This window comes from Alexandromys fortis, unplaced genomic scaffold (genome assembly GCF_014885135.2).
Source record: "Alexandromys fortis isolate MF-2015 unplaced genomic scaffold, M_Fortis_MF-2015_v1.1 scaffold_191, whole genome shotgun sequence".
Lineage (NCBI taxonomy): Eukaryota > Metazoa > Chordata > Mammalia > Rodentia > Cricetidae > Alexandromys > Alexandromys fortis.
The window spans coordinates 1,984,864-2,052,552 of record NW_026068064.1 but is presented as its reverse complement, the minus strand read 5'-3'; the positions used below and the strand labels follow the sequence as shown (position 1 = coordinate 2,052,552).

Below are 67,689 nucleotides of genomic sequence, written 5' to 3'. Positions count from 1 at the left end.
ATATATGTCTCCAAATGATTTTCTTGCCTCACTAACAGTGGTTAAGGAACACAGATGTGGGAAGAAGATTCATGGACAATGAGGGCCTGAGAGTATCCATGTACTGTGCCTACTTCAATGCACCCAGGCCTCACATCCAGCCAAGGGAAACCATGTTTGTGCACTTTTGTTGAGCTAGCCCTCTGGTCTCTTATTGGGAAGCACTGGGCGTGGAAACTTACAAACTCCTAGTCACATCAGTCACCTACACATCCTTTACTTTCTGAACTCTGCCTTCATCACTACCGTCGTGGGCGGAGCCTCCATTCTGATGGTACCTGTTTAATGTGCTCTAAAATTTCTCACAAGTTAGAATGTTATTTATCTTTCCTTTATGAGCTGATGCAGTGGGTATCACTCTGCTCACCCCTCCTGAAAACATGTAGCTCATATTGTACAGTGATCAAAAATATCAAAAGGTCCCAATGATGGCAACAGAGAAAATGTTCAGACTCCCCAAGTTCTGTTCTCAGGCCCTGTTGGAAACATCTCAGTTCCCCATCCAATGCTTCTAGCTCACTGGTGACAGACGTCTGTATGGGGTTTCCATTTGTCGTGTGGAATGATCTCTTCTGTAGACACCACTTTGTAAACATCAAACTCGACAGACATCCTGGTTTTAAAATGTGAAACAATGAAGAAAGCTTTAAGGGTGTAGCAAACATGAGGTATTAATAGCTCTATCGGTATCCTAAAGCCTGATGTAAACCTTCCTATAACAATTCTGTAGTCACAATAGGTAGGGTGATATGACTAAATCTATTCCTCTTGGCAGCAGATTACACTGTGTGGAAAGCTTAGTCTGTAGAAATAATTCCTCCCACTGCCCTTTCTCTGTCCTTTTTCTTTTGAACTCCCTTGCTTGACATTTCTTAATATCTGCATCCCCATGATCCTGAAAATCTGCCATCCCAGGAACAGCTGGGTTTATGTTGATTGATGCTCACGCCTGTACGGCATCACTTTGAGCATGGTTTTCAGTTTGATGAATGTTCTGAGGGCTTCTGCTGCATGGGTGGTCTTGTCCATCACGTAAGCACCTGTTAATCTGGGAAGAGTCTCATATTCACATGTCCATTGCTCGGAAATTGAATTTCTTCATTAATTCTCACTATATCATCATTCTGAAAAACATCTTATGATAAAAATCAATAATTTTGTACTGAGGTAACATTTGTCTTACGTGTATAAAATCTTTACTTTTAGGGTCTCTGATATGCTCCCTATAAAATGTTAACTTGTGGTTTGCTCTGTGAAGAAAAGAGTAAAGAGATATCAAGACTCAAAACTCACATTTTTTTTAAATGAAATATACATCACTACATGATCTTAATAGTTTAGAGCTCATTAAAGGTTTTCCCATCTACTTAGCATCTATCATGCTTAACAGTAAGTCATTATGTTTTTAAATTATTTATTTTCATCTTGTGGGCAGGAATATGTTGCCTGCCTGTATGTATGCACACTGTGTGTTTGCCTGGAACCACGGAGGCCAGGAGAGCGCTCAGATCCTTCTACAGCTGGAGTTGCAGGTAGTCCTGAGCTTCCTTGTGGATGCTGGGAACCAAACCAGAGTACCAAGGACTTTTAACCACCGAGCCTCTCCCAGCCCCATCATCCTGCTTTAAGCAGTAGATTATTGAGATCTATTTTGTATTTATGAAATTTACTCATTTTAATTATCCAAATAAATAACTTTTAGTCTATTTGAAAGATCATGAGATCTCTTGCAGAATTCAATTCATGGATGTTTTGTTTTCCCCTAAGCATCTAGTGTGCCCACGGTAGACACCTTCTTTTCCCACGTCTATGTCTACTCAATCAGTGATGTGTTCAATCTTCATAGCTTTGTCCCTCCTGGGCTGTGATATAAGTGGGCTCATAGAAATCAATGTCCAGTGTCCTGCGACTGATTTCTTTTCCTTGGAGCATGCTTTTTCGATTCTTTCATGGTGTAGTATGTACTGGCCCCTCAGTCCCTCGTGCCTCGTTGTAGGATGACAACACATTTTGCTCATCCACTCCAACTTGATGACCACTTGGAAGGTTTCCAAACGGCTAATAGAGAATAACTTTTCGTCAGAGTTCTTGACGATAGCCATCAGTTGCCCTTATTTACTGCTAGCAGGATGGTGAACTGCAATAGCCATTGTGAAAAGCAGTATGGAGGTTTCTCAAAAAATTAAAAATAGAACTGCCGAATGACCCAGTTATCCCACACTGAGGCATTTTCCTGGAGGACAGAGTCTTCTACAGTGGAGAGACTTACACATCCATGTTTATTGTTGCCCTGCTCCCAGTATTGTGGAAATGGAACCAGCCTAGGTGCCCAGTGCCAAGATGACTTGATAGTTAAAAATGTGATATATANGAAATTTTGCTCTGACATTAATAAAAATGAAATCATGAAATTTGCAGGGCAATGGAGTTACAAAGTATGCTATTCAGTGACGTGATCCAAGCTCAGAAAGACAACAGCAGTGCATGCTCTATCGTATGCAGATCCTGTATTGTAATGTTCATATATGTGCACAGAAGGGTATAGGTGTGGATAAAGATAAAACAACTACAGAGGAGACCAAGAGTACAAAGGGGTATGGAGGATGGGGAATGGAGTGCAGACGTACGCATGGAGACATGGAAGCAGAAAAGAGGAGTGGGGAGACAATTGTTGAACAGAGAGGCGGTGAATGGGGAAGAGAATCACACGTTTTGTTTGAAACCGTCATTATAATGTCCTATATTTATATGCTAATTCACAGAAGACAAATAAAGAGTAGTGTTGGTGGGCGCATTCAAAGGGATACATGCTTTTATTTCTTTTTGGATAAATTGCTAAGAATGGAATTGCTGTGGATTTTAGTGACTTTCTATTCACTTTATGCTTACATTTGGCGTTCTGAGAAGCAGTCACATTGTCATTTGAAGCGGATTCACCATTATAAACTGTGTCAGTAATTTGAGAGAGCATTTTCTCCACGTTCATCTCGGCAGCTGTTATTCTGGTCATTATAGTTGATGTGAGCGGCGTTGTGGAGTTTCATGGTGGTTTTGTTTTGCTCTTTTCTTTTCTTTTCTTTTCTTTTCTTTTCTTTTCTTTTCTTTTCTTTTCTTTTCGCTTTTCCTTAATGACTAATGTTGAATTGTAACACATACCATCATTGCTGCGGTATTTATTTAAATCTTCTGCTGAGAATATTCCCACATTTTCACCAAATCAATGACTCCTCCACAGTGGTAGGAATAGGATTATGTTGGATTCTTCCTGAGTGGTTCCCATATGAGTGACCCAATGGCCAAAATGGGCAACAATGCTTTTGTAGATTAAATGCAAACTGGTATTTTATCTCATTGGCTCATAAAATTAAATGCTCCCCCGCAAACCAAGCTGGCAAGTGTGCAATGTGGGTCAAGTTTAGGAAAACAGAGTAATGAAGAAGCTATGTCTTACTTCATAAGGATGTATAAATTGATTCAAAAATATTTACTACATATGCCAAGGAAATGAACTAACCCTTGAATGTCAGGCTCGCTGTACGAGGTACCTGACAACTTCAACCCTAAGCATAAATCAAGGCAGTCAGGAAATAACGAGAGTGTATTTCTTTGCCATGCTAGTGATGTGGAAACCAGCGAGAAAAGATTCAGTAAGTCTCCTCAGCTCTTCTACTGTTTGATACTCTAAGGCCAAACATAATCCCATGAATAGCTACTACACTTTCAAAGACTTCTCCTTATGTTGGATCATCTCTATGTGTTACATCTACTTTGGCCCGGTAAGGAACCAAACTGACCTGCCTGCTGTTGTGTCCATGTCCAGCTCGCATCCCCATCATCATCATCATCATCATCATCATCATCATCATCATCATCATCATCACTTTTTCCATTGCATCTTCTGATGGAGACGATACCTTCACTTGGCCACTTCCTTACCATTCTCTTTGATGCAATTTTCTAAGCATTCAGTTCCTCTTAAATTTTATTTTCTTCTTGTCAGAGCACACTTTATATTCTATTGAAATATCCTCTTTTCTAGATTGGCTCTTCTACTATAAGCAGGTTTGCCTACATGGGTTGCAGCCGGGGTCTGTTCTCTATGATTCCTGGTTGTATGGAGGAAGTCTGGCAGGGGCCTCTACAGCAGTACTTGGAGAGTGGCATTGTAGAATAATGTCACTAAACACTACTAGAGAGGATGTAATATAATCCTCACTTGAAGACCTGGTTAAGGTATAATGTTTTTTACTCAGATTTTCTTCTGAATTTTTGCTTGGGAAACATGGGGCATTACTTTTGGAGTGGGTTTTATTTGAGATGTTCTGGGAGATAATTTCTGGAGCCCGGAGATGAGAAACGAGATGATGAAACCCCAGGCTACTGAGTTGTCTGGTATGCAGTCCAGCAGGCCTTTCCGCTCTGGTTTATTGCTGTCTCTGGCTTCCCATTTCCTTCTTTCAGTGGAGTCCCTAGGGAATGTTAAATGCTTACCCAACATACTAATGTCTATGCTATGCAAAGTGATGGTTGCCAAATCAGTTTATGAACATAATTCTTGCCTAAGGAAACTCAGGGCTGAGGAAGATGCCTCGCATAAGCCAAACAGAAGACTCATTTTCTTGTTTTAGGGAGCTTAGGTCATCATCAGACCTGTGGGATCACATAAATTGGCTTTATTTTCTTTTGGAAAAGAAGTCTATCCTAGGGCCAAAGTTTTAAAGCAACTTTTAAAAACTTGCCCTTGAGATCTGACACATACTTCCTGTCCTGAGGACACACTTTGGCCTTCTTATGTGAAGTCAGAAGTGCCTTAGGAAGTGGGGGCTGCTGAGTGCGATGCTTTTGTTTCAGCTTCCAGCTCTCTTCTCTGGGCAGACAAAGACCACGAATTGTCGAAATTTTAGGATGAATGAAACCCACACATGCTATTGCCCTTCCTGCTCATTTCTTTCAGGTCTTTTGGCAATAGTCCAGGGAGATGAAGAGGCGAGAAGGTTGCTGTCTTGGTTTCTAAAATGTTCTTGGTAACTCCCGACCTTCTCAAAAGGTTCGAAAATAAGTTCTGGTTTCTCAATGTAATACTTGGCAGAGGATTCACATTAATTCTCTTATAGTTCAACTTTGTGGCACAGGTAGGGAATGAAAACCTTCTTAGTAAGCAAATTATGAAGCAATCTTGCCTCTTTGATCGCTAAAGCCTGTGTTTAGTTTTCTTCACAAGGTACAGAGCACACCTCTCTGCCTCATTAGGATGGTCTAACACGTGGCCTTCTAAGATTCTGCTCCCGGTGGGAAATTGCAACTACTCTGCTGTCCATTGTTGTCCAGTGCCTTGTGTAGCCAGGCACTCTGCTGAAGGCAGAGTTGCTTGCTTTACTTCCTTTTTGTCCTGAATGGGGAAGTCTATTTCCTGGGAGCCTTTGGGTCTTGTTGTTGCTGACAGTTTGTGTTCCCTTTCTTGATTCCAAGTTGCTTTTCACCATCCACTTCCATCTGCTCCAGCTTCAGACTTTATAGCAGTGGACAAATGGCTCGCTGGATTTGTCAGAACTTGCAACTGTAGGCCCGGAGGTCCGTCCCTCTTGTGGCTCAAATACAGGATACTTAACGAATGGAATGTGTTAGACCTGATTGGCTAGTTCTTAGAAGCTGAGAGCCTTTTCAACCAGAGGTAAGTAAAGATATGAACTAGGTGACCTCTACAGGTTTGGATGTGCTTACATCATGTCATGGCTTAACACAGGTCTCACATCACCATATTGATGTCAGGGAACACGGTTTGACCTTAGGTCCCCAGGCACAGTCATTCAGTCATTTGAATATATGTAAATAGCTCTAATGAGTACCAAATACACTCCTTTACTTTAACCAAAAGAACCTGGAAGTGCCTAAGTAGTCAAATTATTTTAAGTCACCTTAATACGTGGGCCATGATATGTTTAATTCTCCCAAGTAGATTGGAGACTGTACTAATCTCATTAGCACACTACTTGTAAAATGCGCTTCACTTGGTTCCTTTTACATACATAATAGATGCACCTCTCTCTCTTCTCTTCTTGTCTATTTCCATTTGATGTTGAGATTCAATTGCAGACATGATCTTGGCTTTGGCGACTCGCTGCCCTACTCTGCTGACCGTTACTACGGTGGGAACAGCCTGACCATTCATCACCTGCTCCCACCTGGTCTCTCTTCTTTCCTTCCCACCTCCCATTTCCCTTCCTCTCCTAACACCGCTTTGCCACCAGCGTGGTCATCTATTCAATGGGATGCATGATTCAAACACAAGCTTAAATATCCTCTCTGAAATGATGCCCTCCCTCCAAACGATCAGTTTAACCAGTGTTCCCATTAGAGCCCGTCTTCTCACAGGTTCTTACTTGCTTGCAGGGCAGTCAGAGGATAGGTCGGTCTTCACTCCAAGGCGTACTGAAGGGAAAACACCAGGGCATTTTGCATTCTTGGGCTCAAGCACACGAGTTCATCAGGGAAATAAAACTGTCAGCACAACGTGTCTGAGTACAGAACAGAGGATGACGGGGTGGTGCGGGATTCAAAGGACTGCCGGAGGCTAAAGCCACTATGGAAGTTTTAATTAACGAGGACAGTCAGGGGCAGGTGCCCTAGAATTGAACACTGTCGCTATTCGTGTTCATTTTTAATGTGAGTATATGAAAACTCCTGCATGCATTATTTCATAATTAATTTTCTTATAAGTTAGGAATGTCCCAGATAGCACCTAAAGGACCGCTGGAGAGAAAAATTCATTTAATGTCACTTGGTATTTTGGACATTTTTCTGTTAGCTATTATATTTGTGGCTACCATCTCACTTTCTTTCTTATATGGTTTTCCAGAGTGTAAGAAAGCCCTGTCTTTGAGGTGAACATGGTCTACCTCCACGCTTTTGAAATATTTTGAGTTTTTTGGATGCATTTTAGGTCATAGGTCAAAGCAAGATGACACTTATTGAAGTTTTGGGGTTTCTGGTGTTTCAGCTGCTGCAGAAAACATATATGTGTTTGTCAACCAAATAAATATTTTCAAGTTGAGTATTATCCTAGCAATTGGTCTTAGCAAGTCAAATGTTCTGTCTTATGAAATATGCTTTAAGTTTTCATATTTTGCTGTTTTAAACGTTGCTTTCTGCCTCACCTTTGTTAACAGAAGCGTTTTTATTATGTCTCACTTAAGTGGAAGCAGTAGGTAGGTCTCAGCTGTTTGTATTTGCGTCACAGTTAAGCAACAAGGCTGATAAAATACTGCTGATAAGAACATTTTCAGTTGAACCAGATCATCAAGAAGGGCAGAATTGCCAGGACACTTCAGGAGCTCAACCCTGGGGCTATATGGGGAACAGGGAGTGGGGGAAGATTTTGTGGTGTGGAAAACTGAATTTTCCTACAAGGAAATTCTTTCTTTTGAAAATTTAAATGTCTTTCAAATCATGCCATGCCAGAGATATTTGCTGTGCAGGCTTTAAGCTCATGAGAACACACACTCAATCCTCACCTGTGATATGCTTTGACATAGAAAGAGCCACTTACTTACTGCAGAACTATGGTCAACATATGTAATACCATGTTCTCTTTTTTTGTAAGATATGGATGATTAAAAAACCCCACAAAATATTAAGAAGAATACGTGCTCTAACATGGAGTCAAATTTAGACTGTGAAGGCTGTAGGTAGGTAAATTTGTAGAAGAAAAGGAGGGGAAAAGGAATGAAAATAAGAGCCACAGAGGTTCCTGCCCAGTCAACAAAATCAGGGAAATTCCCATATGTCTTCACCCCTTGGACCACCTCCAGGTGAGTCTAGACCTCATGGGGTTGGAAATTGAGATGAACCATCACAGTGAGGTTAAAATAATATCAGACAACTTGAACAATTTCCATTTCGGATATTTATGTCTCTTGGAATCAGTTTTACTGTTTTGGGAGTATCTGCCTTTGCTTCCAAGATCAGCATTGGGAGGGCCAGTTCAGTCTATTCCAAACTGCTTGTTGAGTTGTGTCTTTCATCAAACCCATCAGGATACTTAAAAAAAAAATCCCCATTTAGTTTTAAAGCATTTTGATAAATTGCCTGCATAAAACACTGAGCTATCATTTGTAGCCCAAGTACCAGGGCTGAGTTTTTGCAAGGGTTGGGAAATTTCCCTCTTTTCCTTTTATGTAAGAAGCATAGTTGCGATAGATGCTTCTTTTAAGGTTAGTTCTTCTGACCACAATCAAGCACAGTATAAAACAAAAACAAAAGAAAAAGAAAGGAAAGAAAAGGAAAAAAAAAGAAAGGAAGAAGAAATGAAATTCAGAGAGAATAAATCTGTGCTTGCTCACTGTCTGGGAGGTGGATGATTCTTTTTTAATTTCTTTCAATGTTTCTTCTAAAAATTTTAAAGATGCAGAGAATTTGAGAGTTTTTTAAGTAAACACCCATGAAGCCACCACCTGGCCTTTGCTGCCAACATTTTCTCCTACTTGCTCTACCACACATCTTTCTAAGCGTGCAAAGAAAGCTTAAATCAATGTTTCTAGGGTCAGAGTCCAGTTGATCAGATCTATGGACTCCGTTTTCCTGTTTTGGGAGCAACTGGAATCGTTTCCGTGATCAGAAGTGGTGATATCAGCTCATTCTACCTGAAGCTGCTTGTTGAGTTTCCCAGATGTACCATGACTCTGTAGAGCTGGGCAGGCCAAGCAACAATTTGGACAGTTTGTTAAACTAATGCTCTCCCGGGCCTCACTTCCTAAAACTCTGAGTCAGTAAATTCCAAAATGCAGTAAAGGTGACTTTGATGTGTGACTGGATTTGGGAGCCATAGACCTTGGTAGAACTGAAAACCAATATCTTAGGGCCTTTGGACAAAGCAAGAAATTTGAGGGAACAAATCAATAATATGACATATAACGAAGCCCCAAGTTCTGTGGTCTACATTCTTAGTGTGGGATAGATACATCATTAGCTATACTTGGAGGACCAGAGGGCCAGAAACTGAGTCTAAGAGAATCAGTAATGTTCGATGAAGCCAAGAAATAGAAGTCAGGTGATCCAAATTGGGAAAATACCAAATGGAGAGTGTCAATGATTGGACGGGAAGGGAGAGTCAGGGATGAGCTTACAGGGCTTGTGGTTTTTGTGCATGTGAAATGCTAGGCAGAGAGCAAACATAAAACTTCCCAGAATGTTACCTAGCAGCCTTGAGGGGCTCTAGCCTCTGGCCATGCTTTATCATTCCTTCTATGGTACACTGAGGTCTCCACAGCTCAATGTACTCGACACGCAGCACAGCGGAGTCCTTCTGCAAGGATGAAGAATTCTCTTGTCTGATTGCTCCTGCTTTTATGGATTTGTACTACTTGCTGATGTGAGCTCCTGAGACTTTCCATGTCTTTTCCTCACTTTGGCATTGGTTCTTTGTTCCAAAACCTTGATTGGTTCATAGCAGGTTTCCTTCCATTGCACTTATCTCTGAGATCTCCAGCTCCCATGCATGATTTTACTTTAGTTCTCAATTTGTAACTCTGTTAAGCAAGACCAAGAACACATTAAGGCTGTTTTATCAATTCGAAGACCTTTGGATCCTTGATATGGTAATGGGACTATAGGAACTGCAGTAACTGTCTCTCCTATGATCTCACGGTTTCAGAGGCTCTTAAATCTGGGCATGCGTAGCTGCTGGTTTGGGCTCAGTCATTTCCTCCTGAGGTTGTGAATGAGATGTTGCCTGGGTCTGCAGCCATACCAGTATCACTTTGATTCAAAAGAACCCACGCTCTTGCTCACGAATGTGGTTTTCAGAAGAGCATCAACCTTTGATACTATTATCACAGTCCAGTTTCTTTCCAAGTAGCCTTTCTCTGTCAAAGTTATGCTAAGAAGAGGGCTAATGGGCTGGAGTATATCTGAAGTCTCTGTGTGTGTGTGTGTGTGTGTGCATGCGTGCATGTGTATGCATGTGAATATATACACATGTCTGTGTGCATGTGTATGTGTGAGTGCATGTGTTCATGTGTGTGAGATTGTGTACGTGTGAGGATATGTGCTTGTGTGTGTTCTCATGTGTGTGTCCATGTGTGAAAGTGCAGGCACACGTATGCCTCAGTGAAGGTCAGAGGACAGCATTGGCAGTCTGCTGTCACCCTCCACTTTGTTGGGACCCTTGTTTGAGGGTCGTTTTGTGTTGTTAACATTAGAGTGCCCAGGGCGAGGTGTCCTGTGAATGTCTGGGGATTCTGTTGTCCCTACCTTCCAGCTTGTCACATGAACACTGGACTTACTGACACGAGCTGAGTCTGGCTTTAGATAGGTTTTGGGGATTCAAACTAGATCCTCTCATTTGCATGGTAAGTGTTTTGCTCACTGAGCTGTCACCCTGGCTCTCTACATGAATCTCAGAAGTGGCAGAATTTCTGCTACATGCTGTTTGTCTAGCACAGAACAACCTTGTTAGAGTGCAGGGGTGGGGGGACTAGGAAAGATAGGGGTATCAGGAGGCAGAGGCCGGCTACTGTAAGAACATCGCCTCGGTTTGGTTGTCCAGCGCTCGCTCAGTTACATTGTCGGTGAAATGCATGCAATATCTGTGCTTTTGACTCTGAAACAAGGAAGGCACTGAATGCCTTATCAGGAAGGTATCGGTACATGGACTGAGTGGCTTTTGTGTACCAAAATGCCACTGTGGCTACCAAGGAGGTCACTGAAATGATGAGAAACAAGCTCTTATCCTGAAGGTCTTTATGATATGGTTGAGGAAACAGAACATGCCCCAGGGTATGCAGAACCCCTTTTCTCCTGGTAAACTATATAAACTCAACTCAACCATAGCCTAGGCAAAATGAAGAATTTCATGGACGGCCTGTGCCACTGAGGGAGGGACAGATGTGTGGACACAGCTGGATGAAAAGCACAAATCCCACAGAATTCTTTCTGCTCATTTCCCATGGCAGTTGCTTCCTCTGCATTGGTGGGCCCCGTTCATCCAGGCTGTTTGCTTGCCTAGCTTCTGCGGTTCTTGGCCTACACATTGTGGCTACATCATGTAGATGATAACGTTTGTGTTTCCTAGCCCCCAAAATTTAAAATTAGAAGGGGGGGGCTTTACTGGGTATAGCTTGAGTTCTAGACTGATCAGTAGGTCTCCATCCCTTTTTTAACCCCCACTCAACATCAGTACTATGGCAGACAATGGAAAGTAAGTGTTGGGTTTACAAAACCAAGAGAGAAACACAGGTACAACAGCGATAGGCAAGGACTGGGAAGCATAGGCATCTCATCAATAGGCAGAAAACATGCCAGATTAAAGGATCGTTCTTCAGGACTGAGGAGAATTGTGTGAGTGAGCATGAGCCTATGGGTTGTATGAGGCCATGCCTGTTCCTTCCACTTTCAAATTGTGTCTCTTTCTTTCTGTTCCTTTACTTAGTTGGGTCTACCAGCTTTGTTGAATCTATAGGATGTCAGTTTCTTGTGTTTAAATTCTTCCTGGGCTATGTTCTGTGCAGCACCCAGCTTGATGAAGAGCCCAGAGTTTGCTAACAAGTCACAACAGTTTCTGACGGTCTTTGATTTGAAAGAGAATGTGAGAAAGCCAGGAGATGGAAATGTCTTTGTTTTCACGGAAGCACAGTCAGAATGAGTAATTAAGAAATTGATACCTAACTCGACACGATTATCCTAGCTGTTAGTCAAAAGAAGGTGGATGAGCTGTGGGTGTATTTGTTCTTCTGGATGGCAGGTGGAAATTCTGAAATCTGTGTTTCTTCTGTTAATGGTTCCATCAGTTGGCTGATGAGGGCAGAAATCTCTTATGGATGAATGGAGCTGCTTTTCCAAGACGACACACTTGAAGTCAGTGAGTAGCTGAGCACACGGCATGGTTCCAGGAAGATTGATCTCTAACTTCAAGCAAAATAAAGCGGTCAACACCATACGTGTGGTGGCTGAACCGAGAACCACTTCCTATAGTCTTGGGCATCTGAACACTTCCCCAGTTGCTGGCACCCTTTAGGGAAGTTTAGGAGGTGTAGCCTTGCTGCAGGAAGTACGTCACCAGGGGGTGGGCTTTGCTCTTGAGATCCTCCTGCCACTTTCAGTTCACACTTTCTGCTTTCTGCTTCTGGGTGAGACCTGAGCACTCAGCTTCCTGCGTCTACCACCAAGGTTGCAGTCATGCTTCTCCAAGATGGACCCTGTGCTTTCTGGAATTGCAAGCCCGAATACACTTTGTTCCCCTGTAAGATGTGTTGATTGTGGTGTTTTATTTCGGCAACAGAGACTCAGCTGCTAAAATGCTCAGTGACAAACCGCCTCTGTCAGAGGCAAACTGTTTTATGCTGTGGTTAAACATGAGACAGATAAAATATCTCTGGGAGACTTAGAACACTGATGTGAATTCATATCAGCTTTAATAAATCATCATACCCAATGTTTTTTTGGATTAAAAAAAACTAAAATAACACTGAGACAGAATCAAACTATATAGCCTATCTGGCCTCCAACTTGGACTGTTCTGTCTTGTGTTGGGGCCATAGGCATGCCTTACCACCCTGGGGCTCGGCTTCTTAAAATAGGATGTGATGTATGTGAATCTCTCTCTCTCTCTCTCTCTCTCTCTCTCTCTCTCTCTCTCTCTCTCTCTCTCTCTTTCTCTCTCTCTGTGTGTGTGTGTGGTATAAGACTGGAGACATGGATTTCAATTTCTATTTAATTTAAATTTTTGCCCAGAGCTGATTGCAATATTAAATTCTCATTTTCCTTTATACCACTTGTAATTCATGTATTTAAGTAGGAATCCTGTCTGCAAAATAACACTGTAGGCTCAGACGTTGGACACCTTAAGAATATTTATGCCCTTGACTGTTGAGCATCATAATTTGCTGGGTTATGAACATTCTATAATGATAGTTTCTCTAAAATGTGACTCTTCTACATGGGTAGGTTCGAGTTAACGTGTTTTCACCATTGAGTGCCTTGTTTAGGAGCAACCATGTCCTTTGCATGGTCTCTGTCAAGGGACAGCTCCTGGGTTCATTCCAAATCAGGTAAAGCCTGTTGTTTACTTTAAGGCCCTGGAAGAAGACAGCCAAGTAGTCACTGTCTTGCAAGAGTACTGAGGTTTCCTCGAAAGGGCCCAGCAATGGGGTTTTGGAGTTCTGTTTCAAGGCATGGCAGCCTGCCTGTTTTTAAACGGAGGTTTATTTTTGGAAACCTGCAATCCTCTTGCTAGCCTCAGACTCTCATTTGCTTGTAGGTGTTTCAGAGAAACCTGAGCCTTGGTGAGACTATTTTTATGGAGTCTCTTACTCCCTCCTCACCTCTCCCCCAACTTGTTTGGAAAGAGGAATTAATTAAAACCAGGCTTAATACAAGTATAACTTGATCGGTTTCACTGACTTCAAATCAACAATTCATCAGATTCCGTTAATGATTTTGTTATTATCTCCCTTTTCTTTTGGCAGATATTTATTGTGAGCCTGCCCTACTGCTGGCAAGCAACAGGATTAATGTGATTCTTTTTTTTTAATATGATACCATTCCAGTGTGAAAACATATGTGTACACTCATACACAGGCAAATGCCAGGTAGAAGCATTAGCCAAGCTGATACTTTACGTGATGAGCTCGGTGGGGAACTCAATCAGTTCCTCAACAGGGAATTTAATACCCCAACATGTACAAATGCAAACCTTTCTATGTGTTGTTATAATTCAAAAGGCTGAAATGTGTGTTGCATGCTCACCACCCTATTACTCAGTGAAGATAAAGTTTGAATTCCAAATGATTGGCCTGTCGTGCACTTTGGGAGTAAGTTCTTCATTGTCATCGGAGGCCGTTCTTCAGCTCTCCAGTTGACAAACGCAGTTCCTGAAATTACTGCTTACCTTAGGTAAACATCATAATAAGCTTTTTCTTTTGGTTCAGCCCAAGTGACATTTTTTTTTTTTATTTATTGAAAATAGATTCTTCCCCGCCTCTACCTCCCTTCAGAAAAGAGCAGGCTTCCAAGAGGTGACAACCAAGTAGGACAAAATAAAATAGAATAAGACGATGCAAAAATAAGTTTTTCTAAGGAACAGAAAATTGTTCCAATGTCAGCATTTAGGGTTTCATGCGAATCCCGACACTTGGTGAACGGTTAACGTAGACGTCATTGTGTGGCTCTCTTTATTGCAGTAAAGCGGCTTATTGGTGAGGAACGGTCATCTAGTAAGAGCAGGTACTCTAGCATCTCACGACTCTTCGTTGGAAAGGAGTTAAGAATTGGACTCTGTGTTTTGGCTTTGAACAATCGCAAGACAGTAGAGAGCAGGGCGCTAAGTCTCCCTCTGCGCAGGGATGACTGAAGATACTTGAACACGAATACTGAGTACAGATCAGGCCGAGAACTCAACATTTCCCCAGCACTGGAGCCTGAGTGAAGAGCATAGGTCTTGGGTACCTGCCAAGCTCTCTGGTGCCCCACCCTTGATCACTAAGATGTTCTCTAGAGAAGCCCATAACATAGTAGGTTTCTGTTCTGCTCCAACACGTCACCACAAACACCGTAAACCCCCATAGGTTTATTGCTTCATAGTTCGGAGGGTCAGATTTCCAGATTGACCTCTCTGGAGGACAAGTCACAGTGGCAGCAGGTCTGCATTCCTCGCTGAGACTCTGGAATCTGTTTGCTTGCCTTCTTTGGTTTCTGGGTCCTGCTGTGTTCTTGAGGCTGTTGTCTGCTTCCTGTCTCCACCTTTAACAGGAGACTCTCTGCTCTGGGTCTCCTACTTCTGTTATCACCTGTCTTCTCCTGCCTCCCCTGCAGTCAGAGAAGGCCACCTGCGCGGCCCAAGGCAGTTTCTTACCCTGAGGTCCAGCAGTCCCAGCTGTGAAGTTTCTATTGTCAGAGAAGCTAACACAGCCTCAGCTTCTGGGGATTAGGGCGTTGTCATCTCTGGGTGCCGACTTCCTTCAGTTTTACATTCAGCAGCTGACTCCTGCTGGAGTAGGGAGATTGAGCAAGGCCTTCACCCAAGGGGACAGTTTTAAAGAGGCACCACACACATAACAACAAATCCACAAAGAAAGGAAGAAAGAAAGGAAGGAAGCGAAGAAAGAGAAAACCCAAACCAGTGGTCAAGATAGGTTTTAAAATAGAAGTTCAGGAAAAAAAAAAAAAGGAATGACGATTAAAAATTTTTCATTTCTGTCTGTCTGCAGTGTGACTCAGCAAGGCAGCATCCACTGCCGCTAAGTACAGGTTCCTGATCCAGACGGGATGCAGGAGGCATACATACTGGTATTAGGCTTTGGAAAGATCAAGGGAAGGAAGCAGGGATGTGGTATGCACTTTTCAGGCCAAATAGGTTGGGAGTCTGACGACTCAGAGCAGGAAAAAGGATGGCTAGTCTCCCAGGCTTGGGCTGCTCACCAGGTCCTTTGCTCTGAGACGGGTCAGTGGCCTGTGGTCCCCAATCCTGTTGTCTTTCAGTTCATTCTCTGAAACTTGTGCAGATTTCTGCGAGGTTAAGTTCTGTCCTTGACAAAAATCCCCGTTCCTGTGCATGCAGCCAATGTGCTGTTATTCGCAGCTAACAACCCTGAATAATATAGTTTATCTCAGAGAAGAGCACCTAATGTGGTTGCTTAAGCCACGGTGATGTGTCAGGCAGACATCATTTCAAGAACATATGACAGTTGCTTAATCAAAGAAATGAAACGTAAACATTGCCATGGTTTCTATCACCAGGCGCTTGGGCTGGCGCTTCTGGGTTCCAGGGCCGTGCATGCACCATCAAATGCTCAGGTAATTTACGTAGCCACCCAGGGTTCTCAGGTCCTACAGGATGGACATGCAGCACGGTCACGTGACCTACGAATTACGCAATTACGTAAGCCCTTGTGTGCATGTGTAAGACCCTGTGTTGCAGGCGCTAGGCAGTCTTTAGAAGTTGGACACACCCGCTCCCCACTCTCTTCCCCCACAAACTTCCTCAGGCCTGCACACGTGTCTTATTCTCTCTCTTAATAAACTCTTTTTTTTTTATTAAAAATTTCTACCTCTTCCCCTCCTCCCATTTCTCTCCCCCCCTTCTCCCTCTCCAGTCCTAAGAGAAGTAAGGATACTCTGCCTGTGGGAAGTCCAAGGCCCTCCCATCCAGGTCTAGGACCTTCCTGTGCATCCAAACAGGCTAGGCTCCCAAAAAGCCAGTCCATGCAGTAGAATCAAAACTCGGTGTCATTATCATTGACTTCTCAGTCCGCCCTCATTGTCAGCCACATTCAGAGAGTCGGGTCTGATCACATGCTCGTTCAGACCCAGTCCAGCTGGCCTTGGTGAGCTTGCTTTAGATCAGTCACACCATCTCCGTGGGTGGGCACACCCCTCGTGGTGACTTCCTTGCTCATGTTCTCCCTCCTTCTGCTCTTCATCTGGAACTTGGGAGCTCAGTCCAGTGCTCTGGTTTTGCTGTGTGTTTCATGATCCGTTCTTGCTCGCACCCAGTAATTTCAAACATATCATTCAAAAGCACCTTTTAATATTTGTTGGAATACAAAGACCTTTCATTTATTCACCCAGTATTTCCCTAGTTCCAAAGTAGGGCCTTATAAAGGACTTATTAGTAATAAGAAGGCATAAGTTTCATCTCTGTTCATTGAATCTGATTTGAATCATATCTGAGACATTGGAAAGATCTTTTTTGTTTGAGCCATGGTTCACTCCCTACTTCCTCTTACATTTTCTGGGTATTCTGACATTCGTGTAGAATTACTTCTGGTTTCAATTTTCAAAATTTCTGTAATATACTTTCTGGTTCTTAATTCAGCCGTTTGTTTTTTCCTTTGGAAGAATGAAGTTAAACGGCTTTGTGAGAAACACTTGTCTCGTGTGACTTCACGCTCTTCTGAAGTCTTTAAAGATTTCCTATCTTCTTCTCTAAGCCTGTTTAATCTAATATACTAGATATGAAAATAAACTATTTATTGAAAAAGTAGTAATCATACTTCCAATCACGAGACCAACTATTGACTATCCAAGAGAAGTTTGTTTCTAGTAGGAAATAGCAGGTATAAAATAAGTCAATGCTGGGACTACCAAGGGAAGCAGTTGAAGTGAAGAAGACAGACAGCGACTTTTCTTGGTGTTAGGTCGCCATTTCAGGCTTTTGGGCATTTTGGAGAGCAATGGAATTTGGCTGAAAACTGCCCTGGGGCTCCTACTGTTTGCTGAGTCATTTTCACGAAGAGGAAGCAATAGTTTCACATGCAAAACCGAGCTGAGCTGGGGGCTGGGGAGATGGCTCAGAGGACATGGCTGCTGTGTTCTGCGAGCACAGGACCCGACTTCCTCCTCCCAGCACCAGCTTTGAGAGCCAGGCAAGGTTGGCTGCAGTCCCAGGGCCGTGAGAAGGAGAAGGGTGATCCTGGGAGCTTTGCTGGCCAGCTAGCCTAGCCGAATCAATGAGCATCTGGCTCAGTTAGACATTCTGTCTCTAGGCAATAAGATGCAGAACAGTGATAGCGAGGTAATTGTCTGATGTCCTGCTTAGCCCAGCAAGCACGTGCAGGGGCACATGCATCCTTACATGCACACACTCATGTGCATGTAATACACACACACACACACACACACACCTCCTTTTCTCTCTCCTACACATATTGCACACAAACCACATATCATACACATACAAACCACACTCATATACACATCACTTCTATACCCTCCCATATACCTTATTCTCCTCCCTATGATACATTCTTATAAATACAAACTACGCACATATACCCACACACCACACATATCATACACATGTACTACACACAGTCACATACATATACATCTCTCACACACACACACACCAAAATGGCTCCTTCTAGATATTAGTCATCAGTTCCCCATCTGCCTTTCTGAATTTCCCATGGTATAACCAGCACCCCACAGTTTTGCACTTGAACTCTTTCTTCAATTTCTTATCCCACAACCTTCCCCCTCCCCTTAAATGCAAATATACCCTTCCTGGTTAAGATTTCAAAAGCCAAGCCGTGGAGATTTTGCTTGTAACTTTTGTAATATTTGCAAACGTTGCCCACCTTGACAGTCCCTGCTGTGGTTTGAAAGTGCTTCCCAAAGGCTGTGGTGCGGAGGAGCTGTTCCCAGTCTTATCATGCTATTGGGTGGGTCCAAGAGACTCCCAAAACACACAGCCTATTGCTGTTGTCCCTGCTTTACCCCGAGAGGGGAAAGGAAGGTCCCTGTTACTGAAGAAACAATGTACTTCAGACACAGGGCCCGGAGCCCCCTGAGCTGGAACTGACTTGAATGTTTCTTCCCCCAAGGACTTGCTTTCATGCGATCAGAATATACAATGCAAGCTTCCAAAGGAGGGAGGCCATCGACAGTCCTTCCCAGATACGATGTCTAGAATGACATCAGTGACCGCCATGGCACTATAACCCTAAGAGCAGAGCAGTGGTATGCACACCTTAGCATAACCAAGATTAATTGGACTCAAGACTTGCTCAACAAGAAGCAAACCATGCTTGGTACTGGAAACCTAGCTAAAACTTCTATGGTAGTGATACCATGATTATGGGAGAATCTACAGCCACTAATTTACTAAACCAGTGTAAGCCCTAAGAGCAGTCTATAAATGTTTGTCCTTACACCCACAGGTAAGTGTGCTCTTCACCCCTTGTCAAGAAAACTTCTTGCAACTGACAGAGAACACTATAGAAAACCACAGTCGAGCAAAATGCAGAGTAGCGGAGCCCTGTCCTAATGGATAAATCTATCAAACACGCTCACATCTGAGGCTCAGGGAGCATTGCAGAAGGGGGGCTGAAAGACCGTAAGAGCCAGAGGATTAGATTTGATGTGAGATCATATCACCTTGGAAGCTCAGAAGCTACACCTATAAAATCTCACCAATGTGACTGTTTGACATAAGCTGAACAAGAACATCAATGGACATTCTAACGTGGACAGGGAAACACCCACAGGGTTCAACCTTAGAAAGAACTACAGTTGACTGAGGAAAGCTGGGAGTGGGAGAGGTGGTCCTCCCCAGGGTGTCCTCCCCAGGGTGATCCTCCCCAGGGAAGAGCACACCAATTGGTTGTCCAGTGCAAAAGATAGGCCTAAAAACAGACATACAAATAATAGTATGCAGACAAAGCAGGTTATATTTAGGAAAATATACACCTATACATAATATACATCATATACATAAATGTAAGCAATAACAATTAGTGAAAGAAGAGGCCATGAAGTTGAAGGAGTGTGTGGAGAGGCACATGGGAGGTCTTGGAGGGAGAAAAGGCCAAGAAGAAACACCGTGATTATGTTGTGATCTCAAGCTTTTAAAGTAATACAAAGTTTTCTAAAATGTAATACTGTATGACCTACCCTACTCTATGATCTCATTTCTTGCAGCCCTGCTTGCTATCTCCTTCCAACTTCACATATTTCTCAAACTTGCCAAACTCCTGCCTCAGCGCACCTTTGCTTTATTACTTTCTCTAAGTAGAAACATGGCTCCTCCTCCTTCCTACTCAGCGATCCCTGCTGTAAGAACCCTTCCCTAGTGCCTGCAGTGCAAGCCCCTGTTTTTCTCTAATATTTCACTCTAGTTTATTTTTCCTCCAGGACGTTTATTCAATGTGTGTTAACTGTTTCTATCTCCCCTTTTTAGAAAGTAAGCGTCGTCAGAGTCCAAACTGGCTGTCTCAACCAAGCCTCTGTCCTCAGCGTCTTAAACAGTGCCTTGCTTCATTTTACATACAGACCATTCATCAATATGTGAAGTTCTCCTTTTTTTTCCCCTATTCTTTAATGATTAAAAATGTTGATTTTCCTCAATAAACAGCTTGGACCAAACAACACTACATTTTGAGATGAGAAATTCTTTTTTTAAATTGATTTTTATTGAGCTCTACAGTTTTCTCTGCTCCCCTCCCTGACTCTCCCCTCCCCTTCAACCCTTCCCCAAGGTCTCCATGTTCCCAATTTACTCAGGAGATCTTGTCTTTTTCTACTTCCCATGTACATTAGATCCATGGACATCTCTCTTAGTGTCTTCATTATTGTCTAAGTTCTCTGGGATTGTGATTTGTAGGCTGGTTTTCTTTGCTTTATGTTTAAAAAACCACTTATGAGTGAGTACATGTGATATTTGTCTTTCTGTGTCTGGGTTACCTCACTCAATATGATGTTTTCTAGATCCATCCATTTGCCTGCAAAATTCAAGATGTCGTTATTTTTTTTCTGCTGTGTAGTACTCCATTGTGTAAATGTACCACATTTTCTAGTCTTTAAGAATCCATCTAGAAAGAGAAAGCAGATGCCAAACAAGCACACAGTATTAATGTGGAGGAAATAATAAACGAAACAAAACGCTAAAGTAGTTGTTGTGAGATAAAGGCTGAGTTAGGTCATAATGAAGAAATCATTTGTAGGGATTTCACCGCACTATGTGTATGCCCACGACATCTTCCTCAAGCAACTCTTTGCCACTGACTACTCCCGAGTCCCGTAATGACCATCAGGTCATGGCCTGGGTAGAAGCCTGGAAACTACTTGTTATAGTTCCAGAAGGTTCTAGGAGAGGTCTTGCCAGAAGGAGACTCTCCCACGAGATTAGATGATGAGAAGAGTGTAAACCATCCCTTTCTGGCTTCACCAGTAGCTTCAGGCTCCCTTGGTGCCCTTGATATATTCTGCCTCAGGGAGAGCCATTGACCTCCGCAGGCTCCCGAACAGCAGGTTCGACGGGTCCAGCCTCCAGCGGACTGGTAGCAGAGAGTTCCCAATCAGTGGAACCATCTCCCTTCCCTGCTCCTCCAACCATTTCAACAGCTTCGCAATCTAACTCCCCCATAATAAATTCTTCTCTGTGGGAAGATTTGAAGTGATTTTCTTTTTCCTTGACTGAGTCCAAGCTCACGAACGCCTACCTCTTACCCCAGCAGTCTCGACCTTCTGTCATTCGTACTGCCAGTTCAAAGCAACTTCAGCCCTAGTCTTCAACCCATATTCTAAATTGGAAAGCTCATCCAGTAAGGGAGAAAACTACACCATGGTAACCTTCAAGAAAGTCCTTTCAAGGATGTCCGATGACTCAGTTTGGAAAGATGTAACTTTAGAAGTGTTAGGACCAGAGTTCGACCCCCAGAACCCTCGTGGCAATATAAAAAGCCAGGTGCAGTGGCACACACTTATAAAGCCCAGTATGGGGGAGGCAGAGGAAGGTGGATCTCGGGGGCTTGTGGGCTTGCCAGTCTGGCTTTCTTGATGAACGTCTAGCCAGGGAGACATCCTTCCTAAGAAAAAAGAAGGTCTTTGGCTCTTGGAGGGAACACCATTAACCCAGATGAGAAAAGTTTGTTTGAACTGTATGTATATGTATGCACAGACTTACATGTATTGTAGACTTTTTTTTCTGATAAATAGTTGGTTGTATGCTTCCTTGTGGTGTTTTCAGGCACCCGTATTGTTACGTGACCCTCCCGTTCTGTGTTTACCTCCATCCTATTTCCATTTCCTTGATCAGATCCCTGCTATTCTCTTCCTAGGGCTCCCCACCCGCCCCATCTTTGCAATGGTCCCTTTTCACTTCCTGGTCTCTTATACATCTTTTGCATCCCCAAAGAAAGTTTCTGTCTGTGCAGATGTACATCTAGCTTCACTCGTTAAACCCAGCACCGGCCATGCTAACCCCTCTGACTTTCCCTTCTACATTTTAATTTTGCTCTCCTCTCTGATAAGGGCCTGTGGCCGGCTACATTATTTCTTTTTCCCTCTTTATTAAATTGCAGAGACCACTTGCTGGAATGATATATAGATCTGTTATTCCCGCAGGCTGGTTACCTTAGCAACAAGGCAACTCTTAGTCATTTGAGCAAAACCTTATCAAAAAAAGCAGTCTTACAAGAGACTAATATTCATATCATTAAATGTCTGCTCTGCTCTTTCTTCGTTAGCTGTGGTCATTCTCAGATTGTTAATTAGAAGAGCAATTAATTGAATAAGTCCCCTGAAAGGGTCACGAAGAAGGTATAATAAATAATAGAGAGCTCCTTAGCAGACACACTCGGCAGCTCCAAGTTACCATTATCTTTTTGGTCCACTAATTACAACCTAGGCAATCTTTATACCAGGCATACACATTGGGGGGGGGATATGTTGAATGTCCGCCATCCCTTGAGCCTGGCCAGTGTCCATTGCCTAACAAGCCCTGGGCAATAAGGAAGTAGAATTTGGAAAGAGAACAGAGTGTATCTGGTTTTGCCAACTGTGTAGTGAAAAAGCAGGTATGTGACTCCCTGAGGCAAGGGAGAGAGAGAGAGAAAGAGAGAGAGAGAGAGAGAGAGAGAGAGAGAGAGAGAGAGAGAGAGAGAGAGAGAGAAAAAACAACAATAAAAAACTGTCCTCAAACCTCTCAGCTTGTAACTGAAGATATGCCATACCAAGGAAATAAATTATGTCTTTGATGGAAAAGGAGTGTGTAAAGGAAGATATTTTGTTCACAGTGGTTATATCTTTTGGGTAAAATACATGTGTGAAACTTAAGTGAAAGGCTTATATTGCTTCTCAGAGAAATAGTGTACACACCACACACACACACACACACACACAGGACTGCATGCACACTTACTGATTGGGTGGTTGAGACTGGCTTACATAATTCTGGAGACTGGCATTTCTGAAAGTGGTAGAGCACCATGTGGGCTGCATCCCCACAGGCTTCTGCTTTCACAGGCAGGAGCTCTCTGCTGCCAGCCCCGCTGGAGTCTGGACCCATCCAACTGGCTGTTAAGGAGTCTGTGTGGTCAGTGGTACACACAGCTCAGAACAGGAGTTTGACTTTGACATAGATTTGTAAGGGCAGTCATTCCTGCTTTGCTTAGACACTTGGTATTAAGAAGAAGCAAACTCACAACACAAAAGTAAGGACAAGAGCTGGAATAAAAATGACTGCGATCACTCTGCATTGTTTTCATCCTTCAGTTATTTTCTTGATGATAGCACTTTTGTCTGGCAAAATCACTGGGAAAACCGGAAAAAATGTTCATTAAGTTGATGAATCATAATATATAGTGCTATCACTATATATTAAATTTAACAATGGAAAACTTTTATCCTTGATAAAGTTAAAATCTGTTTAATTTAAGGATTTTTCCATTAAGGAAATGCTTTGGTTAGTGTACATGGTTTGCTTCAAACAAATGATGATTGGCTTTAATGACTGGTGTGGGTAAATGACTGAAAGCAATGGATTAACCAATGCTTTGGTTTTCACTGTCGTGTGTGTGTGTGTGTGTGTGTGCACGCACGCGCGTGTGTGTGTGCATGCTGCATATTGTATAGTTGTCAATATTTTGTCAGTTTCCCCCGTTAGATGACATTCACTTGGACAATTACATCCTGGATGCCTGGGTCATATCTTTCCTGTAATGATTGGTTTGAATATGAAGTTCTTCTCAGAAGGTTCCTGTATGCGGTGAAGAACTGGTGAATTCAACCACTGAGAAATGATTGGACCGTGAAGAATCCAATCTCCTCAGTGGTTGATCCACTTGATGAAGCCATAGTTTGGTGGCACCGGGAGGAGTGTTAGGAAGTGGAGCCACCTGGAGGAGATAGGTCATTAGGGGAGCACACCCTGGGATGACACACTGCACACACACCCCCTCTGTCCCTCCTCACTGCCCCGAGGAGAGAAACTCTGTCTCACCATGGCCTTCATCAGGATGTTGGCTTTCAGTGCAGACCTAAAACAATGGCACTAGCCGACCATGCACTGAACCTTTGGAACTCTGAGAGACTCCTCTTCAGTGATTTCCTTGGGTACCTGCTAGTGATGATGTGTAGCTAACAGTCCCCCAGTTGTTGATGCTGGAGCCGCTGCAGTATCACTGATTCCTAAGGATGGCTACGGCTACACTGAGAGACTTTTCTTCATCAGCACCGGTAGGCTACACTGCTCAGTTGTTCAATTAAACACCAATCTGGGTTATTTTCTGGTGAAGTGTTTCATAAATGTGATTAATTGCCCCAAGGTATTTATATAGATAAAACAGTTGGGCTACACCTGATTGGTATTGAGGGTCATAAAAAGGAAAGTTGGGGATCTTGAAGGAAGAAGAAATTTGACCGCATTTTCATCATTCAACTTATAATGTATGCTCAACACACATTATACACTTGCATGGAAATTGCATTAAGTAACCTTGAATAATAAAAATGTTAAAAAATCATCTGCCTTTTAGTAATTACTTAGTTTAATAGATTGCAGGAGTCATGCTGCTATGAACTTGTTTGTGTAGATGAAAGAGCTATCTTACTGTAAATGGCTAATGATTTGTGGACTTTTTTTTATCCAGGATAAATTAAATATAGAGTTTATTGAAGTAGACAGTGCCATCTTAGAAGATAAATTTGCATAGCTGTGGGGTTCAACTTTGAAAGTATACATTGACAAATATTCCTTAGAGTTGAGCTTCTCATTATAAAAATATGTAAATGATAATATCCCAAACCACCAACAACTGAACATGCCTCATATCCCTCTGCACAAGGTGGGGGGGCATCCACAAACAGGGATCACCATGACACAGAGACAAAGCTCCAAGCACGTGATAGACAACACCTACATCAAGTTTTAGTACTGTCAGAAGGAATCCTGAAACTGGACTTGGCTTCAAAACAAACAGTAGCTCGAGCATGTAGCTCAGTTTTCTAATAACGATACTAAATGGAGAATGGCATGGTGTTTGGGGTAGGGGTTGATGGATGGGCATACCAACAGAGGTTTAGGGGGATCCTGAACGTAAAGTAGGCTCCTAGAATAAAGCAACGAATACCCGCCGTCTGGAAGCAGGGGCCCCTTCTCTGGCACAGAACAGAAAATGGGCAGCAGGTGTTTCTCCAAAGTGAATTTTCTTTGTGTATGTGAGAATAGGTGGTTTGCAAGTGAGCACGAGTGTAGCTGAACTCTTCTGGTTTCTGCTCTGACTTAACCCAGGGGCTTTGAGGAGTCTGCCCAGAGAGGATCTATAAAAGAGTTGGAAAGGGAGGGAAAGACAGCGTGGGATTAAAATAAACAGCTTTGGAGAGGTTTGTGCTGTGGTAAGTGTATCATATATCATGTCATAGGATATCATATCAGCTAACACATTCCTGCAGGTTCCAGGGTCTCCTCTTCAGATGCCTGGCGGGATTTCTGCGCCCTGCAGGGTTTCTGCTGCCCTTCTGACTGCAGGCTGCTGAACGAGATGCTCCTGTGGTTGTTAACTTCTGGCTTCTCCTTTCCTCTCATACTCCTTGCTCAAGCATTGCTTTGCTTAGGGAACACAGATGCAGAGCCTCCAAGAACAAACTCACTTTCGTGAGACATTTTTTTTTCCGCTATGAAAATGTCTCTAGCCCCAACTTTCCACACACCCCTTGATTGCTCCTTTTTTTTATTATTTTCTATTTATTTATTTATTTATTTATTTATTTATTTATTAAAGATTTCTGTCTACTTCCCCTTACCGCTTTTCATATAAGTCCCCCTCCCCCGATCAAGTCCCCCTCCCTCATCAGCCCAAAGAGCAATCAGGGTTCCCTGACATGTGGGAAGTCCAAGGACCACCCACCTCCATCCAGATCTAGTAAGGTGAGCATCCAAACTGCCTAGGCTCCCCCAAATCCAGTACGTGCAGTAGGATCAAAAACCCATTGCCATTGTTCTTGCGTTCTCAGTAGTCCTCATTGTCCACTATGTTCAGCAAGTCTGATTTTATCCCATGCTTTTTCAGACCCAGGCCAGCTGGCCTTGGTGAGTTCCCGATAGAACATCCCCATTGTCTCAGAGTGTGGGTGCACCCTTCACGGTCCTGAGTTCCTTGCTCGTGCTCTTTTTTGCTTTTTGTAAAGAAAAGGGAGTTTTGAAAGAATGTCATTAAGTATATTCTGCTGAAATCCCTTCATAAACATCTACATCCAGCAGTTAACCCAGAGAAGATGGGTGGGCCTCTTACCCAATCAAGTTTGAGGGTCATAGGAATGAAAAAATGGGGCATCTTGAAGAAAGAAGAAATTTGGCCACATTTCCAGACCTCAACTTAGAATGCATGCGAAGTTGCATGAAAATTGCAAACCAAAATCTCTAAGGAAAGCAAAACCAGCCAAACCAAGTTCTCATCCTGATTCTGCTGTTCAAAACCTTTCCAGAATCATTTGGTTTAAGTTCACTCTCTAAGAACCCTTCTCCAGTATAAACTTCATTCTCAATAGCGTGGGTCCATGGCCACAGAGAATATGCTTGTCTCTGCCAACGACACTAACTAGATGCAAGGCGTTATATTGACACAGTCACCAAATAAGTGATTTTCTAGTTCCAGTGAGGCAATAAAGATACCCAGACAATGTAGGGAAGAGTATACAAGCCATAGCCAGAAATTCGTTGAAAATCTATGAGGGCTAAAAGCTGATAGAACTCCCTATGTATATTGAACAACACTGGTTTCATGCCTGTTTTCCTGTTTCTGTTCAACACCATTGGAGTGGCTCCCTTAGCATCAGTGAGCAAACATCTCAGCTCCCGGGCCCAGAAAGCATTGCTTCTTGAAGTTAGGACAGTGAACCACAAAGCAATCCTCTCAGAGGGCCTGACAGTTTGTTTATATTGCTGAATGGTCCCTCAATCCATGTCCCTCATACATGTCACAAGTATGGCCAATCCTGACCCTATTCCTACCTTGCCAGACCTGCCTGAAAACTAACTAGGTCCTTAAACTCTATACACACGTCTTTCCAATTGGTCCTGACTCAGGTGAGTGCAGTGTTGTTCTCTCTTACTGCAGGAAGTTGAGCAGAGTTAAGTCTGTTTTCTGGTGGTATTTTGGGGTATTGATGGAATACATATAATTGTTCTCCATTAGGTTTTCTTCATCTTGTTGTTCATAAAATCCTAACAAATCTGCTTTCTGTATTGTCCTTACTCATAGGGTAATAATGAGATCAGCCTCATAGATAAACCCATTGATCTGGGGTAGTGGCTTTGGGTAGTGGCCTGGGTAATGGTCACTTCTGACATTCTTCTTCTCCTGTGGTCTCTCTGATGAGATTTTTAGGCATCTTATCCACTTTCCTATCAGTCAAACACCAAAGCATAGGAGAGTGATTTCATTTACTTATATTGTAAAATGTTATCAAAGCACATTTTTTTTCCTTCAAGGTTGTGATATTCTTGAACATGTATAGCAAATATATATTATTTAACTTTTGAAAGTTTCCAGAGAAAAGCTCTGCACATGCCCTTCCTTGTGGAATAAGGTTGCTAGCCATTGGTTTGTTTTGAAGAGGCACACATGTTATTCATAGATAAAAGGACAGATTCCTGAATATATTTTTGGTGACTGTCTAACACATCACAGGCATACTTAGTAAGGTTTCTTTTTTTGCTCTCCTACTGATGGACATTCAGGGTACTCATGATTTTGGGGCTATTAAGCATTATCGGTGACAAATCCTTGTCTGTATTCCCCACTGTCCCTAGGATTTCAGAATGTCTCTGCTGTAGAATTTTGGGGAGAAGGCCATAGTAACTTTAAGGAATGTAAGTACAAATTGTGATTTTGGAAATCTGGGATACTGTTTGTACCACGGATCATCATGACAGAGAAAATTCATGCAGAACTAAGTTTGTCTATTAACTGTCAGTCATGTATATTCGATTAATATTTAATTTATTAATATTAATATTTTGCTTAAATTTGAGAGTTGCACTTTTGAATATCATAATACGCCATGTTCTATTTCTTGTTATTGTTGTCGTCTTTGAAGGAGCGTCTTTCTGTGTTGTCCAGCGTGGTCTTTCACACCCAGGTTCAAAGGATTCTGCTGCTTCTGCCGTCAGTGTAGCTGGGACTACAGCTAGTACCGCTGATCCCACTTGGTGTCTTTGTTTATAACAGGCAAGGGGCCTAGTGGATATGGTTAGTGCAGACTCGGTGGAGGGTCTGTCTGCTTAGGGGAAAAATAAAAAGCCTTCACTGTTCCAAAGACCAGATTCAAGACACCCCCACGTCTGTGCTTTTCACTGGGGCTGCAGTGACCAGCCTTGGAGACCATCGAGGCCGCAGGTCTGCCGTCTTTTCCTGGTCCCGGATGAGGTGCTCTTTGCCATTTAGATGTTTTTTCTTCTTCCCTTGGAATATCTTTTTCGTGGTTTCTTTTTCATCAGGACTTATTGTGCTTTTGAAAAGCCAACCCTCCTCCCTTCCCTTCCCCGCATGTCATGTCGCGAGTAGTGCGTTTTCTACATTGTCTGTCCAGGCAGAGCAATTAGTGCCCAAGGAGACAGGAGGCTGACTGCCTGGCAAGATGAATGGTTTTCATGGGAACAACATTGAAAGCCTGGCACTGGACGAGGACCCTTGCCAGCAGCCTCATTTGGTGCTGGCCCTCCTGTTTGGCTGGGTACAAGTTGTTTATACTTCTGACGCTCTAATAAACAGTCCCTCTCACGGAGTGGTTTCTTGGAATGGTTTCATCCCAGCATGGGCGCCTCTCAGCACTCAGACAGAGAATCGGTAGAGAGCTCCTGTGCTCTCTGAATGCCTAGTGAATTAATTCAGCAATTGTGCAGTCATGGGTTTGTTTCTGCTTTTGCCACCCCCTGGTCTTGCAGTGTTGAACAACTGGACAAATGGGTGGGGTCCTGCCTGTGGCACTGATGCTGGGATGAGAGACAGGTCAGACAAAGCCTTGTGTCTCATGGAAGCCACACTGTAGGAAGTATCTTCAGGCAGGAAACAGGTAGACAAGCATCTAGGGTGCCAGACGCTGATTAGGATCTGCTGAGAATCCTATATCCTGCTTGGATGCAGTGAGCTACTGTTTTTGATGGTGTCCCTGAGATCATTTCTAAAGAAGACCTAAGAATGCTGTGTTGAGAAGAGCGTGGAGGATGTCCTGCCAAGAGCATCATGGGCCCAACACCCCAGGGTAAGGAGGACAGCTATAGAACTGATAGAAGGAAAACTAGGAAGAGGGCCAATATAGAATGGATAAGCGGGGTGGTGGTGGCGCACACCTTTAATCCCAGCACTCAGGAGGCAGAGGCAGGTGGATCTCTGTGAGTTCAAGGCCAGCCTGGGCTACATAGACGAAACCCTGTCTCGGAAAACTTCAAAAAAAAATAGAGAAAGAGATCTAAAGAGAAAGGGAGTATAGATGTGAAAGGAGCTCCCAGTAGCAGGTGGTACCAGTTCCGGAAGGGCGTGGAAAGCCAGGATAAGCCAGTAGGGCTGCATTCTAAGTCACTTACAAGTTCTTCGAGGTGAGTTTGTTAAGAAGAAAGGACAGATATGTTGTGGCTTTAGGCCCAAAATTCTGCTGTGCTGTGTTACAGGACAACAAAGGGGACAAAAAAAGCTGGTTAGGAACTCCTGCGGGAGGGAGGTCCAGCAAAGAGATGGTGATGGCTTGGGCTAGAGTGGTATTTGAGATGGAAAACCATATTGCAATTGAAACACATTCTTGTGTTTCAAACCATATATGTATGTGCATAACAACTAGCAAGTATCCAGCTCCAGACAGGTGTCTAAAAACTCATTTCATCTCTTTCTCTTTTTTTTTTTTAAAAAAGCTTATTTTCTGGAAATTTTCTATTTGAGTACTGTGTTTTAATAATTTTTCCCCCTTCTCTCTCCTCCATCTCCTCCTGTGTCCCCTATTTCTGAAATTCATGGTTACTTTTTCTTTAAAATATACAGAAAGACAGACGGACAGACACACATGCACACAACCTGTCGAGTCCATTTAGTGTTGCTCTCATGCATGTGGTTTTAGGGTTGGCCACTTGGTTGGTATTGGATAACCAATAAGGGGGCACATTCCTGACGAAGACTGATTCTCCCTCCTTCTGCTGTCATTAATTGCATGTAGCTTTTCAGCTAAGTGTGGGGTTTGTGACATCCCCCCCCCCAGATTTTTTTCTTTTCTTTCTTTCTTTTTTAATTGGTATATTCTAATTGTAGAAAATGGGGATTTCATTCTGACATCTCCACACATGCCTATAATGGACTTGGATTATATTTCCTTCCTATATTAGTCTTTTTTTTTTTTTTTTGGTCTCCTCTCTGTTCATTGCTGATACAAACTTCCCACACATAGTGGGTACCCCGCAGGTAAAAGGCTCAGTACCACAGATCTGTTACTGTAAATGAACTAAGAACTTCCAACCTGGGTGTGTGTGCAAGTCTTTCAGTGATGAGTCTGGCGAGCTATATGCTTATGAAGAAAGAGTTAAGATTTATCCTTTCAATTATCCACTTTTCTTGATGCTTTAACATTAGTATTATGAGCATTTGTATGATATAAAAACAAATGCAACTCAACAATAAACACTCTGAGACTCATGCCCTACAGCTCATACAGGCTTGCATTTTCTTTCCTAGGCTTGGTCTTTTCAGGTATTGGGTCTTTAGGCTGAGATTTCTTGCTAAGGATATTAATTCTTGATTTATCTCACACCCAAGTCGGCTTTAGTTGGTCTTGTATTGGGCCTAGTAATCTGCATTTTAGGAAGCTTTACAAATGGTTTTTGGACCCGTATTTGAAAATAACTCAGAGTTGAACTTTCCAGTGCCTCGTAGGTTCTTCATGTAAAAGTCTACACAGCCTCATTCCGTTGTAGCTCTTGGCGAATGTAGGTAATCAGCAAAATATCATGACATCACACCATCAATTCAAAGAGAGTACAACGACAAGCCATCTAGTCAGCATTTTCTTTGGGCTGCCCATCATCTCCCAAATAAAGACACAGAGAGTTAATATTAATTATGAATGCTCAACCTTGGCTTAAGCTTGTCCCACTAACTCTTTCTATTCATCTACATTTTGCATTGGGGCATTTTACCTTTCTTTCAGCCTGTATGTCTGACCTGTCTGCCTCCTTCGAGTCTTTCTGTTTGCCCATGGTGTCTCCCTTTCTTTCTTCCTAGAGCCTAAATTCCTCCTCATACTTACTCTCCTTGCCTGGATGTCTTGTCTGTACCTCCTCCCTTGTTACTGGCCAATCAGCTTTTTTTTTTTTTTTTTTTTGAGCATTTGAAAATGGCTCATTTATTATTAGCAAGCAATGGGAAAAAAGGGAAAAACAAGTTTTCACAAAGCAGCCTACTAATTATATTAGGTTTCGTGAAATACTGGACATCATAGACACACAACAAAAATATGCTATCATCTGTAACAGGCATTTCCAAAACAGAGACTACAGGGTTGAGGATGTGGCTTGGCTGGTACAGTGCGGCTCTAGGTAGATCCCTAGTATGACATAAACCAGATGTGGTGACTCACTAGGAATCCCAGCACTCGGGTGTAGGGGCCAGATTATACAGGCCGGGAGATAGCAAAGTAAAAGAGTATCCTTGGCAACACCAATTCTGAGGCCAGTCTGGGATACATAAGACCTTGTCTCAGAGAGAGGGAAACAATGCCCAGTGTGGTAGTGTATTGTATGCCTTTAACCCCAGTACTCAGAAGCAGGCATCTCTAGGATTCATGCCAGTCTGGACTCCTTAGTGAGCTCCAGGGCTAGCCAGAACTACATGGTGAGAGCCTGTCTCAAAAAACAACACCTGAGTAATTATAATATACAGTATTTTTCCCATTCAATTACTGATTGAAAATGTACTTGAATATTCTTTTACAAAATCCCCAAACATCTCAAATTATCCCAACCATACAAAAAGAAAACAGATTAAAAATAGTATTAGGGGAGTTCATTACTTGTAACCACAAAATTAACTGTGGGGATCAGCATTTAAATCTTCTTACCCTTTGGCTTTTATTCATAAGATAATCTACAGTTCTTAAAATTTCCTCTCATATGATTCTGACACTCAAGGAAAATCTCAATCTTCCTTATCAACCTCCCACCCCTTGGTGAATTAATGATACCAAGCATTAATACAACATCTTGCTGAATCTCTTTGGAATGGATCTTTTTTCCGTTATAAAACCCCGTGTCTTCATAAGTCTGGCATGTAAGATCTTAATTGCTCTGTCACAGCTTTCTCCTCTTCAGTCAGTAGAGTCAGCTCCAGGTCTGTTTGCTTTTGTAGTTCTTGTACCATGGTCATTGTCTTGCTCAGAATAGCACAAATGCGGCTCTTGTTCTCTTTTTGCTCAACAGAAAGTGGCTTAAAACGTGCACACAAAGCTTGATATCGAGACTTTATTGCTGATAATTCCTTTAAAATTTCACCAGGATCTTTAGAAATCCATCTGTCTCTGTCTCTTGAGTGTTGGGATTAAAGGCATACACCACCACAGCCCAGCCTCTCCTGCTGAATCTGGGTGATTAGTCTTGATTTCATACTCCAGCCTATATTGAATGTAATCCAAATCAGAATCAGCTTTCTGGAACATCAGTTCCAGCTTATCGACCTCCGCCTCCATGTTGAATAGTTGACATTCCTGAGACCGCGGCGGCGCTTAAACGGCGAGTCGTGCTCGCCAATCAGCTTTTTATTAGACCACTCAGGCACCTTAGGCAGGCAAGGTAAAACAGCAACATATCTTTACATAATTAAACAAATGTAAGACATCTTTGCATAGTTAAACAAATATTCTGCAACATAAGCAAATGTAACATATCTTTATGATGATGGAAGTTACAAAATAATCTCACACTAGCTCAAACTGAGTAGGATAAAGGGTTATTTATTTAGGGGTAGACCCATAGATCGCAGTCCTCTGCAGGAAGAGGGAACAGGAACTGAATTCAGCAGCCAGAAGAGAGAGGGCACGTGTGCTTTACATCTGTATTTATAGTATAAGAGGCCATGCCCAAGTGGGCTGATATCTTAAAGGCTGCTGGCTGAAGGTGTTCCTATAGCATCTTTCCATAATTAAACAAATGCAACACATCTTTGCCTAGTTAAACAAATCTTCTGCAGCAAGCCAAATGCTCTTGCCCCATGTTCAATATCAAAGCAGAGGAATGAGATTTGAAATGTTTGCTTCCTGTAAAGTTTTCAGTTCTTGCCTTTGCCCACCTTTCTATTGTTTCCTGTGTTGCAAACAAGAAGTGGTATCTCTAGTTGTCTGTGAAATTACAAACATTGTGACGGTAACTTTGATTGACGTCTTCTCTGGCCTGATTTTCCTTCCCTACAGCACAGTGCTCTGCCTCTGGGGGGATGATCTTTAACATCAGAACCTTTCTGCTTATATGTAGTTATGAGTCCCGCAACAGTGGAGAGAGGCACGGCCGTGAATGGACTGTCGATGTGACCTTTTAAACATCACTCTTCTTAAGCCCTCGAACTGTGGGTGGAAATAGGAAAAAAAGGTCATGCCAAATGTACAGCCTGACCACTGTAACTTATTGCACGGTCACCGAGGGGAAGAATATGTTTGTGTTTTACCATAGACTCTTGCTCCTTCACACAGGGCTGAGAGAAGGAAATAGACAAATAGCAAAGGGGTCCATCTGCGCAGGTGGTATTCAGGTTGAGGCATCTCCCACCCCAAGGAAATGGGTGAAAACTTCCCAAAGTGTGGACAGAGGAAAGGTTTTGATGAATCCGGTTTCTAAATACTCAGAATCTATAGTGCTGCTTAACCACTTTCCTTCCCACTTATTTGTTCAAAGTCCTATTTGTGTAGCTTTATAAACAGTGGCAGGGCCCCCTGCATGTCAGTTCTCATGATATGTCCTTATTTTGATAAATGAGTTTCAAGAAGACTAAAAATTGAATAGGTCTAAGTACTATAAATTGGCACGTGCCCTTTATACAGGCATTGAGATTTTCCCTTTCCATCTTAACAGATGTGTTTTAAAAATGCTTTGTATTTTTTTTGGGGGGTGTGTGGGTATAACCTTTGGCTTTACTATAAAAAAGAAAACAAATATTTATATAAAAAAACAGAAAGAAATATATACTTCCAAAAAATTAAATTGCAGTTTACAAATATAAAGCATTAAACTTACTGTAAGAATTCATGTATTCTTAGCTGAAGTTCAATGAGTCTATTGATCTAAATAAGCCATTATAGATGACACTTACTTTAATTCAGACTTTTTTTTATTCTTTTCCAATAAATTAAGAATTCTATCACTTTACCGTAACATTACCAATTTAGAAACATTTGAAGGATATGAGAAATTCATTATCATATATAAATTGGAATATGAACAATATCAAGATCCTTTAAGATATTTTGAACAATGGAATAAATTTAATAAACAGTAAAATAAATCTTACAAACATCCTCTTTAGTAAAAGTCAACATTGTTAAAAGCAATAAAGATTTTACATATGATAACTAGTTTTTTTTGCATACAGTGAAGGAGCTATTGTTAATCTTAGAAAAATATAGTATGTTTTCATTTTTTATTTATTTATTTATTAAAGATTTCTGCCTCCTCCCCTATGCATTACTAGTCATACATCATGAGTGCAGAGAATCTAAACCCTCTGTGAGAGAGGCCGGTAGGTAATGTTTTCTTCCATATTTGTGCTAGTCTGAGAAAGTTTTAGCTATATAAAAATTACAGTTGTTCAATTTTGTTTCATACACTTTAGCTATGATGATATAATTGGTTATAGTCAATTTTCTTCACATAGCATTAGGAAGGTGGAGCTGGGAAGTGATATGGCTGGGCTGAGAGAGGAATATAAGGTGGGAGGAGACAGGAGCTCAGGATTCAGTCTGGGCTTTCATAGAGAAGGCATTGAATCTGAGGACTTGTAGAGACAAGATATCCCATTTGATCTGAGGATTTTGTGGCTCAGGAACTTGTGGCTTGCGGCTCTGATTCTCTGGTTTTTCAGCTTTCACTCCCTCCACGTCTGACTCTGGGTTTTTATTAGTAAGACCAAGTAGATTCATGCAGCACAAAATAGAATTATTAAGTATTATTCCATTTTCTGAATTTCTACAATTCTATAACTTGTAACTCTCAATGACTTTTGTTAGTTGCACCTATGCTATTAATAATTATATCAAACTATTTCTGATATCTTTTACCTGATAATACCAGTAATTCAAACAGCAATATATACAGTACTGTCTCATCTTCCCTTTGTAAACACATGAAAACTCTAAAATTATGTGTATAGGTCTCTTTCTTTTGATTTCCCCTTTCTAAGCTTTATATTTTATTTTTTTAATTAGTTATCAAAATGCATTTTTTATGGTTGCTATGGTTACCTTTCCTGTAATTTGTCAATAGTCAGCCATGGATGAGGGATGGGCCCTGCATCTCTCTGTTGATCTATCAGCTACTGTTAGACTGTGGGAGTAGGGGAGTCACTGTTTTCAGTTGTGTTTGCGCTGGAGAGTTTACAAACTCCAGTGGATATTTCTTAACCCGTGGTCACACAGAAAGTCATGGTTAAATTCCACAGTTTTAAAAATCAAAACAACAAAACAAAGCAAAAGGATAGGAATAGGGACAAAGCATTGTAGGAAAGAGTGGGGGTTGATAGGCAGGAGACGAGAGTGTGGGTGTATTAGAGGGTCATTAGAATGCATTATATCCAATGTATAAAATTTCCAAAGAACAAATTTAATTGATACAGAATGTTATAAAATGTATGGTTGTTATTTTAATAAAATATGAGCTAATAATATTTCCAATTCATGAGACACTTGTACCACTCACTAATACTCACTTGAGTACAATGCGTTCAACACACATCGAGGGAGGCAAAAATACAATAGGTTAAATCTATGTGAACTTAAAATGATCTGTTATGGTAGGATGGTCAATAGAAAACACGTAAGCATGAAAGAATATTGATTTATGGCCATTCTTGTGGGGAAACAAAATACAAATATGATTTCCAGGACAAAGAAAAAATACAAAATTTCTCACTCATCAATGCAGAGCTTATTATGAACTTGAAGAGACATTGATGGTAAGCATCTGGCTGCTCTGATTTTACATCGTTTGTTACAAAATATCAAAATTGAGATACATGGCAAAAATAATAAAATATTTTAGAAATAAATTTTAAATTGTGTTACGTTGTGGAAGTTGGAATGGCTAAACCATTGCTAAGGACTTTCAGAGCCATGGTGGAGGCCTTGCAGTGTGTTCACTGTCTCCTTTGCTCGGTTCCAGATGCCTCTTTCCAGTTCTGTCTGAAGCTTACTGGAGAGTGTTTAAATCTCTTATCATGAAATGTTGAAAGAGACAATGAGATCTGGCGTGTGAGAGATCTAGAAGAATTTGGGGCAAGTGCGGCCTGCAGAAAAATAGCCTGTGCCTCCAGCAGGGCTCCCAAGGCCCAGCTGCTCACCACGTTACCCTTCTGCTCGTCCCTCGCAGGCTGAGGCACCTGTGAGTCCTGTGTGGACGACTGCTTGCCCCGAGTCCTTGGAAGAACTTTGAAGAGGAACAGCTACATGCTTTGGGTTCCCTCTGAAGCTAAGGGCAGTTGGATAGGATTTCAGGAATTTCTTGAGCCCACACAGGCTTCGAATCCATCTGTCTTTTCTGAATTGTGCTCTCCACCTTGCCCTTGCCGCTCAGAAGTTGGAGAAGGCTGTTGACCTCAAGTCCCCCTTTTCTGTTTTCCGATTTGGTCTCCAGACCCTGTCTACTGTGACTTAACCTTTATCTGCTCCTCTCCTCAAGCCTTTACGGAATCTCTGTGACGATGAGGACGCTGTCTGGATTGTTTGTCACTTTAGGATACGTAGGACCGCACGGAGGGCGCTCAGAACACATTGCTCAAAGAATAATGGATAAATAAATAAGCAAATTCGATGCTCTGGACATTTTGAGTTATTGTTTTCTTAAGACGGTAGGAGCAACTTGAGCATAGGAAGGGCCGTGGTGCTATAAGTTTCCTCCAAACCCTCGGACAAGTTCTTACAATTTCATTATATAGAGACACACAGTAGATTGCTGAGTTTACTGTGATAATGGAATTGGTGTCTCCTGAAAGGTAGAACAACCCCTGATTGTCTCTTCCTGGCTGATAAATTCCCTTTCCTGATGCATGTGTCCGAAGGAGTGCAGTCGGACTTGGAATGCGCTGTAACTATGTGTCTTGGGACAAGTCAGGAGTGCTCTTGTCCTCGGCCGTACTCATGATTTCTGGCATTCTTGGAAACTCTTGATCCAGTTGGTTGCAAAAGCCTGGAGGAATGCAATAAAATATAAAGCTGGAGACACTAGCGGGAAATGGACCTGACGTTCCCGGGGCTTTTGTTTCCATTCACCATATAAGCAGAGAGATTTATTTTTTACAAAAGTCACATATTTTTCCCACCCTAAGCGGCTTTGTTCTGAATGTTGCTGTAGCTCACCTTTTTTTCCTTCGAAATCTGAATTGAGGATTACAGAACATAAGTCTATGGAAGGGATTTCCTGACTCCCTGGTGGATCTCCTGTTGAGGTGGAATATATCAGGGCTTTGTATCTGGGAACACAGCAAGAATCCATTAGCCCTTAAATTGTTGAATTAGGAGCAGCGGGGCTGCGTCCCCGGCACCCGGCCGCCCGCATGGCTAGCTTATGCCCAGAAATAATTACACACGGAAACTGTATCCTTTCAAACACTGCCTGGCCCATTATCTGGAGCCTCTTATTGGCTAGCTCTTACATATTGTTCTAACCCATTTCTAATATTCTTTGTAGCCCACGAGCTGGCTTACCAGGGAGGATCTTAACCAGCGTCTGTCTGGCGCGGGAGAATCATGGCGACTCCTTGACTCAGCTTCTTTCTCCCAGAATTCTGTTCTGTTTTCTCCACCCACCTAAGGGTTGGCCTATCAAATGCAAATGGGCCTAGGCAGTTTCTTTATTAATAAGAAATCACTCCCACATCATTAAATCTTGGTTCAGGTTCTCTGGGGCTATACAGAGAAGAGTTTTGAAGTTTGCCTTGAGAGTGGGCACAGTTTGCTCACAGATTACAAACTCTACCAAGAATAACATCTTAAATCGCATGTCTAATTCCTGTACTAAGGGGTTATTCTGCACATAGGGAATTAACACTTTTGTAGTCATTTCATAACTGCACGCTAGTCACCGGGGATGGAAAGTGTGGGCTACTCTCGCAGATCCTGGGGTTTCTGCAGGCCTCGTTCTAAGAGGAATCGTGTTTTCCACATAACACAAGTTCTGCTCAAGCTTCCCCATTCTGCTGCCCCTAGTTCAGATGGTTCTCATTTTATGCAGCCCTGCTCCCTTGCAAACGCAACTAAACTAGATCATCTCTTGAGTGTACTGAGAGCACAGGGTGTAATAAATCATGAAAGACGATACCTTCTTCAAACCGAATCACTGCCCCTAATGCAGCTGACTTGTACATTTGAATTCCCCGAGGGTTGGCTTAAAGCTTGGCTCTGGGCCAAGCTGCCATTAGGAGATTGTGTGGGTGACTCTAATACACTCTTGGTAATTGCCCCCAGGCTTGTAAATGGTCCCAATGAAAGGACAAGTCACGTTTCTCTATAATTTTACAGATGGGGAAAAAAAGATACTATATGGAAATTTTATTACAGCCTACATTAGCCACTGTTGCTTATGTATGCATGGAACGAGCAATACTATAGGCATAACTAAATTGGAGGGAAAAATATGTGTTTCTATATTGGTGATATTATTTCTGTACACAGACAGCTTGAAGAAGAGATCATCCGGTCACATGGGTATAGGGACTAGATCTGTCGATGACAGGTACACAATATGCTAAAGGCCTGTCTTTATTGTTCTTTCCTATATTTGATGCCAAGTGGAGCAATTTATCAATCAAATGTCATGAGAGCTGGTAGATATATTACAGGCTCTGCCGCCTTCTGCACTGCTTGGTCCTGAAACCTGGTTCGGGCATAAAGGGAGTAAGAGAGGACAGACACACAGACACATGCACAGGAAACCTGGGATCTGGTGGGGCAGGCTTGCTCTGGTGGAAGAGCAAGAACTGGGCTAGAACCTGGGACCTCAGCCTGTTTATTACCTGCAGCAGTTTAAGATGCAAGCCCTTGGTGCGCTGCTTTAGACACTATGCCCGCGTGTTGCCATGAACAGAGATCTTAAGTTTAACTACCCATGAAGAAATGAATTCTGTGCTGATCTATGAGCTTGAAATAAAATTCTTTCTCAGTTTAACTGTGAGTTCTCTGCAACCTACTGCACGTCTTCATTACAGCCTAAGAGAACCCTTGGATTAAGAGATGCAATTAAGCCCTGGGGCATCCCTGCCCTCTGTAAGCTGTTTGACAATAAACTAAATACTCTTCTGAGTGATGAAATTTTGGAGAAAGTCATTTTGTGACAGAAAAGAATTAAAGGTGTATCAAAATGGGCGAGGCAAGCTTATAAATTTAATTTCAGGAGTACTAAGTTTTGAATGATGTTTGATCTTAATTTTGCAGTTTCAAAATGAAATTCATTTGGAGAAAAACATCAAAGTATCCTCTGTTCTTTTTAAGTCCACAGGGACAGAACAGCACTTGTGACACAGGAAAATTAAAATGCATTGCTCGAGGTTTTATAGCAGAGTGTTTTGAATCGTGTGTGGTTTGACAAAATGGTAGCTGCCAATGTCAACTTATCAGTTGTACCAATTGTAATGGGCACAATTTATTGACCACGGGGGTCACATTTGGGGGTGTCTTCATGCGTCTCAACCTCATTCCAAAGATTCTCTAACCAATCGTAAGATGCTTGGATTCCATTTCGTCTTTCTTTCTTTCTTTCTTTCTTTCTTTCTTTCTTTCTTTCTTTCTTTCTTTCTTTCTTTCTCTCTCTCTCTCTCTCTCTCTCTCTCTCTCTCTCTCTCTCTCTCTCTCTCTCTTTCTTCTTTTGTGAGAGAAAGGACTTTTTGTCACATATGGAAGCCTGTCATATATGGTGAGCATGGTTTTCTAAAAAAGTGATATCATTTACTCTGCTTTGCTGCATTGGTGGCAAATGTATTTTGTGAAAAACAAAACAAAATAACAAAACAAGCAAGCAAGCAAACAAAAACAATGATAAAAACAAAAGTTATGCCAGCAAGCACCAACACAATAGCACCGCCTCTCAAGCTTCTTGGTCTCGCAGGCCTTCCTTCTCCAGCTTATTCACAGTTAATCAATTCTTATCCACAGGTTTTAAAGGTTTGTTCAGGCATTAGTGTTTTTTTTTATTTGCTCCTTTTTAATCTAATAAATTTTCTCTGTATCAGAATTGTGTAAGTTTGTTGAGGACAGATTGAGTTCTCAGTGCATGGATGCCTCTAACTCTCTTGCTGTGGTTTTCAAACAACAATAAGGAACGAATTCTTTCTGATGCATTTTATTAGCTGCGAAAATGAAGACAGTGATCAGCTGAGAGAGCATTGGCCTCTAGGATCCTTTCAGCTTCCCCTATGGGGCTAGCAAGGTCAGGAAGGTGCTCTGGTTGAACTGAGGATGAGGAGATGTTCCAGAAATTCCATAAATTCTAGAAATTCACCCCGGGGCATTCTCTCAAAGACAAGTTTTGTTCCTGGACCACGTGCAGAATGTTCACAAGTGTATCAAGTACTGTTACCTCTTACTGTGGCGAAATCTCTACATAAACAAAGAAGGGAGTGCTTATGAATTTTGTACTTCTAGAGAGGCGTGTCCACCGCCTGGCAGCTCACATCACAGTGTGCTAAAAAGCAGAGAAGTAGGATGCCAGTATCCTGATGGCTTTTTTCTTTTATTCCTTTTAAGTTCCAGCACAGGACAGTGTTACCCACATCCAGGAAAGGTCTTTCCTCTCCTGTTGGTACTGTCTAGAAACTCTCCTAGGGATGTACCCCAAAGTGTATTGTCAGGATGACAAGGGAGCTAAGTTAGCCCATCACAGGTAAATTAAGATGACAATTTAGTTTGCTTGAGACTGACAAGCTTCTCTGTGGGCATGCCTTTCAAGAGAGCCAGTCTTGAATGTAAGAGCAGGCCAACCTTGTGAGCATGTGCGTATGACAGGGTGCACAGCTGTAATTGCTATCTATTATCATGGCTTCTTATTCCTGTGCCTTCCGACTTAACTAACCAATCAGCCACCAGCCAATTTCTCTCTGTTTTCAAGGTGTACTAGATCCTATAACGTTGTGTTATGTTCCTTACCTTAACAATTAGTTGGGTTTAAACCACTGCTGAAGATCTATATTTTTTAAATGTGTTATGTCTGCATGTATGTATGTCTTTGCAACACTTACCTGCCTGGTATTCAAAGAGGCCAGAAGAAGCTGTCAGATCCCTCAGAATTGGAGTTACAGATGGTTGTGAAATGCCATGTGAGTGTTGGAAACCAAACCCTTGTTCTCTGGAAGGGCAGTCAGTGCTCTCAACTGCTGAGCCAGCTCTTCAATATATTTAAAAAAATTCTGTATGTGTGCTTGTCTGTGTAAAAGTATGGCCAGAAAAGGATGTCATATCCTGTGGAGCCAGGGTTACAGGAGGTTGTGAGCTCCCCAGTAAAAGTGCTGGGAACCAAAACGGTCCTCTGCAGGAACCGTCTACACTATTAAAGGCTGATCCACCTCTCTAACCTCTGAACAACCACGTGTAGCTAGGAATATCCACTGGTGTTTTGGAGGTCATTATCATCCACATTTCTGTGATGTGCAGGCAGAGCCCCTGGGTCTGTTCCGTGTAGCAGGTCCACTTTGAAGTCATAGAGAGTTGTGCCCACTGTGCAACCATGGAGAGGGTGCAAAGAGGAATAAAGGAAGCCTATTAGTATGCGCTGCAGGTCCAGGAGAGCCGATCAAAAGCTCACATGCCAAGCTATTTCATTTGTTGGCCTGATCTGTAGAAAGAGACCCGCTGGGTAGGGTGGGTTTGAGAATCCGGCGGAAAGGAATATACACAAGTCTAATCGACACTATCATTTCTTGGCTGCACTCACAGGTGGATGAAAATTTTTCCTACCCTGAAGCTGGCATGAATCTTTTGTCACCTTTCCTAAGCTGATATTTGGCAGCTAAAAGTTGGTAGAAAAAAAATCACACAATTGAGTAGACTAGAATTTTCAAAAATTTCTTCCTCTTGTCCCTAAGCCAACCGCAGTGTAGCTTCCACCATACGACCTTGTCTCATTCTCCATGGAGACAGAAACCATCTTCTTGAACCCTGAGACTTATCATCACAGACATCATATTCTATTCCACCCGTGCACACCTTCTGAGCCAGTTATTAGGGAGACTTGGTTTTTACTTTCATGCAAGTGTCCTCTTTGCTGTTGAATGACACTCCATTGTGGGTGGACAGCATACTTTCTTTATCCATTTGCCTATTGATGAACACATACATACAGCTGTAAATCATGGCTTTGAATCTAGGCTCCTATGAATTGTGCCACAAGAAACATGGATTTTCAGTGTCCCTGTAGTATACTGACTTAGGTTCCTTGGTGTATGCCCCCCAGGAGTGGTGTAGCTGGATCACGTGGTCGTTCTGCTTTACTTGCTGGAGAAACCATTATTCTGATTTCCATTGTGGCTGCAACAATTGACATTCCCAACAGCAATGCTTATGGATCCTCCTTCCCCACACCCTTACCTGGGGTTTGTTTTCTTGATGCCCTTCTTCCTAATGAGTGGGGGTGAGACAGGCTCTCAACGTAGCTTTGATTTATATTTCATGATAGCTAAAGATGTGGAATATTTTCTCATATGCAAATTGCCCATCACTTTCATTCTTTTGAGACCTTCCTGTTCATTCCATCGGCCCATTTATTAATTGGGTTGTTATCTTGTTATTGAAGCTTTTAAGTTCTCTGTAAATTCTAGATATTAATCCTCCAGCAGATGTGTAGATGGTAAAGCCTTCTCTCATTTTGTAGGTTTCCCTTCACCTACCTAGGTGAATTTTTTTTTTTATCCTTTGCTGTCCAGGTCTTGAAATTTCATTTGAGTCCATTTGCCAGTATTTGGGCTTATTTCCTCAGCAATCTGAGGCCTCTTCAGTTCCTAGGTGTGCATCTTGAAGATGTTCTCCTTTCTTTTCCTCTAGCAGCTTCAAGGTCTCTTCTGGTCTGGGATTTAGGGATGCTGAACTTCAGTCTAACCAGAATTCCCCTTTAAAGGTGTCTCTAAAGTGTAATAAATGAAAGTGGTTGTTTCTTATATCAAAGTTTTAAATTTTAGGTAGGGTTAAGGGATGATCATTTATTCTTTTATTTCCATTTATTTTTGAGTGGATACATTATCATTATTGTACACTGTTATTGTTAGCATTACAATGTGATGATATAAGATTGAATTTTGTTGTGTAAAAATGTATTATCCAAAAGTTCTTTAAATTTGATATTTAAACCCTTGTGATACTACTTGCATACTGTCATCACAATTTATTTACATTTAGTGTTGAGATAAGAGCTTTTATATTTTTTTCATCGTTGAAGAAAGAATGTGTGTCATAAGGGAACGTTGCCTTTCTTTTCTATTCTTGCTATTGACTTTTGTTTTCTTTGTGGTTTACATTTTTGTTTGTTTTGACTATTTTTGTTTAAGTATCATAAGATTAGACTTTTAGAATATTTTATTTATAGATTCCAGAAATGAGTCTAAGTTCATGCGAGACAACAAGGGATGCTTTGAGAAGGACTTTAGCTTTCGGCATGTCTGGATCCGGGAGTGAAGACGTCTCTACTGTCTCAGGCCTAGTACTATGCTGAGCTGTCCTGTGTGCTAGCAATGCCTAGAGCAATGCACAGTCCCACTGTCTGTGTTGCAGACCAACAGAAACCCACCATGTAGAGCATATTTGATATAGAAATTAAAACAGTTTGATATAAACACAATTAGGTATTCTAGCATGTATTTTTCTTATTGGCTATTGTTCATATATGGCTTCTTCTTTTTTTTTTTTTTTTGCTCCAGTTTAATGACTTAGTATCGTGGACATAGATGAGGAGTATTTTGATTTTTTTCTTTCATTTTTCGGCATACACCATCTTATTGTGAGGTCTGCATCTCTGCTTTGGATGTGTAGGACTATCAGAGGAGCTATGGGTTCCTTATAAGGCAGGAGGTCATATGGATGCTGTGAAATATTGAACCCATGATGGGGATGTTAGAGAATGGTACATAGTGGGTTCAAACCAGCAAGGAAACTGTCCTGGCATTTTCCTTCCTGGATCACTAGCATGTACACAGGGTAATCACTATGTATTATAAACTAACTGGGTAACAAGGTCATGGGTAGCGTGTACACAGGGTAGTCACTATGTATTTATTATACACAAACCAGGTAACCAGGTCATGGGTAGCGTGCACACAGGGTAGTCATTATGTATTATACACTAACTGGGTAACCAGGTCGCAGGTAGCATGAACACAGGGTAGTCACTATGTATTATACACTAACTGGGCAACAAGGTCATGAGTAGAAATGCTGGCTTTAAAGGCACAATTAAACCTGATACCCGGGTAGCTACTTACTCTCCTGATTTAATCAATCTTCACACCCTATAAAGATCCAATAAACACTTCTTTGTATAAGCAATTGATATTCAATTAACTTGTAATAGCTGCCTTATTAACTGTAGAACAGTAACTTGACTCTCCTTCCAGGATCGCTAGTGTTTCCCTTCATTATCTGTCTGGGGGAGTGAAGTCACAGGCATTTACTACTGAGTGGAGATTCATGGTTTGCCTTTTCTTTTCTCTGTCCTTTTTAGTAGAGCGATGAGTGTATTGCATTAGTAGCCTTAATCATTCTTTGATAACTTGTAGCTGATTAATAATTGGTGAACAAAGAGATTTGGTTCATTTACCCAGGCTCACAGCAAGAGAAAGCTGTTCAAGGTGTTGGATTTCTGCTTCTGTTGAAGAACTGCTTAGAGTGAAACTAGAGACCGTAATGACCCCACTAGTGTGATTAGAAGAGCTATCCTGGGTGGTTAACTCCATGCTCAGGAAAGAGCAATGAACTGGATGGAGCGAACCTTGGCCCGTGATGACCTCCGTTTGCGTCTTGGTTCTGTAAAGCCCAGATAGGTTAACTGACAGGCACGAGTATGAAATGACTCGTAATTTACATCTGTACGTGGTGGTTAAGAACCTCAGATACCAGAACACAGTACGTTTAACACGGTCTGCCAAACCCACCCTTCAACTTCCTGTCCTTGTGAGGGATAAAAAACAGAAAGGGCCCGTATTAGCCACTGATGTAACTGATAACTATGAATTGCTCAGTGACTGCTCACCATGAACATGCACAGCAGGGGCAGAATCTTTAGCATGTGTTATTCACACTGTAATTTTGCTGTATTTCCATCAAGAGGATTATTTTTTTTAGTGCCCAGTTTTTTGCAATAGTTGTAGCCATATACTTATAATCTATCTTTATTTTAAAGATCCTAATTTTATAAATATCACATAGGTTTATAATAGCAGAAACCGTTAGAGGTAAGGTAAATGGGCACCGTGTTAAAATGATGCACCACGTTCTTAGTGGATGGCTTGTGAAAGTGACATTGTTTACAATTCCCATATGGCTGGCTGGGTCCTTCCCCACGTTTCTCTTGGTACAAATGAAGCAAGTGTTAAAAAGCTTGTTTTTTTTTTTATTTCTTATGGACATAGCATTTTTAAGGATTTGATTATTTTCTTTAGGGAAAATACTATGTGGGTAATTAATAGGAACAAATTTATACTTATTAGTGATAAGAAACTCTTACTCAGGGCTTATTTGTTTGCAAGTAACGTTAGCAAGTGTAGAAAGGTGGTGGAGGGACCCACTAGCAACCAACTGTTATGGCTTCTTGAACAGTAAAAGACTCCGGAAACCCTGATGGCTGGATTCAGGTGCCACCAAGCTGTTTTGATTCTCTTTCTTTCCAAGGCTCAACAGTCCATCTCATTTCTTTCTGAAACCAGTCAGCTCACCCATCCACTGTTGGGGAACATCACCCTCCAAACTTCCAGGTTACTTACCCAGCAATGTAGATTTTTGTTCCAATTAGAAAGGCCCTGGAGAACTATCTTAATCCTGGCCTGGCTTGGTCAGAGGCCTGCTGTGCATCCATCTACACTGACAAGGTTGGGAAGGTCCTATACCTGAACCGAAGTGTCAGGGGCCAAGGATCCTGTTAGTCCTTTCTGGGAGAAGGCAGAGTTCAGTCAAGCTATTTATCTATTTACATTTATGTCTACATATGATCATTATCTGGTCACTTGAAGTCTTGTTAGCAATATGCAGGCGGGGCTACTGGATCTTGTCACCTCTTTACCTGCACTGACTTCTGGGATTTATCTTTCTCAGCATTTTTCTGTATGGTATAGTCCATAAGCCGATTCATCATAGAAAGCCTCCCTCAGCCCCTCTGTATTTCTACAAATACCACCTATTCCTTCCAGCCCTTTGTCTGCAGTAAACCCTTTGTTTGTGATGCTGTGACTATGTAGTGGATATCTGATTTTTTAAAGTTCCATGAGCCAAGATAGACATTCTTTTCACGTGCATTCTTCATATACATGCAAACAAAATGGCTCTTTGGTTTCAAACAATCAGAGTTTCATTTGTAAATAACTGTGGGAAAAGCTAGTAGTAGAGATTCAAGAAAATTTTTTTTGTGTCTTCTTCCTCTCTCTCTTTTTTAAAAATTACTTATTTATTTATTATTATTATGTACACAGTGTCCTGCCAAAGAAGGCACCAGATCTCATTATAGATGGTTGTAAGCTACCATGTAGTTGCTGGGAATTGAGCTCAGGACCTTTGGAAGAATAGCTAGTGTTCTTAACCTCTGAGCCATCTCTCCAACTCCCTCTTCCCTCTTTCTTTCTTTCTTTCTTTCTTTCTTTCTTTCTTTCTTTCTTTCTTTCTTTCTTTCTTCTCATCTCTGTCTCTCTGTCTGTTTCTTATTACCAAAGCCGACTGTCAATAAGGGTCTCTTAGGAACAGCATTTTAAAAGTACTTAGCAGTTCCCTTTAGGTCAGGACCGTGACACTGCTGTGGGGCAGATGTCTTTTACATTATCTCAAGAGTAAGAACTTGGGTTTTTAAGGGCAAGAAGATTTTATCTTGAACAGTCTCCATGCCTGACATGTCCTTGGTCCTTTAATATTCATGTCTTAACAAAGGAAATCAGTAAGCATGCATTGTTACTATTTTGGTTCATAGATGAGGTATTGACTTTAGACTCTTATACTATATATAGATTTTTAAATGTGGGTCCATAATTAACTCAGTAAATATTGTAAGGGAATATTTTGGGGTTTATAGAAAACTTTCTAAGATGGTAGAGAACGTCCCTGCATTTCCCCATCTATTTTTCTACTTCCTTTCTTCTTGGCATCTTGCACAACCTAGTAACTGCCACTGCTGCACAGTGACAGTGGAACTTGAGGCTATACTGAAGTCCATCAGCTCTTCTCCATTTTCCTTTTGGTGTGCTGGGTCCCCACTGGGCTTTCATGTTGCCGAATATCATGTCTCCTTGGACTCCTCTGGTTGGTGACACTTTCCCAGTCTTTCCAGCTCTCCGTTATTTTCTCAGGCATCGTATGGACTGTTCATGGACTGTTCCTTTCTGCTTTGCTTGATGGTTTTGTCATGATTAGACTGCTTTCATGTTTATTTATGCTTTTCTTGATGGTTTTGTCACGATTAGACTGCTTTCGTGTTGAATCACAGACACAATGCACCAATCTCCTCACGTGTGCGACATCCTATCTGTGTTACTCTCTGTCAGTATTGCTACTGATCACAAGGTCAGTGAATGTACTTACCATGAACTGTATCTTCTTTCTTTAGGAATGACCCGCTAAGACCAGCTGAGTTTCAGGATTAAGCTCAACTTCCTCCTAATTTGTAATTCAAAAATATATTTTGGTGGTGTTTGCAATATCCAAACAGGGCAGGGATCCAATGTCCTGTTGACTCTTGAATCTTTTGTCTAAAATACCCAAGAATATTGACCTATGCAGGATTATGGCAGAAGCAGAGAGAGATTTGCACACCCTTTGAATGTGTTCTCTTGATCCGACGAAGTGAAGCTGAATATTAAATATGGAGCATGATGAATTCATTGATTCTGAAACTGAGGTTAGGATGTGTCCAGCCCCATTTAACTTCCCAGGATTTGTTAACTCTCCTTTAACTGTGCGCCATGTACCCCAGCAGCCAGCTAATACATAGGTTTCTTTCTAAATTTGCATGACTGCCTCCACCCTTGGACCTTAGCGACTCTCCTGACTACATACTCAAATGCAGAGACCCTCATCCTGACTTCAGAATGTGGCCTGATTTGTAAATAGTCTTTGCAGGGTAATTAAATTGATAGCATTAAAGTAATTCCAACTTCCATATGGTCAGTGCTGTTATAAGAATAATTTGGTTACGGTGATGTGCAGACAGTGAGAACATCTCATGAAGTTGGAACTAGAAAGCAGACTGACGCTTCCTAAAGCCAGAGAAGAGAGGTCTAGGGAATGCTATCTCAGCCCTGACTCAGTGAAATCACCTGGCCAGCTCCCTAATTTGGACTTCAAGCTAGAACTGATGAAGGTTAAGTTCCTGATGCTGTGGCCTCCTCATTGTGGTACTTCATAGTGACATCACTAAGAAACCAGCAAAGCAGTCTACTGAAATTGGTCTGAGAAACCCGACTTTTGTGAAGCAAACTTGATTGTAGGACTTGTCTAATCACGGACTCTCGAAGGAATCTGCAACTGCCCAGTCACAGGAAGTCTTCCACCTCCAGATATTTTTACTAGTTTATTCCCATGGTGTGGCTTTTAATGGAATGAGTGCTATTTTGAGGTGTAGAAAGACTTTTGTCTCCGCCAATCCCCTCCAAGGCTTGACATTTTACTATTATTTCTTAATGTATGATGCTACTGGGACCTTAGTCATTGCTGGTTTTAGGAGTCAAATCCCTGACTGATTTCTAATGGCTGAGTCATATCACTCTGCCTTCAGATTTGGTCAGAAGTGACACAAATTGAATTTTCCGTTCTGACAAAGTAGCATTACTTGCTGGAGTGGAGGGAAATGTAACTGTTTATTTGCAATTGAGTACCTTGGCCATTCCCCTGCTTCTCCTGATTGCATTTACTGTGGACCACCTTGGACCTGGGAGTTGAGGCTGTGGATATAGTTTTATCTGGCTCCAAATGGGCTTTTGTAAGGGCCTCTCAATCCCTTTTGAGGCCAGGATAAGCTTAGCTTCCTGGAGAAATTTGTTAAGTCCAGATCTTCAGAGTGAGATAGAATGCCACAGAGATTACATTCAGTATACGAAGTAGAGGAATTTGAACATTAATTCCTTTAAAGGCATTGCCACCTGTCAGCCCTTCTCCAGCAATGTTTTATGTTTTACCCAGGCATAGTAGGAACCTAGAGAAACACGGCTGATGGAGTAGCACTGAGTGGCTAGAGTGTCCACAGGAACTGAGATGCAGAGATGGTGAAGGACTCCTGGGTGCCCTTCTTTTTCCTGTCTCTGAAGGTTAATTCAAATGTGAGTACAGCCAACACTAGGCAGGAAGGGAGTTTGCCTATTTCAATAGGTGAGCCAAATCTCACCATTTCTGCATATCTTTCACCAGAGTGGTCCAATACATTTTTGGTGACTTGATGCTTTAGTAGGTGAAACTACTTTTAAAGGAAGAAATGGGAGAGGGTGGCAATGCCTTCCACCCTGGTCTTGCCCTGAGCTGAGAGCACATAACAATGGAGAATTCTGTGCACATCACTGCTTAGTTGAGGGTTACCAGAAAGGAGACTGGATGTTAAGTCTCAGATTCTGCAGCACGTATTCTCACGAGCCACTGCCTATGTTCATATTAGTTTCATATTTAAAGCAAAAATTCTTAATTATTCTTTTTTTTTAATACCGCTAAATTTAGTGTACTTTCAAGTGACATGCTGTTCCCCCCCCCCCCCCCCCCCCCCCGCTAGACTGGAAGCTGCCGCATAGAATCACCTGGAGGGTGGTATTAAAGCAACCTCCCGTCCTAAGCAAGGTTCTAAGCCTTAAACTGAGAGTAGATAAGGAAAGGCAAAAAGGAACTCCAAGAGCAAAATAAAGCAGATTGAAGAAAAATCATGCCAACTAAAATCACAGAGCAAATAAATACTGGAAGCCTAAATAAATAATACCCCCCAAGTCAGCTGATGCTTCTCAGGACAGAAACAATAGCACCAGCCAGAAGCAGCCTGAGAGTGGAGGTCACAGACATTCACAGAAAGCAGCTCAGAGGATAAAATAAATCAAAGTACAGCAAGTGCAGGCTGCCCAACGGAAAGACGTAGGAGTGGTGACTGATGGTCCGCAAACGGCAATTACAGCTGATGTAGGCTGCTCATGGCTGGCAGGTGGTGAAGGAGGAGGTGTGGCTGGGCCTGGAACGACTTTGGTGTGGAGGATCCTGCATGTTTTCGCTTATCTTTCTCCAGTGTGAAAAGCAGTGTCCAAAATTAAGGTCATCAGCCAGCAAGAAACACCTGAGTCAGGCCTGCATATGTCACTAAACGGAATGGAAGTTTACACTACATGGGATGTTTCAGATTAAGTCAAGGCTTAATGAGCTAAACCCCCAGATCTGTGAAGGAGCTTTCTGAGCCAGTTATTTCCTGGAATATTGGAAAGCTGGTTTGGAAGATTGTATTGTATCTCACTACTGAGATGAAAACGCTCCATTTAACTTTTATAGGGAAAAGAGCCATTGCCTTGGAGTGACTGCCTGTTGAACGAAAAGATTAAAAATAGATATGACCTAAACCACATTCAAATTCACACAACCACACTGTACACACATCCTCCCCTATACACCAGTTCATACGCACACACACAACTCACACAATTAAGTCCTATGTGCATTTACAAACCCAGCCTACATGTACGCAAACACACATATGTATGTGGACACATCCACAATGCTTTCCTGCTTTAATCTGTTTCTTCTTTGTGTGTGTGTGTGTGTGTGTGTGTGCGTGTGCATGTGTGTGTGTGGGAGATTGTAATATACGCAATTGACTAGAGGGCCTTGCACAGCGCTCTACCACGGAGCTACCTCATAGCCTCTTCTTACCTCACCCCTCTATTTATAGGGAGAACTGTGAAAAGATTTGGCCACTCTTCCTGTTTCAACATGGCTAAGCATAAAGTCTACCCAGAAGGTGGAAGTGTAGCAAGAGAAAAACCGGTTTTCGGAATGAACTTTTTTCTCAGCAGAAGGCAGGCTCTGAGGCAGCTATTTTATCTGCTACATTGTGTCTCGGAGTGACTCATCCTCCCCTCCCCCTCCCCCCACTGCTTCAAGCTGCCCTAAAGCGCACATTTCTGGGGTCGGGCCCGTCTGTGCTCATACATTATTGACGAGTAATCCCAGCAGCATTCCCATGAGGTGCTGTCTGAAGTCTGTGGTGAGCTAGTACTTTAGCAAGGGAACATGGGGAGCGAGGCTGCCATTTCGCCACACCAGCTGGCAGAAGGGCAGCCTCCCTACCTGCTTATATACTAATGGTTACTAATAAGACTTATTAGGTCAGAGAAAGTGGGGGGTTTTGTGATACCACGGCAGTGACCTCTTCCCCCTGAAGGGAGATTTCTGAGTCTCAGGAGAGATTTTGAAGAAGAAGGGTTACTTGGAAAGGAAGAAGCCCCTGACTATGGGCCTGGGGGTAAAAGACACCTCTGCGACTCGCGGCGTGCTCCATTTGCCTTCCCGCTTTAAAAATTGTAGTTCCAAGGCACTGCCTGGATTGCCCAAACGGTGAAGGACAGGCAAGCATTCACACAATGAACATGTAAAGAAACAAGAAACATGGGACATTGAGTTTGGAGGAAGCTTTCTGTTTGCTTCTTGTCCCGTGGTATCAGCTGCCCAACGGGCTTCAGGTGCTGAGGGAGGGGGTGTTTTGTGAGAGACTAGATAATTATTATCATTCTCTGGAAATCTCTTTGGAGATTTTGCCATAAGCTGTAGGAGAAAAATGAAATTGTTTTTCTCTACTTGGTTCCTGAAAGAGTTAAAGTGGTCAAAGGAAGATGTGGTTTTGGAGGCATTTTCTCACTTTGTCTGAGCAGTTGAGAGTGAAGGCTTGTGAGCTTTATCTGCTCTGTCCTGGGCCCTTGGACCCTGGTGGGAGGAAAGACAAAGCCCTGACTTCTTGTAGCCGAGCGGCATGAGAGATTTAGAGATTTGGGTCATGAAGGGCCCTTGGGGTCATTTGGACCACAGTTCTTCCTGTTGGCATGGAAGAGCCTGAGTTTTCCAGATCTCAGAGTCATAGTCACCTGCTTCAGTGAGTCATAGAGGTCAGAGGTCATGGCTGAAGTGGTAAGTGTGGCCCACAGGGAAGAAGTCACTGGTCGCAGGGGCCAGTGACGGTAGTTTTTGGAGGGGCTAAGTGGAGACTTGGGCCAGGTAGGTAGTCACCAATACTGTTCAAGAAGTTTTTTTTTTGTTTTTGTTTTTGTTTTTGTAAGTTAAAATGAAGCCAAGAGCTGAAGAACCCCTAGACAAGTGGTTCTCAACTTGTGGGTTGAGACCTTTTTGGGGGTTCAATGACTTTTTCACAGGGGTCAAATATCAGATATCCTGCATATCAGATCTTTACATTATGATTTAAAACCATAGCAAAATTACAGTTATGAAGTAGGAACGAAATAATTTTATGCTTGGGGGTTATTACAACATGAAGGGTTGCAGCTTAAAACAGGTAGGTACGGACAAAGCCTTACAAGGCCATTCAGGGAGGAACCTCTCACTTCACCTTCAGGGTTAGAAGCAGGACTATGTCATTTTCCCCACAGGTGAGGGTGGATGCTCAGCTTAGCAGACCTGCCTTGCTGTCATCCTTACTCACCAGGCCACTCGGGGCTCTTCCTGGAAAAGACTCAGATTGTCATCTGTGCAGCGATTTTCTCAACTCTTTCCTGGAGCTCTGGTGCGCTTACAGAGAACGGGTGCTGGGGGAGGGGAAGCTGATCTTCTCCTTTCTGTATTAGGGTTACAAGTAAGATGTCTTTTGGGGAAAACAAGGGGTCTCTGCTAATAAAGCATTTGCATGAGCATATATGAATCTTTTTTTTGTCATTTTACAAATGAAGACAGTAAGACCCAGGTCAGTCAGCTGAGGGTCGACATGACATTCCATGCTAGATGGTACACCTTAATCTCAACACTGGTCTCTGATCTGACCTTGTGGTGCTTGTGGTGTTTGAAGCAAGAGTCAAGACGAGAAGACCCATATGCTGTATGCCGAGTGATGTCCACATTTCCTTATAGGAAGGTGGTCACCCATTTTGGTCACCACAACTTAACTGGGGCATAGCAACATATAGATAATAAAGCTAATGATATTCTTTTTTTCTTATATGATGGTTGTGTGGTGAATTTAGTGGTTGATTTTGTAGGTAGCCAGAACCAAACTCAAAATCTGTTTGTAAACTGGGCGGTGGTGGCGCACGCCTTTAATCCCAGCACTCGGGAGGCAGAGGCAGGTGGATCTCTGTGAGTTCGAGGCCAGCCTGGTCTACAAGAGCTAGTTCCAGGACAGGAACCAAAAGCTACGGAGAAACCCTGTCTCGAAAATCAGAAAAAAATCCGTTTGTAAGTTATTGAGTTGCTGATTAAAGTTTGATGAATCTGTGAGTCTCTGCATTTTTCAGAAACCCCTTTAGGAACATAAATTCTGCTTGTTGACCTTTGAAATATAAACGAATGTTTGTTTTCTTCTTCCCTCTTTCAGCTTGAAAGCTTATGCTGTTTGACAGGCATCCATTCAATCTTTAAACATTCTTTATGATTATTGTGTGGTAATAGTATTTGTCTTCAGTAGAAATATAATGCAGTCACTGTTTAGGGGTACACAATGACACCTCATAGCATTAGCAGATCCATCCAAAGGATGTGCACCACAGGGAAAGTTTAGTCTTGGGATTAGTGTTTTCCATTTTCTCTAGTGTCAGTTCTCAAAAATTTCTGGGAATCTCTCTCAGCATTTGAAGTAGTTAAAATAGCACAGCTATAATATTGTCATAGATGTGGTAGATACAAATGTGAGAAAGATCTGTTCCTTGCTTTAAAAATATCCCAAAATTATACTTAAAAAAGATTTCTGATTCAGGCAGTGGAACAAATATTAGTCTCAGCAGGTGGTGCTAGGAAAGGCTTTTTAACAAACACATATATTTTAGACCAATTATGAGGGACTGGGGTGTAGTAGATGAAACGGAAAGGCAAAGGCAGGGCAAAGTGAGTGTTACTCAGACGCTCAGAGCTGTGAGCTGTGTTTGAAGCAGTATTTCAGAATGACTGAGCAGAGGGAAGTACATTTGTGCCCTTCCTGAAATGAGGGGAGGGAAGTGAGATGCAGACACATGGCAGAGGATGTTGTGGTCTGAGGTTAGAGATTAGGTGGGACAGTTAAACTTAGGGCAATCACTAAGCACTGGATAAAGGGCCTCGAGCCTTCCATGCAGTAGCAGACCCTGGTCACTAGCATCTTCCTGCCCTTTCCCTGGGATACAAAGGTATTAGTAATTATTTCTTTACCTAATAATATCTCTCAGAGATGTATGTTTCTATCAGTTTGTCAACTTAGCACTTCTGTATTTGTGATCTCATAGATATTGGCTCCTCTTTTGAGTACTTACTGTGTACAAGATATTGGTGCAAATATAAAAGTATAACCAGGCAGAAATGGCTTATCCACAGCTGGATACTTTGCCTCCCCGACTCCCAGCATGTTAGTTGCTAGTAGTCGGCAGTAATTGGCAGGTCTCTGGAAGTCTCTCCATCATTCACAGTTGACTGTTGGCCATGCCTCCCTTGTGCAGTTTCTGTTCAAGTGAGTGCAGCTGCTGTGAGCTCAGGATCACGCTGACCAAGTTGGACAAAGGTAGCCTTTTAAATCTTTTCCCTGTTATCTGACTCATACATTCTTTCCAACCTCCCTTTTGCAGTGTTCCCTTAGCCTTTAACTTGTGTATAAATATCTTCTGTAGGGCTGAATCCTTATTCTTAGCATCTTGTGCAACCATGTATCTGCTTCTTCATTCACTTCCATTCACTGTTTCACTGACTGGTGTTGAGAATAGACTTTCTGTGTGGGTATCAACATAGATAGTAGGAAGTTAGTTTGAGGTTGTGACATAAACTAAGGAGCAATAGTAAGTTCCCACATTGGTCCCAAGACACCCTCGGTAATAAGTATGCGACTGGGTTTCTCTGCTAACAATGTATTCCTTCTTGCTGAATGAGCCTGTTGGCCACTTTTGCAACAATTTGCCCATTTTTCCTGGCAGGTTGGTATTGTAGTTCATAGGGTTTGCAGTTGGGGAAGATCATTGGCACCTTTGTTCCTTCAGCAGCCTGCACAGTAGCATCCAGCACCATGAAAGCCGGCCACCAGGGAGGAAGATTTCTGTTCCTGCTTAGTTTTCTTCTATATTTTGTTCGCATGAAGAAGATAGTTTTCTTCATCTCCAGCAGGAACTAAATTTATTTGCTGCTTATTGGATCAATAGTCTTCACGAATTTTCTTCCACCGTAGGGAACAACCTGATGTGAAATGAGAAAAGTTTAATTGCAAATTGCTTTTATAAAATGTTCTATATTTCCTCTGACAAATTTTCTCTTTAAATATTCTTTATTCTTTGAAACTTTCATACATGGATGCAATGTTCCTTAATCATATTCCCTGTGCTCTTCCACACCAACTCCCTCAAAGTCCCTCCAACACACCTGCTTCCCAACTTCAAGTACTATTGATACCCCTTTCTTCCTCCCTCCCTCCTTCCCTCCCTCCCTTACTTTCTTCCTTCTTTATCTCCATTTTTTTCTTTTAAATATAATCCACTAGTATAATTAGTACTGCTCATATGTACATGGGTGTGAGGACAATCACTGCTTGCTGGGTAACCTGACAATCCCCCATATACCCAAGAGAATTCTATCTACCATCTATTTATTTTTGTTTGGTGGTTGTTTTCTTGAGACAAGGTTTCTCTGTGTAGCCCTGGCTGTCCTGCAACTTTCTTTGTAGACCAGACTGACCTCGAACCAAGAGGTCTGCTTGTCTCTGCCTCCTGTTTGCTCGGATTAAAGTTGTGTGCCACCACCATCCAGCTGGCCCTCTGCTTTCATAGCTATTTTATCTGCCACGTTGTCTCCGTAACATCAACATCTGATTTTTTTTGGCATATTAACATTGCTATGTAAATTTCATTTGTTTATTTATTTTTAACTTTTTAAATTGATTTTATTGAGCTAGACATTTTTCTCTGCCTCCCCTCCCTGCCTCTCCCCTCCCCTTCAACCCTCTCCCATGGTCCCCATGCTCCCAATTTACTCAGGATATCTTGTCTTTTATTCCTTCTCATGTAGATTAGATCCATGTAGGTCTATCTTAGGGTGCTCATTGTTGTCTAGATTCTCTGGGATTGTGATTTGTAGGCTGTTTTTTTTTTTTGGCTTTATGTTAAAAAACAACTTATGAGTGAGTACATATAATAATTGTCTTTCTGGGTCTGGGTTACCTCACTCGATATGATGTGTTCTAGCTCTATCCATTTCCCTGCAAATTTCCACTTATGCTGGAAAGGATGTGGGGTAAAGGGAACACTCCACCATTGCTGGTGGGAGTGCAAACTGGTCCTGTCCCTTTGGATATCAGTATGGCAATTTCTCAGAAAATTAGGAAACAACCTTCCTCAAGACCCAGCAATGCCACTCTTGGGTATGTACCCAAAGGATCATACAACAAGGGCATGTGCTCAACTATGTTCATAACATCTGATTTTTTAAATGTTGTGGTGGTTACAGCAGCATTCAATGATTTCTCTGTAGTGTTAATATTTAATAAGCACTACTTAAGAAAGAGCAAATCAGTCTGGAAAGGTGACAGAATCACTCCATTGATGAAAATATAGTATTCAGGATTTCATGTGAGAGATCAAGATTCCTGATCACTGTGTCTTAGCTCAGTTACCCAGGATTTGGACTTTACTCCGGTTCTTTAATAATCGTACAAAAGAAGTTTTATATGATTTTAGTGATCCTTGATAGCCAACTTTTTTCCTAATGTATAGAATGTCTGAGCACAAATTACATGTTGAATAAAACCCACAATTAGACACTACATTTCAGTCTGGCTCTGTATGTAAGGAAGTGGTTGTGCATAACATTTTCCCTCAATTGGAGGAGCTGCTAGTGTATCTTTTTTTAGTTAGCTTGTATCTTTCTCAGTACCAAGGGTTATAGGAAAAATATGAAGGTATTTGCTACACACGCAGTTGAAATCTAATCATAGAATTATTTGTGTTCTCATAGAAGCCACAGGAAACCTTCAGCAAGAACGTATGGCCCATGCACAGCAAGCCAGATGGTTTCTCAGCACTGAGAGGAGAAAGTGGGCACAAGATTTCACCACTAAAGAAGAAGCTATCTCTAATTGACAACAACTTGCAGAGGAAAAATTAGTGTTCTTTCATGGACTCACTGGGTATACAAAACCACACTTAAGGCCCCATGCCCAACAGCAGAAGGCCAACACAAAATGAACTCAGTAGTGGATTTGGAGATTGATTTTTTTTGTCTCATATTGCTTGTTTGGGCACTTTAAATTTTTTCCTTCTACTGGTCTTTTGCTTGTAGATTATGGTTTCTGATTTTGTGTATTTATGGGTAGTGTGAGTGTGTGTGTGTGCATGTACATCTTTGTGTATTGTATGTATGTGTGTGTATGTACACATGTGTATGTGTATGAGTCTGTGTGTGCATGTGTGTTTGTCTGTGTGTATGAGTGTGTGTATGTGCATGTGTATAAGTGTATGTGTGTATAAGTGTGCTTGAGTGTATGATAAATGTGTGTGTATTTCTCATGCTTTTTCCTTGCTATTTCTTTTTGATTTTTAAAGTTTTTTGCCTGTTTATTGTTTTTGCTTGTTTGTTTTTGAAAAGAAAGAAAGAAGGCTCCTAGAGTTGGATGTATGGGGAGTTGGGGAAGATAAAGCCAAAACTGGGGAACATAGTGATTCTCCTAAGAAAATGGAATATGGAAGGAACAGGGAGTCTCTGGGTATACTGTAAGTAGGAACAATTTATTAGAGGAAAATGATCTTAGGTCAGTGAGACTTTGACCCCTAGTCAATCAGATCTGTCAATATATTGAAAGACAGAATGTGTCCAATGGGTGGGCTGATTGAGAAGCTAGACAAGTGTAAGAAGGGGAGACATGTAGACCTTTACGCTGTTCAGTTAGGACTTATACGGAAGAGCTGATGATCTCAGTATGGTCGAGGCTTATAAGGGCAGGCAGGTCACAGCTGTCATTATCCCAATCAGCCTTTAATGCATATCGCCCATTTTCTATGGCACACACTTCACAGTATTTTCTCACAAAGTATATATTTATTACCCATAAACACTTAAGAGTGTAGACACTAGTATTACCACATTTCATACACAAGAAAGTTAAAGCTGAAGGAAGTCTAACTAGTAAATGTTGGTGGTGATACTTGAACTTCTTTTCTTCTTCTTCTTCTTCTTCTTCTTCTTCTTCTTCTTCTTCTTCTTCTTCTTCTTCTTCTTCTTCTTCTTCTTCTTCTTCTTCTTCTTCTTCTTCTTCTTCTTTTTGAGACAAGGTTTCTCTGCGTAGCCCTGGCTGTCCTGAAACTTGCCCTTAGGTCAGGCTGGCCTCTAGCTCAGACATCCTCCTGCCTCTGCCTCAGGAGTGCGGGGATTAAAGGTGTGCAGCACCACTGCCCAGCTTGATGCTAGCACCTAATCTTGGGAGTTTCCATAATACAGTATCAGTTATGAGCATTTGCAGGGACAAAACACAATTATCTCCTTAGTTTTGCAAGCAGCTGATCAGAAGCTTGTGGCCAGTTTAATAGTACAATGGAGAGCTGGACTCTTTGGAGGGGAGTAGCTATGCATGACCTGCTCCAATGAAGAATGCAGAGGTGTGGTGTCCTTTTCTGTTGTAGCTCTAGGACCGACTGTGTCTCAAGGGAACCCTGGTCTCGTTTATTGGAGACTCTCGGTTTAGATAATACAACACACATGCCTGCAATCTAGGTTTATCGTGACACTGTTCAAAGTAGTCAAGTTATGAAGCTTGATGCCTAGATGCCCACCAGCAGAGGAAAGCAGACAGGAAATGTGGTGCCAAAAGGTACGTGTAAAGAAGAATGAAATGATACCATTCTCAAGAGAGTGGGTGCAACTGGATATAATCATGATTAAGAAGAGAACCCATATTCAGAAAGGCAGCTACTGTGTGTTTTCTGTATAAGAAAGAATGCGGAATTCAGGAAGAGCATAAAGTAGAAAGCGGACAATACAGAAAGCAGAAGGACACTGAAGAGTTGTGGAGGGGGTAGAAGGCCAGAGGGGAGAAGAATAATATCAAAGTGAAAAATACGCTGCATGAAAATTCCATAATAAAACTCATTATTTTGTACAATGAATACATTAATAAAAATGGAAATGAATAGAGAAGCATGATATTATTCTTCACCTTCTTGAACGTGGTTGACCTATATTTATTATCTGTAGTATTTCTGAATAGGAAACACATTTATTCTTTTTGGCTGATTTGTCTATTTAATTGTTTATTTCTATCAGTGTAGACTCATGGATATTTGTTTTGCATTTTGGGTTATACTCAAGTATATTTTATTTATTTGGATGCTCATTTTTTCCCAGTTGCTTTGACAGTTAAGGGCTTTGTTTAGTTGGCTCGTATCTTTCAACATCTCCATTGTGTTTGGTTCTTCTTTACTCTCTAAGCTTTTGGGCTTTCGTTTGAGAATCAGCTATATCACCACAGACGATTGGCGTTACCCAGTGGAGACTATTAGAGATGAGACTCTTGGTGTCAGGTGTGTGACTCTTAGTTTAAATAGCAGACAATGCTTAAAAGTAAGATACTGGATACCCTTGGAGCGGTAGAGGTCACTGAGAAGGGTCTGCAAGGGGCTCAAGGGCTTTTGATTTGTTTCATCATATCAGTCCTAGCTGCCTGGTTTTCTTCATTTGATGACAATTCCTCTGCCAGTACACATATGATGTACATACTTTATGAATTTCTGCCATATTTCATTTCTTTCCCCAGGAAAATAAATGAAAAACAAAAACTTCTGTAATCATCCTCACTGAGTGTGAGGTGGGCGAGCTCTGAAGTCTGAATCTTTGATTTCAAATAATAAACGAGCCATTCAGAACTGCCATCGAGAAGCCATCTACAGGTTTAATTTATAAAACCAGGGTGAGGCTATTTCCTACCTCAGATGACCACTGTTTGCTGTGGATGTGTCCTCCTGAGATACACATGTGTACACACGGGCAGTTGGTTCTCACCATTGAGAGTTTCTGTATTGGTCAGTTTTCCTATTTGTTCAGGTTTATTGTAGAAATCAATACTCAGGACTCTTCCCAGCATTCATAGCGCAAGCATCTGTCCCCTTCTCAATATGCTTAGTTGTGTTTTTCCAGCTCTGATTTCCCTGTCTTAAGAGTGATGGTAAAGCCTTGTGTAGTGTTTCCAAATGCATGATGTGGATGATGTGTCTCTTACAGAGAAAACACATGGTAGATAATCAGAAAGACACGAATTGCAGTGTGGTTGAGTTTAATGCTAAGGAGTCAGTTCTCTTTTATTAGACCAGAAACACACATAAAACGAAGTCATTAATTGACTGGTTGATGCAAACTGAACCTAATTATGAATTCTTATAGAATCTATGACCCAGCAGGTAGTCATTTAGTGTTTGTGATGATTTCACAGAGCCTAGTTACAAACAACAACAATCATCGTCATCATCATGTATGCATATATGCATATCTATGTGTGTATGCTTATGTAGATACAGATAAGAGAATAGCACCTATAGGTGCAATGCAACAATCAGCAAGTGTGTTAGTCATCAGCTACGAAGTAGCTTAGTAAAATTCTTTTTGAGTCCACAATCACCTCCAAGAAAGTTGAGGATTGATTTTTTGGCTATAACTAACACTTTCCACCATAGCATGAAAAGTGAAGCAGTATACAGAGCAGCCCCCAATCTTACAGAATTTAACATATCGCAAAAAGTTCTCAGTTTCTGCTCTGCACAGCATCAAGGGTTTGGCACCTATTATTTAGTATGTACTCAACATGTCTTAAAATATCTAGAAAATGTAAGTAGAAAGTGCATGTTTGATGAAGTAGAACAAAATTCTAAGTTGCTATTATATTCTACTAAAATACATGAGGATGCAAGCAAGCACAGATATGGTATTTCTGTAAGACTTGTCCTGAAGTAATATTAATATCTATTATGTTGTTATTAGCCTCAAGTCAATCTGTGTGAGACTGCTATTTTTCTTCGTTGAAGGAACATATCCATTCTGAAACAATGGCAACTAAATATGAAATCAGACTGTACCAGTTATCTGGAGCCAAGAAAAAGCACAAGGGGTTTCCAGTGCCCATTATGGAATATTGAACGTATTTGGTGTCAGTGTGGTTGAGGAGCTGGCCACTATTAAAAGCTCTCTAGATATTTTCAGTCTGCTTCCTGGGCTTGAAAAACATCTCTCAGCCAAATGCAAAAGGCTGAAGAACTTGGAGATCATATATACTCTGAGCTATTAAAAAAAAAAACCCAAAGCATCCCATCTGGCTGTCTTTCATGGGATGTCTGTAAAGCCCTCCTGTGAATTCTCTAAGGAGAATCAAGAACCCTTTTTTAGAAACCCAGAAGGAGTCAACAGGTGGGGGAGAAGCTTGCTTAGGTTGAACCAGATTTCCTCGTGTATAAATGGATTCAATTATTTCTACAACTCCCTCTCATGCCTAAGATACAACAATTGAGTAAAGAAACATGATGTTCTTATTGTTGAACAGTAAGTAGTAACCTCATCAGTCAGAATCAAAGGACTAGTGGCATGACCGCGCCATGTGCAACTAACGGCAGTTCTCACGTGGGGCACTGAATAGCTAGGGAAAGCTCTGTATTGGTGTTAACAAAACACAGGGGTGGCGAGTACTTGTGTGGAGATTGCAATGTGTGTTGCTCGGCTCTGCCTACAAAATAAATTTGCATCAAGCTGGGGAGTTGGCAAACAGCCCTTGGTGCCTCCGTCTTCCAATTCTGTATAACGTTTATGCCCCGGCTGCACTTTCTGGACTCTTTTTCCGTGCATGGAGCATGTCTGAGACATGAGCACCATGTCCTTCCTGCAGAAAGCGGTGTCTTCCTTTGCGCCAGAGCTTGCCATCAGCTGGTTCAAAGTTCTCAGAGTCGGCTTCACGCTGAGGCGCTCCCTGATGTTTCTCCTGTCTTCTCACTGGCATCGGAGCTTCTCAGCTTGAAAGTTTGTCCCTAGCTCATGCCTTCCTCTTCCTGTCCTGCATCCTTCTCCTGTTTCTTGAATATTAGTTCCATCTATGTGTCTGCTCTGAGGAAATAAGGAGATGCTGTGCATTAATGAAAGGCTCTACTTACTTCACGAGACCCATGTAGAAGGTGGCACGAGTTTCCTATTATTTTTTTAATTTTTATTGCTTTATAAATATTACCATTCAAAATTTCCACCTCCTCCCCTCCTCCCATTCCCTCCCACTCCCCAATTTGCCCACCCCTCTCCCCCTCCAGTCCTAAGAGAGGGCAGGGTTCCCTGCCCTGTGGGAAGTTCAAGGTCCTCCCCCCTCCATCCAAGTCTAGGAAGGTGAACATCCAAACAGACTAGGCTCCCACAAAGTTAGTCCATGCAGTAGAATCACAACCCAGTGCCATTATCAATGGCTTCTCAGTCAGCCCTCATTGTCAGCCACATTCAAAGAGTCTGGTTTGATCACATGCTCGTTCAGTCCCAGTCTAGCTGGCCTTGGTGAGCTCCCATTAGATCAGTCACACTGTCTCAGTGGGTGGACCAACCCCTTGCGGTCCTGACTTTCTTGCTCATCTTCTTCCTCCTTCTGCTCTTCAACTGAACCTTGGGAGTTCACTCCAGTGCTTCTATGCGAGTCTCTGTCTCTGTCTCCATCCATTGCCAGATGAAGGTTCTATGGTGATATTCAAGATATTCATCATTGTGGCTATGGGACAAGGCCAGCCTATATATAGTTCATGATCCTAGAGAAGCTAAATAATAAGGTGAACCCAAAGAAAAACATATATAGATCTTCTGGAAATTGGAAGCAGACAAGATCACCAGGCAAAAGTTGGGAGCATGGGGGGTGGGGGGGGGAAGGGAGAAGGGGAGAGAGAAGGGAAAAGGGGAGAATTGGGGAGAGCTTGGGGGAGTGGGATGGTTGAGATGGATGAAGGACAGATATGGGAGCAGAGAAGAAGATATCTTAATTAAGGGAGTCATTTTAGGGTTGGGAAGAGACTTGGCTCTAGAGGGGTTCCCAGGTATTCACGGGGATGTCCCCAGCTAGGTCCTTGGGCAGTAGAGGAATTTCCTATTCTTAGCCCTGGTCCCTGGGCACTTCCTTTGTACATGGACTTGTCAGAAGTATATCAAGTATGACCAATACAGATGGGCCTCTCTTTACTGGATACCACCCAACAGGGCCAGATGTCTCAGTCGAACACAGGTTACCAGTGGAAGATGATCGCTCCGTCTTGGAACATTGACCCATTTGGGGTGGGGATTATTAGGTTCTTAAAAACAACCTATAGTTGGCTCTGAGTTTACCACCGAGTGCAAAGTCAGTGTCAGAAGAAAAAGGGAAAGGCGAGGGCATCATGACCATGCTGTTTCCTTGGTACTTCCCACTGGCTGCCTGGGGATAGCTTGGATTCCCTTTTTCTCCTCCATATACCCCATACTCATGTGTCCAGTCTTCTGAATGGAGTCATAGGAAGAAATGAGTCAGGAGTTAGAAGTTCAGGTTCCAGCTCCTGAGCCTTGCGAAAATTTACAAAGCCCCTCAGCTCAATCCCCTCTTACCCCCAGGTGCTGTGTACAGCTAGCCCTGGTGACCCAGAAGGCAGTGCGTAACAGCTCTGCTGTTCTCTGTATCCACAGATTGATCAAACTGAAGACTATCTGGTTAAGCCAGGTAAGCCAGGTATGGTGGTGCACACCTTTAATTCCAGTACTTAGGAGGCAGAGCCAGGTGGGTCTCTGAGTCTACAGAGTTAGTTCTATGACAGCAGGGCTACCCAGGGAAACCTTGTCTCAAAACCCAAGTTAAATCCATAAGTAAATAAAAAATAAAAACCTCATGTGCAGAATGTGCCAATTCCAAAGTGTATTTCAAGTTGGAGCCATTTTTATAGCTCTGACTAGCCATCTTTGCAACATAGGCTCTTTCAAAAGGAAAGCATTTCCTCAGTGTCTTATTTAAAATCCCATTTACCTATAAGACGTAAAGCATTTCCACAGACCAAAACCCAAAGCAAAGCAAAACAAAACAAACAAGCACATAGTTTTTTGCTTAATGCAAGGCTTGGTTTGTATGGAAAAGAAAACTCACTATTCACCATCCAAGTTCACAAAGGTAGATTACCTATAGATGAAATAACTGTACCAAGCCAGAGCTTTTCTAAAACCATGGTAAGTATACGTACATTCATAGTTTATATTTCCATCAAATATTAGCTACTGAGTGGGATATTACCCCAGAAATATTAGCAAACTATTATTTAGAGAAAATATTGTCTCATGTTGATTTCTTTCCTGGACTCTAAGCACTGAAGCCTTCCCAAACGGAAACTAGGCCACAGGAAAAAGCAGCATAGGAAGGGCAGTTACTGGGAGAGCAGAGTGAGTACAAGCCGGCTCATTGTTCAAGAGGAATGAGCACAATTATCTGACAGCTACGGTCAGCTCCTCTAAGACACCCCCTTCCTCTTTGCAGATTGGAGAGGACGTGCTAATATTCTCTGCTTCTAATTTCTTTGTCAACCTTTAGCAGCTGGTGAAAAGAAAAGAAAAAAAAAACACTTAGGTTTGGCATTTGCATTATTATGCCCCCCAAATGCACTGAGAGCTGACAGATGGAGAACCAGCTGTAACCACACGGGACCGGGGTCTCAGGGGAACCCCACACAAAGTGGAGCTGAGCACTGCTGGCTGCTAAAGCTGCCGCACCTCCGAATCCCCAGTGTGGTTCTCTCTAACCAAGACCACGCACACTCAGGAGTGAGACCTTGATCGTTTTGTCTCAAACTGGGAGTGCTAATGTGCCCTGGTTCCCTGAGGGTAGCTAAGAGGCTTTTCACAATCGACTTTTCCACGTGCCTGCTCAGCAGCCGCCCTGTGAAGAGGCAAAGCTGGCGACAGGGAAGGGTTGGACACTGCTATGCTGCCGTCTGGTCCTCAGGAGGGGTGTGTAGCATCCTTTTCGTAGAAGTATGTCCTTAGGAAAGCCTTCAGGAATAGGTTCAGGGGTGTCCCCTTCAGGAATAGGTACCAGCAACGGGAGGCCTTTTCTGCACAGCTCAAGCAGTCCAATTGAATGGACAGCTGCATTAATTTTATAGCCCGGTGGCTCTCGAAGCCTGGCCATTGAGTAACAGCAGCTTCACCAATTGGTAGTTTATAAGGAATGCACCACCCCCACTGCACCTCAGAGCCCTGAGTGGAACCTCTCAGAGCAAGTCCATAAATCTGTCTTAGCCAGTTCTCTCCAGATGATTCCAAAGCAGGCTGAAGTTGTGAGCCTAATACTCATGCTCCTATAACAATGCGGTATTTTTAAGTTTATTATATCAAAACTCAGATTTTTCATATACTTCATACAAGCAGTGTGTTTCATGTTACACATGCGCAAACACACCTAACTCAGGGGGAGTGGTTTAAAATCTCCGAGCCAATGGCAAGGGGTTTTGATCCTACTTTATGATCCGGCTTGGTGGGAGCCTAGCCAGTTTGAATGTTCACCTTCCTAGACATGGACGGAGGGGGGAGGTCCTTGGACTTTCCACAGGGCAGGGAACCATGACTGCTCTTTGGATTGGAGAGGGAGGGGGAGAGGAGTGTGGGGCGGGGGGGGAAGAATGGGGAGAGGGGGAGAAGAGGGGGGTGAGGGGGAGAAGAATGNGGGAGGCTGGGAGGAGGTGGAAAGGGGGGGGGGGGGGGGGAGAAGAGTGGGGGGGGGGGGAGGGAAATGGGAGGCTGGGAGGAGGTGGAAACTTTTTTTTCCTATTCTCAATAAAAAAAAAATCGACAAAAAAAAAAAAAATCTCCGAGCCAGTGGAATGACAAGCAAAGAAAGAGAACACAAGCTTCCCAGTCTGTTTCACTGCACTGAGAGATACAGGCAACATTCCCACATCTAGATACTACAGAAGAGACTGGCATTCTGGTCGCTTGAGGTAGATACCATGTCTGAACAGAGAGGAGCCCTTGTATCTCGGTGGTGTAGTTTGAATGAGAAATGACCCACAGGCTCTCGTGTTAGAATACTAGGTTCCCATTTGTTGGTGCTATCTGGGGAGGTTGGCGTGACTGTTAGAATGTAGAGCCTTGTTGGAGAAAGTCCATCACTGGTATACAGCTTTAAAAGTTCACAGCCTCATCTTATTATTATTATTATTTTTGGCCCTTTCTGCTTCCTGTGTGCTAACGAAATGTTATCAGCCCAATTCCTGCTCTGGGCCACCTGCTGGCATGCCTTCCCCATGGTTAGGGACCCTCCCTATGGAACTCTCAGTCCAAATAAACTCTTCTATGACTTGCTTCTGGTCATGGTTCTGTATCAGGACAATACAAAGTAGCTAATATGCTTGATGTATTCACTTCCCACAGAAGCCCCAACTTCTTAGAACCAAGAATTGTATGAAATTCAAGTAGGGTATAGATGTCTTAGGCAAAGGCTAAACGCTAGGACACCACAAGCCAGTGGCTTTCAACCTTTCTATTGCTTTGACCCTTAACACAACTTCTCATATTATAGTGAACCCCAACTACAAAATTACTTTATTGCTACTTCATAACTATAATTTTGCTACCATTATGAAGTGTAGCGTAGGCACCTATGTTTGCTGATGGTCCTAGGTGACCCTTGTGAAAGGATCCTTTGACCCCTTTGACAAAGGGAGTTGTGACCCACAGGTTGAGAACAGCTGCAATAACCTAAGTACAGTTTCCACTAAACCCACTGTGGTGATACCCACGACTGTGTCTTGCAGCAGCTCATTCTCCCTCCACATAGAGGCAGCAAGGACATAAGGTCATTTCACTTCTATTACAAAAAGTGAAGTAAAAATGAGCTTGTGTGTGTGTTTAATTATACAACTAACATGTCATAATCACGTTATGAATAATGTGATTTTCCTACTTGAGAACTGAATCATTTTTAGATTAGAGACTATATCAAAGCCCCTTTTCAAAATGACATGTGGGTAGAATTGTTATAAGTGTGTAACTCTAGATGTCTGAGGAGGTATAACAAAATCAACAATAAAACCAACAGAAGCCAATTACATAGGGTTGATACTGTCAATGGTCCTAAAGTTGGAGAAAGCTTCAACCCTGTGGTGCTCAGAGCTCAGCTTCCCTAATATGCCATAGACACTGACCTTGAGTCATGTACTAGAGTTAAAACTTAAACAACCCAGGTATTTATGTGAAGGAATAATAGCCAGCATATGACAGAGTTTGCTTCACATATATGCTTATGATAGTACATGATTTATGTTAAATGGAATTAGTATGTATTTAATGCTTTTTTTCATGCTAAAGCATTTCAACTGATGAGACTTGTTGAAGTAGATGAGACTT

At 42.1% G+C, this 67,689-nt stretch overlaps 1 protein-coding gene across 1 annotated transcript; it reads right to left on the bottom strand.

The window, feature by feature from the left end:
• Nucleotides 1-31,119: 31,119 nt before the first annotated feature.
• LOC126487577 (spindle and kinetochore-associated protein 2-like) lies at nucleotides 31,120-32,521 on the bottom strand. The gene is made up of 2 exons (XM_050120479.1): nucleotides 32,345-32,521; nucleotides 31,120-32,298 (listed from the first exon to the last, which is right to left on the bottom strand). Exons 1-2 carry the CDS (start codon nucleotides 32,470-32,472, stop codon nucleotides 32,043-32,045), a joined length of 384 nt encoding a protein of 127 aa, XP_049976436.1. The 5' UTR covers nucleotides 32,473-32,521; the 3' UTR covers nucleotides 31,120-32,042.
• Between the last annotated feature and the right edge of the window lie 35,168 nt (nucleotides 32,522-67,689).

What these genes read in the sequence shown, in the direction of transcription:
- LOC126487577 (XM_050120479.1), bottom strand. Translation starts at nt 32,472, where the DNA reads ATGGAGGCGGAGGTCGATAAGCTGGAACTGATGTTCCAGAAAGCTGAT. An exon ending in TCAGCAGGAGAGGCTGGGCT is followed by an intron (nt 32,299 to 32,344) that starts GTGGTGGTGTAT and finishes AGACAGAGACAG; the next exon opens with ATGGATTTCTAAAGATCCTG.